Below are 72,089 nucleotides of genomic sequence, written 5' to 3'. Positions count from 1 at the left end.
GATGCACTCATGCTATCAACAATTATAGGCCCTAAGATGCCTAATGAGTCATCATCATCTTCATCAGTCTGTTGTATTACTAATGTTTTTACCGGTTCAGAAGATGTAACCTTATTAATCTTCTCTTTCTCCTGTTCTTTCTCTATCTCTTGTTCAGAAATCTGTGTATCAACTTTTTCATCAGATTCCTTCCGAGTGGCTTGTGAAACCAGCGGGAGTTGGGGTTTCACTGATTGTTCTTTTGTCGATATCTCAACCGTAGTAACCTGTGAGTCTGAAATTGTCGGTGGCTGCATATCAGGTGCAATCACATTTCCAGATAGATCTATTGCTTCCTGAATATCATCAACAAGTATGACTCGTTGGGAAGTAGTGTCCTCCTTCTTCTTGATAGGATAGACAACATCAGCTTGCACAATTTCTTCCTCATCCATTTCTGGTAGATCAACAATCTCTTGCTCATCTTTGGAAGAATGTATAAGATTTTGCATCCGTTGGATATTACGAGCAATCTGATGAGTCTCAATTTCAACAGGTTGCACCTTTCCACTGAGTAGCTTCAATCTTCTTGACTTGAAAGCAAATTGGGGTTTCTATTGATCAAGCAATTTAATTAACTCATCCTTTGAAAAATCAGAAAAATATTGCACAAATACATCATCTGTAACTTCTCTTTCCTTCTTCACAACTTCCTCCCATTTATTCAAAACAATAGTATATAAGGAATTAGGAAAGATCTTTTTCAAGATCATGAGGTAATCTATTGTAATGGCACAAATGACTGATTACCTATTGAACAATTTGTTCCTTCTAATCTTCATTGAATGAAGCAAAATCTAGTTTTTGGAGGATTCTTCAATTTTCGAGACAGTCAAATTTCAGGATCAGGATGACATTCCAAACTCCTTAAGGTGAATTCTCTCTGTCCTTGATGTAAGGGATGGGACCTAGGAGGACATTATGCATTCAACCAAGGTTTGATTTAGCAACTTGAAGTGCGACCGAATAGTACACAAAAAACACCCTAGGAATGATCTAAATAAGCCCTAATCACTCAATTGACCTGACCTCTTAAGGAGATCCACCTGGCTCAATCTCTACAATGCAAAGGCTAAGAGTGGATGAAAGAGTATGCTCTTTTTGATAGCAGCCTATTGCACTTTATAGAGTGGATGAAAGAGTATGTGCTCCAATTTCTTTCTGAAGCAGATGAACTAGCAACCTATGAAGACAAAGTAAACAATTAAAGTTATACATTAATAAAAATAAAATTACTAGCAACCTATGAAGACAAAGTAAACTATAAATAAACTAAAACTTGTAAATTTAAAATTTTAATTAATTAAACTTGTGATAAAACTTTTATAGCGAGGGGTTGCAGGTGTTGGAAGCATGTGCCATGGAAGTACCACCAGCTATGAGCATCCTTCTTGGATCTATGACGAAGTGCATCAACACTTAGACCTTCCCATTTGCGAATTCTATGAACTCATTTGTAACAACATCTTGCAAATCATCATCAGGATATAGCCTAAGAAATGCCGCCTTGTACCCATTAGATACTTCTAGATCTCTCCATGGTGGAATCGTTCCTGGTTTATCAAAAAACTGATTGCTATAGTACTTAGTTGTCAAGGCATAGGCAAGAAGGTGCAAAGGAGTGGTCATCTTATTCCACCTTTCTACAATAATTACTTCCAGTTCTTTGAAGAATTTCTCCTAAGGATCATTCTCTTTTTCATTTATAGTGACCTTTATTTTTTCAAGCATTGAGTCAATGCCATCATAAATCTCACCTATGCAAGGCCTATCCATGTTTGTATAGCGAATCATGCTCATGATGGGCTCAGTGATACTTAGGAGATATGTAACAAGATCCCACCATTTCTCACTCAATATTCTATCCCTAATTTTTTCTGCCCTCTCAGTGCTACTTTGCTTCCATACAGTCCAATTGGTGCTGATCACCATAGTGCATAGTGCCACTCTAACTTTCACAAGTCATCTTAAGACGATTGTGTTTGATGCAAAACTGGTCTCAACAACTTATAACACAAATTAATGCCAAATGATTAAAAAATAAAGCCAAACTTTAAAGAAGAATACACAATATAGCTTACACAATGATATTATGAACATTGAAAATTTAAAAAAATCAGAAAATGTAAAATTAAATTACTATTTCACTTACCTTCAATAGCTCCAAATTCGAATAGGTTCTAAAAATCCCTTGAGACATGTGGTGGTTTGTGATGAACATCTGGATGTCCTCAGCCTTTGCATACACATCTCTGATCCATTTTATTTTTTGCCCTATCCTTTGTAGCATAAGATTGAGTGAATGTACCGCACAAGGTGTCCAAAAGATGTGATCATAGCGTTGCTCAACCAACAAACCAACAGCTCTACAATTTTTTGCATTGTCCGTTATGACTTGGACAACATTGCGGGATCCCATAGACCCAATGGCAGAGATGAGAATTTCTGCAATAAATTGGCCATCTTTTATTTGGCCCTCACAATCCACAGCTCTCAAAAACATTACCCCTTTAGGGGACACTGCTATGACATTGATCAAGGGACGGTTTTTAGCATCTTTCCACCCATCTGAAACAATTGTTACACCTATCTCAACCCATGAATCCCTTATGGGTTTCAATGCATCTTCAACCCTCTTCACCTCTTTCTCCAATAATGTTCCACGTACCTTCTAATAACTGGGGCCCTTATACCCTTTTGGAGCCTCATTAACACTTTTTATCATTTGCTTCCAATATGGGGAGCGAACAACATTGAATGACAACCCATTTGCATAAATGCACCTTACTATATATTCGTTAGCATTGTCTCTACTCTCATTTTGGAATGCGGTTTCTAAAGGCCCCTTTGTTCTTTTACGTGTCAAGGGTGGTTCACTTTGAGGTTCATTTGTGGCAAAGAAGGGGTGGTCTTCTACTACAATAGTGGGATTAGAAGGGCCTTGCATTCCCTTTGTTTTCTTTGATGCGGTTTGGTTCAATCTACAGGCTTCCCTCTCTTTTGCCGCCTCATGCTCCCTAATATATTTCATCACTGTCTCATCTGGTATAGGCTTACCATTTTTTCCAGGGCATTTTTTGATGCCTCTTCCTTTTATTCCACACAAATGGCCTACCACCCGATAATATGAACTATTACGTTCAATATCACATCCATGGCATTTCCAACGGAATCCCCGACCTCTCGGAAGTTGTTTTAAAATGTCCACATATTTCCATAAGGGAGAATTTGGATCATTTCTTTGTTTTGCAATTATTTGTTCATTGCCAATGGAGGAAGATGTAGATGCCATTCTAGTTCCTATGGCAAGAAATAATATAAACATATTCAAAAACAAAAACTAAATAATGAAAAAAAATTCAAGTTTCGTGTTTGACAATTTGTGAAACAAAAATAGTTGGAGAAAAATGTTTAAAAACCTACCTCTTGCAGCCAATGGAAGCTTGAAAATGTATGGAAATGATGCTGCAACACTTGTTGAAGCTTCAAAAATCAGTCTTCAACTCCTCCTCTTTGATCTTGGAAGCCAAATTTTGTTCACCCTTTCTTCAACCTGCTCTCATAAAACTTTTGTTTGCAACACAAATGAGGTGAAATGAGTCAATAAAATGTTTTAGAAGTCAATTTTAGGTTATAATTTTCACTTTTTACAAGGCGGAATTGGAAAAAATTTAATTTTGCAATGTTTTTTGACTTTATGGGCCGCCCAGCCGCCCGGGTTCGACTGGATCCACCCGGGTTCAACTGGGTTCAACCCCGGGTTCGACTGGGTTCGACCATGGTTGAACCCACTCTAGGTTTTTCGAACCCTAGTTGAAGCCAGGTCGAACTAGACTAGTACCACGGACCCGGTCGAACCCAAACCCGTACTAGGGCGGCCCAGGGGCAAACCCGGTAACCTAGTATTATATCAATGTTGTAAAAAATTAACATTTTCTAGCAACATTAATATAATTAATAAATATTCAAATTAATTATTTTTGCATACAATAAAATTTCCTAGCAATATTCTTATAAGGAAATTTTTTTTTGCATCTTTTTAACCTTTTGAATTCAATATCTTTCATCCATAGACACATGAAAACTGTAAAATGAATATTCTAATTGGATAATTTATAAATCCAATTAGTATTTGTTATTTGTGTACTTAATGTTTGTTTCCAATATGCATATGGAGGGAAAATATTGAATCCAAAAGAGGTAAAGTTATCTCATGAGTTTGGTGTCGGATTTGAGCTTAAAATGTAGTTATCCATGAGTTTGGGCCAGTTCTCCAACAGTTAAAGCTTGATTTTGAGTGTTTCATGGGTCAACCTTCAATTGACCAAGAGTTTGCACCTGATTTCACACATTTATGCAGAATTTGAAGCCTTTTTGGGGGTATTTCTTTCTCTACTCGGATTTTGGAGATATTTTTGACTTGGAGATCACTCAAGTATGCTTTCAGTTGACTTGCATTCATCTTATCCTTGCCTTTGGAAGGCCTTTTGCATAAAGGAAGCAAGGATTTCATTGGAGAGGGGTTCTGGATTTTTTTCTTGAGCTTGGCAGAGATTTCTTTCTTGTAACCCATTTACAGTTTTGACAGTGAATTCAATAAAAATATCAGTTTATGTCTTTACATTTCTGAGCTTATTTTTCATTGTGTGATTGAGAGTAATTATCATTTTTGTGTTATTTATCAAATAACCTTTCTTGAAATTTCTATCTCATGCATGAATCATAGGTTATGCATTGTGATTTATCAATTTAATTGTTTGTGAAAGTCATTTTCCTTTCAATTTTCCTGAGTAATGATCCTTTGCATGAAACATTTTTTGTGGTATAGATTCAGAGATGTTATATGTGTAAAACAGGTGGATTTAGAAGAATTTTCCTGTCATTTTTCAGATCCTATGGTGTATCACCCTTTTTGGGTTCTTATTTTCCTTTTCATCTTCATTTATTCCCTCTCCCTTTTCCCCAAAAGTTGTTTTCCAAGGTCTTGTTAGACTAGGTGTGTTGGTTGAAAAGTTTGTACACTCGTGAAAGCAAACAAAATTGTGGCTTCAACCACAGTGTGTGAGTATGAAACTCTCCTAATTAAGGGAAGGCTCCCCCTATCTATCTTAAACTGAAATAAAAACAGGATGGGACAACAATCTTCCTTCTTTCTTTAAGGAAGCCTATATCCTTTTCTCTCCTTAGAAAAGTGATAGCAAGAAAATGTATAATAATGGTAACAACTTTAAATGAAAATGAGAGAAAGGAAATGAAGTTTCCTAAAAGCTCAAAGACTCCCGTCACTTCCTTTGGGATGGGACAACAATATCAAGCTCAAAGACTTGACTATTGGAAGTCCTATCTACCCTTTGCTATACTAAATTTTACAATGAGTAAAAGGCAACAACTCAAAGACTGGAATAATCTATTCTTTCAACACAAAGACAAGAACTAATGCAAGCTCAAATACTTGCTGCTATTTCTTATCAAACAATAAATTTTCCTCAAGAATAGATGCAAGCTCAAAGACTTGCTGCCCCTTCTAGAGATTTTCCTATTTTAATTAATCTTCTCTACTTGCAACTCAAAGACTTCAAATCAGATTAGACTAAGCTCCTTTAGAACACTTTGCATGGAAGAAATAAAAAGATTCAAACTCAAACATGTAGCTCAAAGACTCAAAACTTGAGTAATCCTTCTTTATTATTCTTCAAAACTTTCAATTCACATACATAAGTTCAAAGACTTCTTGCTATAAATTTGGCAAAGTTTTTGCTTGCTTTCCAAAAGATAAAAATTACAATGGACCCTCTCTTCTATTTATAGGAGAGGAGCCTTGTGAAAAAGGTGGGAGGATCCTAACTAACTTGAGAAATTCCCTCAACCACCAAAACCTATTCAACAACTAATTATGACTATTCAAGGTTACAAGTCCTATTCCAAATTGACTTGTAACCCGCCTACTTGTAATTACAAAAATGCAAGTGATGACAACTTGCAATTATAAAAATGTTTTTACAAGTAAACTTGTCGAAAGGGAAACTACAATTCTGAAATTACAATTTTGAATTTACAACCAAGTGTTAAAAATACTTAAGTTGCACCTCTTGAAGACATGAACAATTCGAACTTCTGAATAACTTTCTGCAATTCATCAGGATCTAGTTCATGAGTGTTCATAGCCACCACCCTAGTCTTTACAATGGCATCATGGCATTGGCATAGCATGGAGTTGCCCTTTTCCAACACGGACCGGATTTCCTGCAACTCAACTTGATACTTAATCAATATTTGAATGGAAGCAGCTGAAAACTGTTCACTTCTCCATTCATCATGAATCTTGAGTTGCAAATCTGCAAGAACTTCTTCCTCGGGTAGCAACTCATCATTCTGATTTAGAATGTCGTAGGATGCCTTTTTACAGTGGGAGGTAACATCTTGAAAGACTTCTTCACCCAACTTTAAGGTCTCATCAATTTCTTCAATGAGTGACTTGAGAACAAGGGATTTGTTCTCCAAAAGTTCCTCATATTCAATGTACATGACTCTAGAAGGAATTACATCATGCACCTGGAGAACGGTCAACTGTTGTTGAGGCATCTTTCACCAGGAAACTAAATTTCTCTCAACATTCTCCAAATTTAGTTTGAAAGCACCCAAGATTTGATTCAACTTATCTTCAATGATTTCCAATTTAACCATTGTTTCAAATACCTGTCTTATGACTTGTGAACATAAGTCATTCAATTGATCAACCTAGGTGTCTAAGGCTTGAACCTTTTGAGCGTCTCTCTCGACACCTTGGATTGGTTCACTGACACTGGAAGAAACAGGTACTTGGCCTGCTCCATTTGGAGGTTGAGTAATACTTTGGATGGCTGCCATGAGTCTTTGATTCTCTACTTCCAACTGATCTTTCTTGGCCAAAACTTCATCATACCGCTGTACCAATGTAGCCACTGTTTGCTGAGCATCATGTTTGACAACCTCATGAGTCTGCTTACCCAGTTGCACTTTTGTGATCCTATAATCAGCTGCTTGCATTTCTTCAACTGGTTTATCTGATATTGGTTCAGCAATTTCTGCCACTCTCATCCAATTTTCATCAATGGTCACCCTCGAAACTATCTTTGCCCTCTTAACAGCTTTAGGTTTTGATTGTTTCAACTGTCGATAGTCAAAAGCATCAGGTGAGATCACTTGCTTCTTCCTCTTTGTAGTGAAGGAATTGAGCCATGGAGGTAAAGCCATTAACTCTGACTCTGGGAAAGAGGGACAAGCAATTTCTGTTTGAACAACTGCAGTGACCCTGGGAGAAGTGTCTGTCTGAATAGCCACCATAGTCTGCTGAGTGATGACAGGATGTGATGAAGACATCATGAACTCATCAAAACAGGTCATAGAAGTATCAATATCAGACAAAGGTACATGTGAAGGATCATCCAAAAAGATATTCAACAACTTTTCCTGAGAACGATCCTGAGATGGTTTTGTTGCTGAAAGTGGAAGAACGTCCTGCGGAGATTTTGAAACTGAAGGGACTGATTGAGAATTCACATCTATCACAGAAGGAAACATGGGTACCTCAATAGGAAGTGAAGAAAGGGAATTATGTGGGGATTCCATAGAAGGCGACTGAGGGGCATTATCAGATTGAGTTTCTTCCTCTGAACCTTGTGGATCAACCACACGAATTTCTAGTTGTGGCTTCTCCTTGCCTTGGACTGTTATTTCTTGGGGAGGAAGCACCATTGCACGACTGACTCGCAATTTGATCCTCATACTAGAAGAGGATGCACCTTCTTTATTGTCCAGTTGATTTCAGACTTCTGCCCAAGAGGACCTGTAGAATCTTCTTCTTTCCCAACCTTAATCTTAATGAGCTTGACACCATTGTTCTTAAGCCAGGTATTGGTATTGGCAAGAATTGACCGAAATCTATCCAAGATAGAAGTGCTTTCCTTATGGGACCAATGGATAGAAGGAAGTGGAGCCTCATCAACATTCTGATTGACAAACTCAAAATCAAGAATGTTTCCATCATCAATCATCCCTTGTGGCACATCCACGAGGTTTAGGTCCACAATCTGTTCTGCAGTGAGTCGACAGTAATCCATCTTGCGAATCTCCTTTTCCGTACGGAGATCAACCCAGATATCTTCTATCCGATGCACATGAATGAAGGTCTTCTTGATCTTTTCCTTCATGCCTCGGTAATCAAAATTAGCTCTAGGTTTGAATCTTTTGAGTCTGATTTCCTGCAACTCAGTCTCCATAGCCTTGGCCTTGATTGAAGTCATTAGAGAATAGCGACCAATCTTCAATGGGTTATTGGAAGAAATACCCATACCAACCTTGTGCCTGATTGACTGATGTGTATGCATAGCCATGATTTGTCTTCCCAATTGCATAAGAATAATCTTATCGGTTGGGTATCGTGGGAGCAGATAAGGCTGCCCGCCATACCATCCAACTCTCATGTAGGTAAAAGTTGGAAACTGGAGAAACAAACAACCATATTCTTTCACCCTTTCCCATGCTTCATCTGAGACTCTTTTGTTCTTCAGGTTTTTGTCAAATTGACACAGGTAATGACCAAAGAAAGCGTCTTGAACTCTTCTGAAATGAGACCTACTTGGCCTTAGAGGCAACTAATCATAGTATTCCCAAATTGGTACAAGCATGCGGTCATCCTTGGGAAATGTCTAAGTGACGCAGCAATACACACGAGATATGAATTCATGTAGAAGGTGAAAGTAGTAGGGATGACTACAAGTTGTTCACACAAAGCATCACTGATGATCTCACCCCAACAGATGTGTTGAGACTGCCTTATTAACATAATAAATTGGTACATCCAAGGTTCAAAAACATTGGAATATTCCAATCCCATCATACGACTCAGAAGGGTAATAGTATCGCCGATCTCATTATTGAAATTAGATCAATATAACTTAGCCCATTTGGTAAGCGCAATGCGAGGTTCAAGAATCCATTTGTTGATATGACGCTTACAGTCTTTCTCCCTTCTGGCAAAGTATTCAGCTGCACTTTGCTTGGAGATCTCTATATAGATGGTTTCAGAAGGTATTTTGAAAACCCTCTCTATAGCTTCTGCATCCAGGCGAATAATCACTTCTCCATCATCATCCTTAATAACTCATGTCTCTTTATCAAAATGATGGGCACATGCTAGAACAAATTCTGGTTCTAGGGCAGCAACTGGAAAGGATGTGGCATGATGGATATGGCTGTCCAACAACCATTGCATGTCTCCCTCCTTCGGACCTTCAATCCTTTGCATGAATTTAGACATGTCAACATGCCCTATCTCAGTATTTTTTGATATGATCAAGGGAAGAGGAAACCTATGACTGCGGAACTTCATTTTGGTATTTGTCATATCTGTATTTCATCTTTTTTGGAGTGGGAAATGATGGTACATTTGTCATCTGAAAAACAACTGGAAATGCTGCAATGTAAATCCAAGAGTATCAAGGCAATATCAAAGTCAGTATCTTCAGACATTTTTACTCCTCCAAATGGGAAAGTTCAACTTTTGTACTTGGGCTTTGTGAGAGGAAATATAAGAGGTGGAAAGATAAGCTTTTGACTTATTTCGGGTTTTGAAACATGTTTTGCAAGTACACAAGAGGGAAGTACAAGCGTGCAATCAGGTTTCTAAATTCCGAATGCAACTATACTCGCAAAAAACGAAGCATGAATAAATGAAAGGAGAATGAATTTTCAGCTTGGAAGTTGGGAAGAACACATTTGCAATTGGTTTTCTAAATCCAGATGCAAATTTACTTACAAACTGAAAATTGAAGGAATGGATGAAAAATGGTATTTAGGCATGCGGGAAATGATGAAGATGATAGGTACAGATGAGGGAATTGGAAGCAGATAGGTAAAAATGAATTTCAAGAAGATCATTTGGAACTTTGCCATGCAAAAATGGGAAGAACTTTTAACTTGCAATTTGGATTTCAAAACCCGAAATTGGGAAGAACTTGATTTTTTCGTCATTGAACCTTGATTTTTGGACTAAAGAAGGTTAAGTCTTTGTCCGAAAAGGGAAGAACTCAAGAGGTAGAACTTTTTACACTTGCAAATTTCTTTGCAAATTGGGAAGATTGCAAATTGGGAAGAACACATCTTTCTTATTTTGAAACTTGATTTTTTGGACCAAAGAAGGTTAGGTCTGTGTCCAAAAAGGGAAGAACACTAATTTTCCTCTTACTTGCAATCGGGTTTTTAAAACCCAAATGCAAGTAAAGAAAGAGAAATTCCAAAGGGGAAGAACAACTTTACTTTACAAATTTCTTTGTAAAATGGGGAATTTCCTCTCATAAACCCATTATGAACATGAACAAAACTAAAACTAAACAAGAAAATGCAAGGAAAGAAATAAGAAAGAAAGACAAAAATAAAAATTACCTTGCAAGGTTGAGAAGAAATCCAAACTTAGAGAATCAACCAAACATGGAAGATGAAGCCCTTTAAATAGAATTTAAACAATGGAAAAAACTTAGCCATGCATTGTGACAATAGAAAAACCGATTTGCTATAAAAATGCCATGTAAAAATACTAATGAAATGGTTCGAAACTGATCTCATTCATCATTAATCACAAGACAAAGCAAAAATGACTTAGGATTATAAGCATACCTCAAAGGCGAAGAGTGCGTAACTTAGCAAAACACATGACTGTTTTTAGGGCCTTTTTTGCAAATCCGAAACCATAAATGCGCATAAAACGGTTTGATCAAAGCTTAGAATCCAACGCATTTATGGTAGAGCCAAAAATGCCTTGAGAATAGATGGATTCAAACCCCCAAATCATAGCAAAACGCATAAATGCATGATTAAGAAAAAATGACTTCAAGAAGACAAATGGCGAAAAACGGTTTGCACAAATGCGTGAAAAATGGGTTTTGAATCCTTCAAAGTTGCAGGAAATCCACACTTGGAAGGAATCCCTAAATTTCCTCCAAAATATTCGAACTCATATCAGCTTGCAATGGCATGGAAGAATTTCGGGCTTTAGAAACAAAACAACAAGTTTTACAAAATGTTCATATTTTTGCCTTTAAAGCAAATTTTGGGTTTTAGAAAAGAAATTACAAGTAAAATTACTTGTAATAGGGAAATAGAATTCCCTTTACAAGTGATTTCACTTAAAACGTGTAAAGGGGTTTTAAAATCCCATTTACAAGTTTTATTTTAACATTATAAAAACAACTTTAAGTTATAAAGACACGTAAAGGGGTTTTAAAATCCCATTTACAAGTTTTTAAACACTTAAAGTCGAGCTACTGGTAATGGGGGTTTTAAAACCCCAATTACTAGTTTTATAAAAACTTGCAATTGGGGAAAAATTCCCCTACAAGTCTAAAAGCTTCAAGGGGGTTTTGAAAAACAAATTACCAGTTACTGGTAATCATCGAAAAATTCCCCTACATTGAAGCAAAAACACAGCAAACGGACTCGAAACGTGACGAAATTCAAAACATAGCTTGGGGATGGATCAACGATCAATCTAGTCCAAGGATGGGGTGAATTTTTCTCTTGGGAAGCATGCCATAGAGTAAAATTTTTCATTTTTTAACAAAAATTTCTATGTGATAGTCCAATTTTTGAAATAAAAAATTGAGGACAACAAGGTGATCCATCAGTATCAGGAACCGGCCTATCCAGAGGTCCAATCATAATAATAGTTTACCCACAGACTCATGATTGTTCCCATGTTATCCCAAAGTGCTTGGTTTTAATAACTTAGTTTACGGGTGCACTTTTGGGCCTTAACAATTTGGCATGCCTGGTGGGACCTTTTCCTATTAAGGTCAAAGATTTTATTGTTCTTATTGATATGCATCAGCAAATTGTTTGTCTGTAGTAAGGTTATATTTGCATATCTGGCAACTCTGTTTGTGAAAAGAGTGGAAAAGATCAGTGTTTTTCATATTTTATGAGACAGATCCAGACTAGGAGCTCAAGTTCTTTTTAGTATTTGCAGCTAGAGCCTCCTAGGAGAAGAGGAAGAAAACTTGCATGGGCTCAACCTTTGAATCGTTTTCAGTTATCAACACCTGATTTTCAAGTGTACAGAAGGAGAAGAAGATCATCCAAGGGAAAGGAAATCAAGCATTCAGCAAGTCCAACTTGCAGATCGGGAACATCTAATCCTCAAATTTCAACATTTCCAGTATTGACAGTAAGTACTACATCTGTTACAGTGCCTGTTTCACTTGTTGTTCCTTCATTTACAGCTATTATTCCTCCTATTTTCCCTCTAATGGCACTCCCAAGAGTGCATGCATTTGTTCCTTTTGATCAAGGAAGCCCCTTGAACTTTGTTCAACATCATGATGTGCCATTGGCAGCATTGAAAAGTTTGCCTGACTTTACTAGTGAAAGTTAGACTACAGCGATTGATCATATAAGGGATGTTGCTTCCCTATGTAGTGTGCATCATGTTACTGAAGAAGATGTGGCTGGTAAGTTATTAGTAGCATCCTTCAAGGGTAAAGCCTTAGAATGGTACAGAACGTTGGCTGTAGCTTCAATTAATTCATGGGATAGGCTTGGTAAATTATTTACCAAACATTTTGAAGACAAATCTGATCACTTGTCTTTGGTAGAGCAGTTGACCACCATCAAACGTGCTCCTCAAGAGCAGATGATGGACTTCAACAGCCATTTTCAAAGAACGTGGAATAGGATTTCTGTTTCGGTAAGACCATCAGCTGATCATACTTTTTTATATTATCTGAAAAGTTTGAATAGTGATATATCAGTAATGATACGGTCTATGGGGGGTGTCTCTTTGCCCCAAGCTTTTGGTATTTCTGTGAGAGCTGAGAATAGTCGTATCCAAGTGGGTAAAATAGCACCCAAGCCTCCAATGCCTATCTTCCCAAATACCCAGTCTAACATGCCATTTAGTATACCACCCTTCAATCCTTTGCCAACTGTTCCTAGTCAAGAGATAGTGGTTGCAGGACCTTCTCCTGAGATGCAAGATATTAAGAACAACCAACAAAAGATTGAAGGATTGCTACAAACTTTCAGCAATGAGCTTGTAAACCTTAAAAAACAGTAGTATCAGACTAGGCAACCTTATCAGGCTCAGAATCAAGTTGTAAGTTAGCCTTTCCACAACAACCAAACCAAGGCCAATACCAAGGTAACAGGTAGCCATATCAGAATAATAATGTTGCTAGAAATAGGCAAAATGTCAATCAAAGACCTTATAGGCCTTATGCACCTGCACCTTTGAATGTAGTCAGAGATATTGTTCCTACGCAAAACAACCCAGCCGCAGAATTTGACTGGTGCTATCCTTGCAACTAGCCTCACAATCAAGCTACGTGTTCAAATGGAGTCATTAATCAAGCTTTAATGGTTCAAGGTACTTCAACTTCATAGTATGTGCCTGAGACTGAACCTGAGCAACAACAAGATATAATTCCAATAGATGCTACTTACATAAATTGGCAAGGAGAAGAGTTTTGTGCTATAGGAAAAGATGATCCTCCTGTTGTTGTATACAACAGAGCTAAGAAAAGAGCCTTGGATAATGATTCTGCACCAAAAAATAAAGATACAATAGCAGCAGACTCATTTGTGCCTAGAGTACAGCATATTCTACAAAAAACTCATCTCGTGGCAACTCATGAGCAGCAACAACAACAAGTATACCCTGCTGTTGCTAAGGTCCAGCCGAAGGTACATGCTACTGTTCCGTTCAATATAGTTGAAAATATGAAAAAAATGAATGTGACTATGTCTATGTGGGATTCTTTAGCCATTCCAGGGCAAACTGACCTGTTGAAGCAGGCCTTATCTGATGAGGTAGCTTCTAAACAAGTTGCAAATGAACCCCGCAAAGTTGTGTTGACCAATCAAGAAGCTATACCTCTTAATAGTGACAATAAAGGGAGTAAAATGCAAAATAAAGATGTGAAACCTCCTCCATTTTATGTCTCTTTAATCATTGGGGATAAGCTGGTTCATAATTGTATGGTTGATAGTGGAGCTACAAGCTCAATTATGCCAAAAAAGGTAGCAGATCAGCTAGGATTAAAATATGAACCTCTTGAGAAAGGAGTAGTGCAATTAGATGGCTCATTTGTTAACACAATTGGTCTCATAAAAGGAGCAAGTCTAACCCTTCATGCTTGCCCCAATTTCTCCATATCTCAAGACATTTATGTGATTGATTTACCCCCATACTTTGCTCTTTGTTTATCAAGGGAATTCACAGCTAAAATTGGGGAATACCTTTCATCAGACTGGTCTCATATGCTTTTCCGAACCAGGTATGGTACAAAGGTCACCAGAAAATCCGAGGTTCTTGCTAAGGATCACATTGAACCTTATGTGCCCAGCCCAATAAATGCAAACTGTTTAGCCTTTGAACATGATGATCATTATGTTTCAGCTCCTAATACTCAGATTGAAGATATTCCAGACATCCTGTTGGATGAAAGGGCAGCAGAAGATGCTCATAATGCACAAAACAACAAAGTGGAAGATGCTGGTTTTGGGACATATGATTTGTGAACTAGATTCCATTATGTCAAATCTTGTAAAAGATACAACTGAAGTTTCAGAACAGCACAATCAAGTTTGGCAGTTGTTCTTTGATGGATCAAAAAGCAAAAATGGGGTAGGTGGAGGTGCAATGCTTGTATCTCCACAAGGTGAGAAATATTTTTCAGCTTACCATTTTGCTTTCCCTTGTTCTAACAACAATGCTGAATATGAAGGTTTGATTCAAGGATTGGAGTGGGCTAGGAAAAGGCAAGTCAGATGTTTGCAAGTGTTCAGTGATAGTGAGATAATTGTCAACCAAGTCAGAGGTTTGTATACTGTTAAAAATGATGCATTAAAGTTATACAAGAATAGGGTCTGGGATATTATAGAAGAATTTGACACATTTAACCTTATATCCATTCCTAGAAGCAAGAATCAGCATGCTGATAGACTTGCTGCTGTAGGTGCACAATTCAATATTCTTGAAAATGCTAATAAAGAAAATATGCAGCATCATATAAAAGTTGTTGTTAGGCCTTCAATTCCCGAAAACAAGTTTAATTGGCAAGTTTTTGACAGTGATGAGCGGATTTTGAGTTTCCTCATGGAAGAGGATGTGTCTCCAATTGCTGATCAGAACAAGTTGAACCAGCAATTCAGTGATCCGATTATTCAACTAAAATCAAATAAGTTACCAAGAGGATTGGTCACTTTGGAGACAATCTTTAATCCTGATGACCAAGCAAAAAGGAATAAAACCATCATACTGATTAAGGAGGAGCACTATGAAGAGGTTGAAATATTCAAAAACAAACTCCTCAAAATTGGTAAGATTAATTCTCATAAAGAAAGAGAAGCTTGTATTGCTTTGTTTCAAGAATTTAATGATGTATTTGCTTGGGATTATTCTGATTTGAAAGGATTTGATCCTCAACTTACTCAGCATACCATTGAATTAGAGCCCAATGCCAAGCCAATTAGGCAAAAGCAGAGACCCATCAATCCCAGATTAGAGCCCCTTATGCTTAAGGAATTGAATAAACTCTTAGATAGTGGCATCATTTTTCCTATCAAACACACTTCATGGGTTTCTAATTTAGTTCCAGTTAGGAAAAAGAATGGAGAGCTCTACCTTTGTGTGGATTTTAGGGACTTGAATAGGGCTTCTCTGAATGATAGACACCCATCACCTTCTATGGAACAAATCTTGCAGTTTGTTTCTGGATCAGAAGGGTTCTCCTTATTAGATGGTTATTCAGGCTATAACCAAGTCCTAGTAAAGGATGAAGATCAATTCAAAACTGCCTTCACTACCAAGTGGGGCACTATGGCTTATAGGAGGATGCCTTTTGGGCTGTCAAATGCTGGTGCTACCTTCCAAAAGGCTATGGATATGGCTTTTTATAATCTTATGTATAAATTTGTGCTGGTTTATCTAGATGACATTACTGTTTATAGCAAGGAGGCTGATGATCACATTGATCATCTCAGGCAAGTTCTTCAAAGATGCAGAGAATTTGGTATTTCTCTAAATCGTAAAAAGTCTGTATTTGCTGTTCATGAGGGGAGACTTCTGGGATACCAAGTCTCTAAATATGGTACTATAGTTGATCCTAAGAGAATTCAAGCTATTTTGGATTTGCCTTTACCAAGTCATAAAAAAGGGTTACAAAGTTTTATTGGCAGAATTAATTTTGTAAGGTGCTTTATACCAGATATTGCTGACTTGTTGAAACCTTTGACAGCAATGTTGAAGAAGAATGCTCTTTTCAGGTGGTCTAAAGAGGGAAAGAGCACTTTTGAAGAAATCAAGAAGGCCTTATCTGCTGCCCCTACATTGGTAAATCCTAATTTTTCAAAAGATTTCATTTTATATGCTTATGGAGGACTTGACACTATTTATGCCGTGTTGGTTCAAAAGAATGATGATGGACTTGAACAGCCCATTACTTTCTTTAGCAAAGGATTAGAAGAGTATTAACAAAGGTACAGTTTTGTTGAAAAACAGGTACTAGTAGTTGTTAAAAGTCTTAAGAAATTCAGACATTTGGTTTCTAATAACAAAATTCATTTGATGGTTACCCACCCAAGTGTCAAAGATTTCTTACTAAGCAAGGATTTAAATGAAAAGAGGGCAAGTTGGATTACTAAAGTTATGGAGTATGATGTCATCTTCCATGTTACTAAGCTGGTAAGAGGAAAAGGTCTATGTATGCAGCTGACTGATGGGGAAGGTTCAAATGCAGAATCTGATAAGGAAGTTGTCTTGGTTCAAGATGTTGATCAGAATCAATCAGCAAGTTGGGTAACTAATATGACCAATTTCCTTCAGACTGGAGAGTGTCCAGCTGGCCTTGACAAAGTAAAAAGAAGGTATTTCCGTCTCCAATCTGTTCCTTATGTTTTAGTCAATGGAAACTTATTCAGGAAAGATTATAGTGGAATGCTTCTTAAATGTATTGATACTGCTGAAACTCATAAGATTCTATTTGAATTCCATGATGGATCTTCTAGAGGTCATTTTAATCCAAGAACTATAGCTTGAAAAATTAGAAGGGCTGGTTTTTATTGGCCAACTTTATTCAAAGACACTCACTCTTGGGTTAGAAAATGTGGAAAATGTGTTATGTTTGCAGGAAAGGAAAGACTGGTTGCATTCCCTTTGCAGCCTATTTTAGTTGAACAACCATTTGCAAGATGGGGTATTGATTTCATAGGCCCCATTAATCCAAGTTCTAGTGCTGGTCATAAATGGATTTTGATAGCAATAGACTATTTCACCCGTTGGATTGAAGCTATAGCACTTAGGGAGGCTAATGAGTTTGCTGTCCTAAACTTTTATGAAGATATTATAACCAGATTTGGTATACCTGAGTCAATTATATCAGATAATGCCTTGGCATTTGTTGGTTCAAAATTCATTGAATGGGCTTTAAAAAATGGCATTGTTTTGAATACTTCTTCTAACTATTACCCACAAGGTAATGGGTTAGCTGAATCAACCAATAAGAATCTGATCAGGATTATTAAAAGGACATTACAAGAGAACCAAAGAGATTGGCATGCTAAACTTAAATCTGCCCTATGGCTTGATAAAATTACTCCCAAGCAGATTATAGGTAATTCTCCTTATATGTTGGTATATGGAAAAGAAGCAAGACTGCCTATTTCAACTGAGTTTCCAACACTTGATCTTGCTAACCAACTTATTTTGTTTGAAGAAGGAGACCCTTTGCAGCTGAGATATACACAATTGCTTTAACTTGAGGAAGAAAGAGAAAATTCTTTCAAGACAATGGAATATTGTCAGCTCCAGACAAAAAGAGCCTTTGACAAGAAAGCAAATTTCAGAAGCTTTAAGGAAGGAGATGTGGTTCTTAAGTGGGATGTTCTTAAAAGAAGACCAGGACACCATACTAAATTTGACAACATTTGGACTAGTCCTTTCATGATTATGGAATGTAAGGAGCATAATGCATTCCAGCTCTCAAAGATGGATGGGGAGATCCTACCAGTCCCAGTCAATGGGATTCATCTCAAAACATGCTTTTGATCCAGGTTTTGCGAATAAGTGCCTTGCACATTTTTCCCTGTTTTCTAGTTTTTCTGTTCTGTTTCTGTTTCAGCAAAAGCCATTCGTTTGTGTTTTAAAAATCTGTTACTTTTACCCCTCAAACCATTCAGATTCAGATTTCTGCTAAATGAGTAATCCGATGAATTATTGATGTTAGGCCTCGCCTTGTCATCAGTATAATCATGCGGCAGAAACACTGGATCTAAATAGATTAAGAGCTATGAAGTATTTTGTAAACAAAATTATTTAAGGGATAGGGTTGTTATTCTGAAACCTTATAATTACCTAAAGAGCTTCATTGTTAAACAGCAGGGGGGGGAATTAGTTAATAGATTCTTTTGATTCCTAGAGTCCTAAAAATGACTCTTGAAAGGGACATGATTTATTCATGAAACCTTTATAGTCATAAATGAGAAAAAATGCAACTGTGTTTCTTGTTTTGTCAGTTTTGTTTTTCTTTCCCAAAAGTGCTCTTGCACATTTGTGGTTTTGCCTAAACCACCCTAGAGTCCTAGTTTGCTGATATGTTTTGCTGTCAAGTTGTGATTTTGACTTCTAAGAGATTTTATTGCTACTGAAAGCCTAAGAATGACTCTATTCACCCAATGGACTGTTTAGGCTACTGGTTTCCCTATGACTAGCAGACAGACATGAAGCAGAAGTCACCAAAATTGTTACTGAAATTTTCATAATATTTACAATTTAATGGAAAATTCAAGTACCAAGGTAAAGATTACAATTACATGAGAGAATTTCAGAAAATCTTTCAATTGTTTTTCAATTCATTATATTTTATATAGTTGAGAAGATTATGAGAAAGTAATCTACAGAATAAATTTTTCTCTCACACAAGACCGTGAGAGTGATCTTTATTTTCCTATGCAAAGGAGAAAAGCAAAATTAAATAAAACAAGTGCATAGGAGAGATGAGAAGGGAACCAGCCATTACCTGGGGCTATATGGTTGGCATAAGTCTGCTTCTGAAGTTGTAGGTCTGCATTCCCAACATCTTTTCTCCTCCAATCTCCTCCTTGTCCTAAAAAAGTCAAAAAAGTGATATGGGTTAGATCTAGAGATCCAAGCAATGACTAAATTCCTACTGATCTTGCCTATACGTTTGTATTATTTAATCAAGATCCCTTTTTGACAGAAAATAAACATCATGGAAATAAAGAAGAAAATGTCATTCTCATTGCTTGGAGAAATCAATGTTTTTCTGACTGTTTGTTTAATGTGCAGAAACAGGTAATTTAAATTGTAGATTTCAAGGGGTTTTTATTATGAGTGGGATTAAATGAGGCTCCCAGAAGGGTTGAGCCCAACTCATAGAAACTATATGATTGTTCAGAGTGTATTTGCAGATGTATATAGGATGTAGTATGGAAAAGATCTTTTGATTCCAAGACACAAAGGGAAGGAAGCATAAGATGGGATAAAGGCATCATTAATCCAGACAGAGCACAACTGATGAAGTTTCCAGCTTGGTCCAACGGTGTGATGGTTTTGTGATGAGGTTTTTCTCATTTTCATTTTTATTTTTCCCATGAATTTGTTGCAAATTCAAACCAACAGAAGGAATGCTACAAATATGTGAAGAAGGTGGGACCGACATAGCACAAGCTATGCGTAATGAAAAACTTATCAACAGTGTTTCATTGAAGAGAAAGTGTGGTTTTGTCTCAAATTTCAGAGTTTCATTTAAACGAAAATGCAAACAAAAATCCCCAAATTGTGTTCAATTTACAGAGATTCCTCCTTGAAATTCTACAGAAAATGAAAAAACTAAAAAAGTTGTAGAGAGAGTTTCATAAAAATGCAAAATTTCAGAAATTCCATGGTTCTGTGCATGAAAACCCATCAAGGCATACAGAAGGAGAAATTTCCAGAAATATATTAAATGAAAACCCCATTGTCGCCATTTCCTGTTTAAGCATTTGAAAAGGTAAAAAAAAGCAGAGTTTCATTCAAAGGGGAAAATGCAAAGTTTTCTTCTATTAAATGAAAACCTACAATGTTGTCTGAATTGAAGGAAATTCTCCAAAAAAAGAAAAACTATATATAGTTGCCTGTGCGTGGAAACCACTAGCATTGTTTCATTTAACAAAAAGTGCAGAGATAACAAAAAAACGACAACCCCTCAACATTTTGTGCTATGGAAATTTGCAAAAATTTTGTGCCTACAAAAATTATAGAGTTTTATTCCTCAAAAAATCAGTGTTTTCCTTCTTGTCTTAGGAAATATTCAAGTAAAACCTATAGATTCTGTCCAAATTATAGAGATAACAAGAAATGAAATGGCAAAAACCATGGCGCAGCTTCCTTTCCAGAAAATGCAGAGATCTCTTCTTTGAAATGCAAACAAAACTCATTCGAAATGCTGAGTTTTCAGTTGGTAAAAAATAAAAATGCAAAGAATCTCTGAAATATATAGTCCAAAAAAATACCTCTTATTAAAAGCAAAAATGGAGCAATGCCATGGTCTTTAAAGAAGACCCTCTTAATTTCAAAGAGTGAAGGAGACTGAATCAAGTCTCAGACAACTGCTGTACAGAAGGAGTCATCACGCAGCTCCCATTTTTTCATCTTCAGTCTGAAACCCTAGCATCTCGGTGAGTTCCTCTTCACCGAAAGTTGAATGTAAAGATAAATGATAGACTTAGGTCTTCCCTTCACGTTATATTCCTTTACTTTGCCTTTTCCCATTTTAATGGGATTGTATTTTTTATAAAATACAAGGTAATAGATACAGGGTGGTCGAGTTCCAAACTCCCACTTATGTGTTATATTAATATCTTTGCCTAGCCGTGGGGAGGCTTTAAAACCCCTAAGTCTTTCAAAGACTTATAAACTATAAAAGATGTAAATTAATTTTTTATATTTATTTATTATATCAATGTTGTAAAAAATTAAGATTTTCTAGCAACATTAATATAATTAATAAATATTCAAATTAATTATTTTTGCATACAATAAAATTTCCTTGCAATATTCTTGTAAGGAAATTGATTTTTTGCATCTTTTTAACCTTTTGAATTCAATATCTTTCATCCATAGACACATGAAAACTGTAAAATAAATATTCTAATTGGAAAATTTATAAATCGAATTAGTATTTGTTAGTTGTGTCCTTAATGTTTGTTCCCAATATGCATATGGAGGGAAAATATTGAATCCAAAAGAGGTAAAGTTATCTCATGAGTTTGGGGTCGGATTTGAGCTTAAAATACAGTTATCCATGAGTTTGGGCCAGTTCTCTAGCAGTTAAAGCTTGATTTTGAGTGTTTCAAGGGTCAACCTTCAGTTGACCAAGAGTTTGCACCTGATTTCACACATTTATGCAGAATTTGAAGCCTTTTTGGGGGGATTTCTTTCTCTACTCGGATTTTGGAGATATTTTTGACTTGGAGATCACTCAAGTATGCTTTCAGTTGACTTGCAGTCATCTTATCCTTGCCTTTGGAAGGCCTTTTGCATAAAGGAAGCAAGGATTTCATTTGAGAGGGGTTCTGGATTTTTTTCTCAAGCTTGGCAGAGATTTCTTTCTTGTAACCCATTTACAATTTTGACAATGAATTCAATAAAAATATCAGTTTATGCATTTACATTTCTGAGCTTATTTTTCATTGTGTGATTGAGAGTAATTATCATTTTTGTGTTATTTATCAAATAACCTTTCTTGAAATTTCTGTCTCATGCATGAGTCACAGGTTATGCATTGTGATTTATCAATTTAATTGTTTGTGAAAGTCTTTTTCCTTGCAATTTTCCTGAGTAATGATCCTTTGCATGAAACATTTTTTGTGGTATAGATTCAGAGATGTTATATGTGTAAAACAAGTGGATTTAGAAGAATGTAGATTTAGAAGAATTTTCTTGTCATTTTTCAGATCATATGGTGTATCACCCTTTTTAGGTTCTTATTTTCCTTTTTATCTTTATTTATTCCCTCTCCCTTTTCCCCAAAAGTTGTTTTCCAAGGTCTTGTTAGACTAGGTGATCCATCAGTATCAGGAACCGGCCTATCCGGAGGTCCAATCATAATAATAGTTTACCCACAGACTCATGATTGTTCCCATGTTATCCCAAAGTGCTTGGTTTTAATAACTTAGTTTTCGGGTGCACTTTTGGGCCTTAACAATACTTCAAGAGCAATTAGCTTTTAGGGTAGAGTAGAAAGAGAAGGCAAAGATTGTTGCCAAGAGATTGTTGCAAAAGACATATAAACTTCATTGAACGAATGGTGAATTCTATGTGTCAATTCTACAATTTGCATGGTCTCTATACTTCTCAAGTTTAATTTCATGTTATTAGACGAATGAAAGAAATTTGTATGATCAATGGTGAAATTTGTATATCCATACTACTAGCGGTTTGTTGATTGCAAAGTTGCCTTGCGTAGTCAACTGGAATCATTCAACTTAAGCTTAACTTCAATTATCGCTTCTTCATTGATATGCATCAACCTGACGGTGTCTATGCTTGTAGCGGTGATCTGAACATCATAAAGCTATCCTTAGAAGATTTCACTAACCTTGTGGAGAAGATTATAGTATGTCAAAGCAAGACTTAGTTAGAGTTTCATCAAAGGTCATCCATTGCTCCTACATTCGTAGTGTTAGAATTAGATCCTTCTCCAACCCTTATCCTTTTCCCTTTTCAAAAAATCAAAGATCAGTAAAGACCCACATTCCAGTGATATCCAAAGCAAATCAGACGCTCAGGTCATCGAATGTAAGTCCCCTTGTGATTCCAGCAAAATCGCATCATACCGCAAGAGCTTATCCACACCTACAAACCCTACATATCAGAACCTTGGAGTTGCCTCAATTGATCCTTAGGCAAAATCTTCAGCATTCGAGGAAACTTTGTTCAAGAGAGGATAAGATAACTTGGTATTTTATTCCGTGTTCGCATGTGCATGAAAAACACATCAACAAGATCTTACTTCTATTTTGTTGAAAGGGAGTATTTCAAAAAGCTATGCAAATAATTATTGGTTAAAGGTTTTCTCATTCCTTGTGTGGCCTTAGTCAATAAAGTCATAGTTTTGAATAGGAAGACAAAAGGTTAAATTCCATTTACATTACGTGATGGACAAAGAAAAAGAGGAAAAATGTTTTTGTTTTTGTTTTCACATTGAGAGCTTTGTATCCAGTTCACCAGTGAAGGGTAGGGTTTCTTGTTGCAAGGGAGCTCCTTTCATGGCACAGGAGCAGCACAGACAAATTCCAGCTCATGTTGTAGAGAAAATAAACCACATTGCAAGAGATCAAGGGTTTTAATTGGCACGTTGAAGAGATGTGGAAGAAGGTTTGACACATAGCTTCAAGCTGGAGAGTCTCAAGCACATATATTTTTCATCCACATTACTATGTTTACATGTTTTCTCAGCATTTTTGGGGGCAGGTGTTTGTTGGCAAGCATTTGAATGTTGTTGAGATATTCTTTAGGGTAGTGGGTATGGCTATCAAGCATGAGATTTTAGTGGGGAGGCCAACACAAATAATTTTCTAGCCTTATTAGACATGCCACGAGCTTCATTTTCTGAGCAAACACTTTGTTTTTTCGATGTAGAAACCCAAAATTTATTTAAGTGCAGTGAGCTCTCATATGGTTCGATGTCTATCTTGGAGCAACCAAAATTCTCTCTTGTATGTGAATTCACATTTAAAAACTATGACATAAATGACAAGGGTTGTATCACAATGGGAAGAGGCAAAGATGCATACCAATGGATTTGTTTAAAAGGCTTTAGAAAGTATGAAAGAAGATCAAAGAAATAAAATGACAGTTCACTCAAAGGCAGTACAAGGCAGCAGCAGTAGGAGCTGTTCAGAATGTTCCAGCATTCAACAAAGATCAGACGCAAACACATTGAACATTGAATATGGGGCCAAGATTGAGCAATAATCAAAATCTGAAGACTCTTATATATGATTTGTCCGCTATATTGATAAACAAAGGAGGAATAGTAAATAGTGGTCATTATGTAGCTCACATTAAAGATGAACAAAACAGATTATGGTGAGAATATCCTGTGGATTAGCATGAGCAAACAAAGGGAGGCAAACTTCTTATGGTAGTTCACAACAATAGAGCTGACAGTCATGAGGAACAAACTCACAATTTATATGATACAAAGCACAGCTGGTATCCACTCAATGTGTCAAAGTTATGCTACAGTTACAGAGTAAATTTATGTAAAGATTTTATTAGTGCCACATGCAATAAGGTTGATGAAGTGTTTATAGAAGAAAATAGAGAAAGATGTGACAATTTCCAACATAACTATCTATGTATGAAAAGATCAAGAAGGAAAAATTATGAAGTCAACATATATTTGAGACCAAAGGCCAACACACAATGAGTTAGTTTCTTTTGAGAGTCCATGGTATGGACATGAAGAAACAATGAGAAGTCATGAAAGTCAAATAAGTGTAGCAGAAAATCAAAGAAGACCAATGATGCTTTGTTTGCGTATTGGTTCATAGATATAGTCACAATGAGAACTAGAAGAGGAGCAATTACCATACAGGACAGTCCTTGGTGAACAGAGATCAAGTCATTATCACACCATAGAAACAAATAGCAGAAAAGAAAGAAGATAGATGACAGCAACAATTTAATTAAAATGACAGTCATGATGACTGTTCTGAGACAATGAAAGACTGTTGAAGCCAGTAATGTTACAGTAGGATAACACAGAGGCATTTTCAAACTGATAAGGACAACAGTCAAGGCAAATCTGTCATCACAACATGCAACGTACATAATGGTATTCAATGCTCTTATTGCCTATGATGACAAGTATTAATGGCTTGATAGTAAAAGAGGGCTGTCATCATTGTTGACTCATAATAGGCATCAAAATGAATGTTTGCATGCCTCTTTTTCAAGGTAATATTGTCTCCATATTGGGTTTTGCAGTCAAGATGATCAGTATTGTTTTGATGATAATGTTGGGGCTATTGGAACACAATTTTTTTTTATCATTCGAAAGCTTATAGGGATGTTGATTCACTGTCTCAATGCAATCCCTCAAGAAAGTCTTGATCATAATAAATTTTAAGCTGCTAATTATATATCTGATTGTGAGGTTGAAGCATTGATAATTCATACTAGATGAGGAGTACTGTGTTATAAAAAGCACAGCCAAGAGGATGGCATTCATTGCTGAGTGAAGACTTCATAAGCATACCTAAGACATTCCAACATCAAGTCATAAAGGGACAGCAGGCCATGAGCCAAGGAAATGAAAGTAATACTCCATGCAACTCATGTATTGAAGACAAATGGAAGGTGCTGAGAAACAGAGCCAAGAAACTTATTGAATCTGTGTAAACAAGAACACAGGTTCATGAATATGCTGTCCATTGGAAAGAAGTGAAAAGTACATGAACTCTAGGGATGTTTTTAAGGGTGTTCATTTTATCTAGGAGATACTATTTTAAATCATAAACATTATGGACGAGATGAGCCAGAGATGGAGCATCATGGTAGAGAGGATCTAAATGGAAATAAGGAGACACAAACAATTTAGTTGAGCAAGGTAATGCAGCTGAGAGTCGAGAGGAAGATGTAAGATATGGATATGAATCACCAACAGCCTTATAAGCTTTCATCTGAGGATGGTATTCATTGCTGAGTGAAGACTTTGTAAGCATACCAAAGAGATTCCAACATCAAGTCATTAAGGGACAGCAGGCCATGAGCCAAGGAAATTACAGTAATACTCCATGCAACTCATGTATTGAAGACAAATGGAAGGTGCTGAGAAACAGAGCCAAGAAACTCTTGAATCTGTGTAAATGAGAACAGAGGTTCATGAATATGCAGTCCATTGGAAAGAAGTGAAAAGTACATGAACTCTAGGGATGTTTTTTAAGGGTGTTCATTTTATCTAGGAGATGCTATTTTAAATCATAAACATTATGGACTAGATGAGTCAACGATGGAGCATCAAGGTAGAGAGGATCTAAATGGAAATAAGGAGACACAAACAATTTAGTTGAGCAGGTAATGCAGCTGACAGTCAAGAGGAAGATGTAAGTTATGGATATGAATCACCAACAGCCTTGTAAGCTTTCATCTTCCAACAAACCATACAAGTTGCATGTTGAGGTAAAGATGGTAGTGTTATCTCTAAAATGAGGAAAGGTTATCAGAGAAAAAAAAAGAGTGACAGTCACTTCACAAACACAATGGACATTGATAGCTTCATGATTGATTGTGCTTAAAAGGGGGTTTCATAGAGATGCTAAGACAAAGGCCCAAGAACCCTTGCATCATTACTATCTTGAACAAATGAAGACTTTCTTAGTGCAGTCAAGCAATGACAAGCTATGTTGACTAAGGACAGCAGTGCACAAAAGGGAGGGAAATCATCATAGCAAACAAAGGAAGGTGAAGAGTAAATATAGGAGATAGTTTGTCCTTGATAGTAGAATGTTAGAGTCAGAGGTATGACAGCATGGGCAATATAATTGTTGATAGTTTTATGATGGACTTGTGCATTGTAATAGTGGCAAGAATGTTATGCACGTGACATTTTAAGTGGCAAATTAAAAGAAAAGGTGAAAATGATATTCATAAAAAGGCAGGTCTCAGAAATTACCAGCTGCTTGGAAAGAAAGAGTATTAAAGAGTGGACAACAGTTGAAGTGGACAAAGAAGGTTACAAAGTATGTACAGTAAGTTTGATGACTGTATTGGACAAGAAAAAGTGGATAATTTTCAGTGTTAGAGATTTGATTCATCCACAAGACATATAGTTTTACATGAAACCAAACACAAAGATGACAATACTAGAACAAAGAAGATTCAAGATACTATGGGAGTTATCTTATAGTCCGAAGCCTACCTATTATGACAACATAATTGGGTTCTAGAGAGAAAAGACAGTCATAGTGCCAAAAGACAGTGCTAAGGACAGAGGTTCGATAGGACAGATGACTGAGACAAAGGATATGGTAGTCGGGTGTAAAAGTCACAGTCTTAGGAGTGAACAAGTGGCAAGATTCTATGATAGAGAGACTGTGGTGGAATGAAACACGTGCCAAAATTTTCTCTTGAAGGTCTCCTATGCCTCCCAAGAAGTTATAACTATCTTCATCTCCAAAAACACATGTCATCTAAAATGTACAGGAGAGTCAACATCAGTTGATTTCCACAATCCATTCGACTAATAGTGTATGCTTCTGGATTCGAATCCAGAAACATACAATATGTATAGGAGAGTTTATGATTTGAATAACTTTAATGGCCATTATGACAGTTCCAAGCATATAGGGAGTTGTTATGAATGGTTTGGAGAGGTTTGCAAGCATCCAAGAGAAGATTGGTGACTTGCTTGGTAAATGAAAACATATATAGCAGCCAACAAGCAGTGATAGAAGAGGAAAAAGTCAACACCAACCATGTTCAACGCCACCTAGGTGAACCAATATTCAATACAATGATAAAGCCTTTCTCCAGCACTTAAAGGAAGTGGACTAGGTCATGTACACCTAGACACGTCTCTTGAACATTAATTTCCGTGATGTTGATTTGTAGGAAGTGGATCCTAGGCTAAAATCAATGCTTAGATTCAGTTTTGGGGGTTCTGGCTTTCTTTCTGCCATGTATTGTAACTTTTGTGGTTCTTTCTGGAAGAAAAGAGCAATGTATTTGTTAATTCTTGTAGCGTCAGTTGTACGATTTCATAATTCTGATAAATTGATTACATGTTAACATATATAATAATAGATAAACTATTAGTATATACATTAACAATAAATGATAAATAAAATCAAAATCGAATTATGGTATTTGCCATCGATCACACTGGTTCATGTTAACGAAGGTTGTGATTAAGCGATTCATGTTAAATTGCATTCCATACGATCGGTCAAGCAAGCGATGATCTTAGTGTTTGTTAAAATGTTGTGTTATCATGAGTGGTACGTAGGGAAGAGATGTGTCTTCCCACGTGGGAAGACATATCTCTTCACTATGTACCCTCTCATTCACATATATATAACATTCATACGATGAGGAGGAAAACAATACATCAATCGATAAGTGTTGTGCATCCTTCCATTCACACTACAGTAGTTTAAATTTAATTTCAGATTATATCTTCATCTTTTCTATCCTCTTGATCACAGAATTTGAATAAACTTAACATGGTATCAGAGCTAAGTTAAGGAAGATCAAATTCAATTCTGTAACGATCATATAGACTTTCACCCAGCTCTTAGTAGATCGCATTCCTATAATCCTAATGGCAACCGGAGTTAGGTTTGAAGATCGACTAGATGGAGCATCCAATTTTGTATCTTGGAAATTTAGGATCATGCTTGTTTTGAAAGAAAATAAAATTGACTCCCATGTCAAAAGTGAAATTCCTGAACCCTCTGATGATACGGAGAAAATTCAGTGGAGCAAGGACAGTGAGAAGGCTCTTAAGACAATTGTGGATTCGGTGAGAGATCACATTGTGCCAGTTATTTCTAAATATGAGACGGCTTTTTTAGATGTTCAAAGCCCTAGCTGACATTTATGAAATCAACAACACTAGCAGGGCTCTCACCTTGAAGAATCAACTACACCATATAAAGATGAATAAAGGAGAGATAGTTACATCCTATTTCTTGAGGATCATTGAGCTTAGGGATCAACTATCCACTATTGGACATCTAGTAGACAACAAAGAACTTGCTATGATGGCCCTAAATGGACTTCCTACCTCATGGGAATCGTTCATTCAAGGAATCAGTGCTCGTTCTAAATTTCCTAAGTTTGATAGATTGAAAACCGATTGCATTCAAGAGGAGTCTCGGCTTGTCACAAGAGGAGTAAAACAAAACAATGGTAATGAGGACATTCAAGTTCTAAACTCTAATTCCCACAAGAAGGGAAAGAAGAAGAACTTTAAGAGAAAGAGGAACAACGACTCAAATGGAAAGGGATCTTCAAAGAAGAAGAGAGACATTTCTGAAGTACAATGTTTCAGATGTGACCAATATGGGCACTATGCAATGAAGTGTCCAGACATGATCAAGCAATAGGCTTCAATGGTAGAAGTTAAGAAAGGGAGTGATTTCGAGAAACTAGTCTTCTACTCAGCACTCTCTAGTCAAGTCACCTCTAGTTCCAACACATGGGTGATTGGCAGCGGAGCATCTCGACACATCACTAGATTTCATGAGCACCTAGATACACTTGTGGAAAATTCAAATGAAGAAGTGACAAATGGTGATGACTCAAATTATCCAGTTATGGGAATAGGAACCTGCAATATCAACCTAAAGTCAGGCATATCCCTACAGCTGATTGGAGTTCTATTTGTATCTGGTATAAAGAGAAACCTTGTCTTAGTTTTTGTACTTGAAGATAAGGGTTACAGATTAACCTTTATGGAAGGAAAGGTACTTGCTTGGCCAAAGAACTCCACCATCAGGAAAGCCCCACACCATTGGAGTAAGACAAGGGAGCCTCTACAGACTTTGCACTACTCCACCTCAAGCCTTGATTCATGAGACTCCAAATTCGAATGAACTTTGGCACAAAAGATTAGGGAACCTTCATTTCCATGCCCTACCTAAGATAGAGAAGATGGTGATTGGCTTACCCAAGCTAAGTCACAGTTCTGAAGGAGCCTGCAAGGGGTGTGCCTTGGGAAAGAATACTAAAGGGTCTTTCAATTCTAGCAACAGTAAATCCAAAAATGTATTAGAATTAGTTCATTCTAATTTATGTGGACCCATGTCTATACCCTCCTTAGGGGGATTTTTATATTATGTAATATTCTTAGATGATTATTCTAGGAAGACCTAGATATATTTTCTAAGGTACAAAGAGTCTAAAGAAATCCTTTCTAAAATTAAGGAATTCAAAGCTCTTGCAGAAAACATGATAGGTAAGAAAATCATAACCTTAAGAATAGGCAATGGGGGGGAATACACTTCTGATATGTTTAAAGATTATTGTATAAATGTTGGGATTAAGAGGGAGTTAACTGTACCTTATAACCCACAACAAAATGGGGTAGCTGAAAAAAAGAATAGGACTATAGTAGAAGTTGCTAGAGCTATGTTGTTTGACCAAAATATAGAAACCTCATTTTGGGCTGAAGCATCTAGGACAGCTGTGTACATTCAAAATAGATGTCCTCACTCTCTTCTTGATAATAAAACCCTTGAATAAGCCTTTACTGGTAACAAACCTGACATAAGTCATCTCCAGATCTTTGGGTGTCCAGTCTATATTCATGTTCCCAAAGAAAAGAGATCAAAGTTAGAACCTTCTGGAAAGAAAGGGGTATTTGTTGGGTGCAGTGAAACCTCTAAGGCTTACAGAGTATACATACCTGGACAAAGGCAGATTGAACTAAGCAGAGATGTCATCTTTGAAGAAGACATAGCATTCAGGAAGTCCAAAAGCTCTAATGAATTAGAACACCAAGATCCTCCTACAAGCATGGATGAGGATCCCACCCTTGAGCATGAAGTTCAAGACTTACCTTTAGAAGAACGTTATCCTGAAACTAGGAAGAGACCACTTTGGGCTAAAAAGATGCTTCAAGAAGCTGAAAATTATGCTGCTCCAAAGGGGACCTTTAGAGAAAGTAAGAGACCTAACCCATTTTCCAGTTATGCTGCCTTGATGAGTGAGACTGTTAATGCAGAACCTTCCTGTGTTGGAGATGCTCTCAAGCATCAAGTTTGGAAAGATGCTATGTCAGAAGAGTATCAGTCAATTCTGAAAAATGATGTCTGGGATATTGTGCCTAGGCCTAAAGGCAAATCTATGGTATCTTCTAAATGGCTCTTCAAAATCAAACATACAGTAGATGGTAGCATTCAGAAGCACAAAGCAAGGTTTGTTGCCAGAGGTTTCTCACAGAAAGAAGGTATTGACTATGAAGAGACATTTGCTCCTATTGCCAGATACACTTCTATCCGAGCAGTTTTGGCTATTGCAGCATCTAAAGAATGGAAAGTCCATCAAATGGATGTTAAGACTGCTTTTCTGAATGGTAAGATTGAAGAAGAAGTTTATTTGGAGGAACCTAAAGGTTTTGTGATTCATAAGGCTGAATCACATGTCTGCAGATTAAAGAAAGGCCTATATGGACTGAAACAAGCCCCCAGAGCATGGTATGAAAGAATTGATCACTATCTCTTGGAATTAGGGTTTTCCAAGAATGAAGCAGATCCAAATCTCTACTACAAGGTAATCAATGGTGAATTATTAATTCTTATTCTTTATGTTGATGATCTACTAATCTCAGGAGAGGATAATCGTATTTCTCGATGTAAGAAAGAATTAGCCTCTGAGTTTGATACGAAGGATTTAGAAATTCTTCACTACTTCCTTGGATTGGAAGTTTGACAGCAGGCAGATTTTATAATCCTTAATCAAGGAAAATACACCATTGATATACTCAAGAGATTTGGAATGATGGATTATAGATCCATGACCACACCTATGGAGACAAATCTGCACAAGCTAAAGGAAGTAGCTACAGAATCAGAGTTTGCAGATCCTACCCTCTACAGACAGATTATTGGATCTCTGATGTATTTGGTAAACACAAGACCTGATATATGTTATGTTGTTAATACACTAAGTCAGTTCATGTGTGAACCTAGGGAAATACATCTTGTTGTTGCAAAGCATATTCTGAGATACCTCTAAGGAACTATTGGTTTTGGTTTGAAATATAAACATGTAGACCTTGACCTACATGGATTCACTGATTCTGATTGGGCTAGAAGCGTAGTTGACAGGAAAAGCAAATCAGGATGTTGCTCTAGTTTAGGATCAGGAATGATCTCATAGGTATGTAGAAAATAGTCTTCAGTTGTTCAAAGTTCTACAGAAGTTGAATACATTGCAGCCTCCATGGGAGCAAGAGAAGTAGTATGGCTCCGGAAATTGCTTGTAGGACTCTTTGGTCAGCCCTTAAATCCTACTATCATCTATTGTGACAATCAGAGTTGCATCAAGCTTTCAATGAATCCAGTATTTCATGACAAATCTAAACACATTGAGATTCCTTATCACTATGTTCAAGATATGGTGGAAAGCAATATGATCCGACTGAATTATATTAGTACAGGTGATCAGATTGCAGACATTCTTACCAAGCCTCTCTCTAGGATCAAGATTGAACACTTTAGAGATAAACTTGGTATGGTTGAAAATGTTATTTAATTTTGAGATAGAGTCTCATTTATTCTGATATACTAATATATTTAAGATGTTTAACGTGTAAACTCTTTTATTTGTCATGTGTGTGACTCCATGACTTCATGGGCCCCCTGTGAACATTATTGAAGGGTGACGACTTTTCAATAATGAACACTTGTTTCAAATTGATATTGTAAGGTGACGATTTTACAATTATCAATTTATCTATCTTGATGGATATCACGTGACTTTATATCTGTGGACCTATCATGATAGTATATATCTCTGAGACATTATGGTAGATATCAGTTGGTTGATATCATTAAATAAACCATAATTATGATAGAGATCTTCATGGTGAATGTTATGGACATAATATTCGTGGACATGCCATGAATCGTTATCAGTATGGTAGGCATCATGTGACTTGATGCCAGTGCACATACCTTATTTGATAACTATGAGTTATGGTGAGTATCATGAGACTTGATATTCATTATTGAACCATATCTCTGAATATCACTATGGTGTGATATCTCTTCCCTTCACAATCAATGGATGAATTGTGATGTTTTCTCTAACTTGAAATATGTCCTCCCTAGCTAAGAGGGAGTATTAATTCTTGTAGCGTGGGTCATACAATTTTGTAATTCCGATAAATTGATTACATGTTAACATATATAATAATAGATAAACTATTAGTATATACGTTAACAATAAATGATAAATAAAATCAAAATCGAATTATGGTATTTGTCACCGATCACACCGGTTCATGTTAACGAAGGCTGTGATTAAGCGATTCATGGTAAATCGCATTCCTTACGATCAGTCAAGCAAGCGATGATCTTAGTGTTTGTTAAAGTATTGTGTTATCATGAGTGGTACGTAGGGAAGAGATGTGTCTCCCCACGTGAGAAGACATATCTCTTCACTACGTACCCTCTCATTCACATATATATAACATTCATACAATGAGGAAAAAAACAATACAGCAATCGATAAGTGTTGTGCATCCTTCCATTCACACTACAGCAGTTTAAATTTAATTTCAGATTATATCTTCATCTTTTCTATCCTCTCGATCACAGAATTTGAATAAACTTAACAGTATTTACAAATTTTCAAATATTTCAGACTTGTATTTGCTGCTACAGCACCTTAAATAAATAAAATTCACTGATTTTGCCTTCTAATCTCTCTGTCTCGTTGTGTGTATCTTGATGATAGATGAATATTCTTGTGATTTTCATAACTTCTTGAGGTTTCATCTCATCCCAGCACCTTGGAACACAGAAACATATACATTTTGCACGTTGTAAATTGTGCAATGAACATAAAAAGTTGTGTTGTGAAAAGTTATGTTTTCCTTCTCGAAACAATGAAAATTCTAGCCTTCTTATAAAGCATTGATGCAAAAAATATGCAAGCTGATTGAGTTGTGTAGAAAAATTAGTTGAGCATTTGATTATTTTGTGTGTTAGGAACAATAGTACAAGTCTAAAGATTTTGGTAAATGACCATCATAGATAGAGGTTTCATTTTCAAGCATTTCTTCCTCTTTTCTCAGCAAGTCAATTAGTTTAGGTGAGCTCCAAGGGAACCAGCCCTCTCTGGAGGTTGATTTCAGTTTACCAAAGCCCACACTTTGAGAAGTCATCCCATGTTTCACCAATAAGCCGAGTTTGCTCAGCTTGGAAAGGGTGCATTATTTGGTGATAAAACCTCTATGGGAGCAAACTTAAAAATTTTAAACCTTTCAATAATGATATATCAAGAACATGATACTATGACTGCTTGACTTTAATGAATAGTGCTTTCTGTATAAAGATAGAATCTTTTCATTCCTTGAAAGAAGGTTTTGGCTTCCTACCAAGTTGTGAAATCAACTCGACGAGATCCTCTATACTTATACTAGTTCCTTATGATGAGTATCATACTGATGTAATATATGGCCTAGCTTTATCTCTGTTCCAAGATTGTAATGGTATGAACTTGGTTGATAATGTTTTAATGTTGTATTATAATAGCCAATGCACTTAAAAACAATTTCTGATATTTTATTAAAAATACTGATAAACAAAATCACAGGAATGAACTCACCAAATTGATGTAACTAAGGAAGTTACTGTGTTGGCCAAACAAATGTTGATCAATATATACCAACGGATGTAAGGTGAATTGTAACCATGGAATGAAAAATAAAATGAATTTGGGGTGACGGATTGGTGCTCATGTAATGAAAACCTGCTAGATTCTGTTCTTTGAATCAGACGACCACATTTGATGTTGCTAAACCAGTGTTGATTGCATTAAACTTTAAAGCCATCTAATAACTATAGTGTAATTATTGGGAGCAAGGTTAAACCCTGATGGTCTAACTACCACGGTCTAGCATTATGGAGAAAAGACGTGAAGTCTTTTTTTCAAAATCTCTAAAATTCCCTTTAGGATGGGACTAATTATGGTTATAGGGTGAGACTAATTATGGTTATAGGGTGAGACTAATTATGGTTAACCATCTAAGGAATTGATAATGGTATAAAACAGAGTATTAACCGTTTAGCACTATATGCAGATAGCAGGAATAAAGAATGAATGAAGTCATCAGTTTTCATGTACTGTTTAGCATCTCTGCTTAGTAGTACCATGAATATTTATGCAGAGCAAAGGAATATATTACGAAGTGATAGGACAATAAACTTGTATTAATATCCTTCTTGCATTTTTATTCCATTCACTATGACAATAAGCTTGTATGAATATCCTTCTTCAATTTTGGTTCCATTCACTGTGACAATATATGGTTATTAAGCATTTACTGTAGGCCGTAACAAGTAGAGGATTATCCATCTAAGAAAATTATAAAATTATGCCTACAACTTGAATGAACTCTGCTCTGCCTTATCTTCAGTGAGAGTTAAAGGGTTGCCAAAACAATATAATAGATATAAGCATAGACAAGTTGCTCAGATTAACGATAAACCTATGCTGAGCCTCATGAACTGTTGAGTAAATGAGGTCTATATAAGTTGGCAATGAGTTCTCAAATAAATGAGATAATGATAAGATGGCAATAATAGTTAGTTTTATGGCCTATAAATTTGTAATAATAAGAGGACTCAGTCAGAACCCTAACCCTGCCAGGAGGTCTGTATGATTGTAATCTGGAGCATTCTAAGTCAGCATAGGCATCATTAATCCCAGTATTAATGATTCCAACATCAAGTCATAAAGGGACAGCAGGCCATGAGCCAAGGAAATGACAGTAATACTCCATGCAACTCATGTATTGAAGACAAATGGAAGGTGCTGAGAAACAGAGCCAAGAAACTCTTGAATCTGTGTAAACGAGAACAGAGGTTCATGAAATATGCAGTCCACTGGAAAGAAGGGAAAAGTACATGAACTCTAGGGATGTTTTTTAAGTGTGCTCATTTTATCTAGGAGATGGTATTTTAAATCTTAAACATTGTGGACTAGATGAGTCAACGATGGAGCATCAAGGTAGAGAGGATCTAAATGGAAATAAGGAGACACAAACAATTTAGTTGAGCAGGTAATGCAGCTGACAGTCAAGAGGAAGATGTAAGCTATGGATATGAATCACCAACAGCCTTGTAAGCTTTCATCTGCCAACAAACCATACAAGTTGCATCTTGAGGTAAAGATGGTAGTGTTATCTCTAAAATGAGGAAAGGTTATCAGAGAAAAACAAAGCACAACAGTCACTTCACAAACACAAGGGACAGTGATAGCTTCATGATTGATTGTGCTTAAAAGGGGGGTTCATAGTGATGCTAAGACAAAGGCCCAAGAACCCTTGCATCATGACTGTCTTGAACAAATGAAGACTTTCTTAGTGCAGTCAAGCAATGACAAGTTATGTTGACTAAGGACAGCAGTGCACAAAAGGCAGGGAAATCATCATAGCAAACAAAGGAAGGTGAAGAGTAAATATTGGAGATAGTTTGTCCGTGATAGTAGAATGTTAGAGTCAGAGGTATGACAGCATGGGCAATATAATTGTTGATAGTTTTATGATGGACTTGTGCATTGTAATAGTGGCAAGAATGTTATGCACGTGACATTTTAAGTGGCAAGTTAAAAGAAAAGGTGAAAATGATGGTCATAAAAGGCAGATCTCAGAAATTACCAGCTGCTTGGAAAGAAAGAGTATTAAAGAGTGGACAACAGTTGAAGTGGACAAAGAAGGTTACAAAGTATGTACAGTAAGTTTGATGACTGTATTGGACAAGAAAAAGTGGATAATTTTCAATGTTAGAGATTTGATTCATCCACAAGACATATGGTTTTACATGAGACCAAACACAAAGATGAGAACACTAGAACAAAGAAGATTCAAGATACTATGGGAGTTATCTTATAGTCCGAAGCCTACCTATTATGACAACATAAATGGGTTCTAGAGAGAAAAGACAGTCATAGTGCCAAAAGACAGTGCTAAGGACAGAGGTTTGATAGGGCAGATGACTGAGACAAAGGATATGGTAGTCGGGTGTAAAAGTCACAGTCCTAGGAGTGAACAAGTGGCAAGATTCTATGATAGAGAGACTGTGGTGGAATGAAACACGTGTCAAAATTTTCTCTTGAAGGTCTCCTATGCCTCCCAAGAAGTTATAACTATCTTCATCTCCAACAGCACATGTCATCTAAAATGTACAGGAGAGTCAACATCAGTTGATTTCCACAATCCATTCAACTAATAGTGTATGCTTCTGGATTCGAATCCAGAAACATACAATATGTACAGGAGAGTTTATGACTTGAATAACTTTAATGGCCATTGTGACAGTTCCAAGCATATAGGAATAGTTATGAATGGTTTGCAGAGGTTTGCAAGCATCGAAGAGAAAATTGGTGACTTGCTTGGTAAATGAAAACATATATAGCAGCCAACAAGCAGTGATAGAAGAGGAAAAAGTCAACACCAACCATGTTCAACGCCACCTAAGTGAACCAATATTCAAGACAATGATAAAGCCTTTTCCAGCGCTTAAAGGAAGTGGACTAGGTCATGTACACCTAGACACGTCTCTTGAACATTAATTTCCATGATGTTGATTTGTAGGAAGCGGATCCTAGGTTAAAATCAATGCTTAGATTCAGTTTTGGGGGTTCTGGCTTTCTTTCTGCCATGTATTGTAACTTTTGTGGTTCTTTCTGGAAGAAAAGAGCAATGTATTTACAAATTTTCAATTATTTCAGACTTGTATTTGCTGCTACAGCACCTTAAATAAATAAAATTCAGTGATTTTTCCTTCTAATCTCTCTGTCTTGTTGTGTGTATCTTGATGATAGATGAATATTCTTGTGATTTTCATAACTTCTTGAGGTTTCATCTCATCCCAGCACCTTGGAACAGAGAAACATATACATTTTGCAGGTTGTAAGTTGTGCAATGAACATAAAAAGTTATGTGTTGTGAAAAGTTATGTTTTCCTTCTCGAAACAATGAAAATTCTAGCCTTCTTATAAAGCATTGATGCAAAAAATATGCAAGCTGACTGAGTTGTGTAGAAACAATAGTTGAGTATTTGATCATTTTGTGTGTTAGGAACAATAGTACAAGTCTAAAGATTTTGGTAAATCACCATCATAGATAGAGGTTTCATTTTCAAGCGTTTCTTCCTCTTTTCTCAGCAAGTCAATTAGTTTAGGTGAGCTCCAAAGGAACCAGCCCTCTCAGGAGGTTGACTTCAGTTTACCAAAGCCCACACTTTGAGAAGTCATCCCATGTTTCACCAATAAGCCGAGTTTGCTCAACTTGGAAAGGGTGCATTATTTGGTGATAAAACCTCTATGGGAGCAAACTTAAAAATTTAAAACCTTCCAATAATGATATATCAAGAAGATGATACTATGACTGCTTGACTTTAATGAATGGTGCTTTCTGCATAAAGATAGAATTTTTTATTCCTTGAAAGAAGGTTTTGGCTTCCTACCAAGTTGTGAAATCAACTCAAGGAGATCCTCTATACTTTTACTGGTTCCTTATGATGAGTATCATAACTGATGTAATATATGGCCTAGCTTTATCTCTATTCCAAGATTGTAATGGTATGAACTTGGTTGATAATGTTTAATATTGTATTATAATAGCCAATACACTTAGAAACATTTTCTGATATTTTATTAAAAATACTGATAAACAAAATCACAGGTATGAACTCACCAAATTGATGTAACCAAGGAAGTTACTGTGTTGGCCAAACAAATGTTGATCAATATATACCAACGGATGTAAGGTGAATTGTAACCATGGAATGAAAAATAAAATGAATTTGGGGTGACTGATTGGTGCTCATGTAATGAAAACCTGCTAGATTCTGTTCTTCGAATCAGACAACCACATTTGATGTTGCCAAACAAGTGTTGATTGCATTAAACTTTAAAGCCATCTAATAACTATAGTGTAATTATTGGGAAGTATGATTAAAGGTCATATCAATTGTTTTACCTCCCCTAAACCCTGATTTTAATCTACTTGAACTAAGAGCAAGGTTAAACCCTGATGGTCTAACTACCACGGTCTAGCATTATGGAGAAAAGACGTGAAGTCTTTTTTTCAAAATCTCTAAAATTCCCTTTAGGATGGGACTAATTATGGCTATAGGATGGGACTAATTATGGTTAACCATCTAAGGAATTGATAATGGTATAAAACAGAGTATTAACCGTTTAGCACTATATGCAGATAGCAGGAATAAAGAATGAATGAAGTCATCAGTTTTCATGTACTGTTTAGCATCTCTGCTTAGTAGTACCATGAATATTTATGCACAGCAAAGGAATATATTACAAAGTGATAGGACAATAAACTTGTATTAATATCCTTCTTCCATTTTTATTCCATTCACTATGACAATAAGCTTGTATGAATATCCTTCTTTAATTTTGGTTTCATTCACTGTGACAATATATGGTTATTAAGCATTTACTGTAGGCCGTAACAAGTAGAGGATTATCCATCTAAGAAAATTATAAAATTATGTCTACAGCTTGAATGAACTCTGCTCTGCCTTATCTTCAGTGAGAACTAAAGGGTTGCCAAAACAATGTAATAGATATAAGCATAGACTAGTTGCTTAGATTAACGATAAACCTATGGTGAGCCTCATAAATCGTTGAGTAAATGAGATCTAGAAGAGTTGGCAACGAGTTCTCAAATAAATGAGATAATGATAAGATGGCAATAATAGTTAGTTTTATGGCCTATAAATTTGTAATAATAAGAGGGCTCAGTCAGAACCCTAACCCTGCCAGGAGGTCTGTATGATTCTAATCTGGAGCATTCTATGTCAGCATAGGTATCATTAATCACAGTACCGAGCTAGGAATGAATATGATAGAAGCATTTTTGTTAACAAGTGTAACAGAAGCAACATTTGATAACAAATAGACCTCTCCATTAATATAACTGTTCTGAATATGAGGAAGTTGTAATGTAATTACGAGAGTAAATGAGTTTGTCTTAGTTCTTATTGAGACTTCAGTGTATCTTGTACCGTGAACAAATTTATACCCTGTTTTCCCTGTTATGTGTATGCCAATTGATGTAAGACAAGATATCACATCAATCACTGAGTTTTAAGAAAGATTTGACTTCAGTCATGAATTTAAATGATGGTAAAACTGCATCAATTTTTCTGAGGTCTTATAATGATAACCATTGTACAATTGGTTGACAAAACCTATAGGTTTTCAATATGTAAGGACCAAGAGTATCTAGGTTCATGGGGCAATGCATGCCTAACTCTGTACATGAGAGACATCTGGAGTAACAAGGCTGCACCTCCCCTCTCACAGCTTCAATTCCCATGTTGTTCGCTCCTCTCTAGCAAAGGGTAACAAGGTCTCGGTAAATAAGAGTAAGGCTGTCAAATTTTTAGGTCAGGAGGAGAAAAAAGAGCTTAAAATTCTTAGCCAAATGAATTAATTCCAGACAGAAAAAGCACAAAGTAGCATTGAATGCCTAAGCCGGCAAAGGCTGTACATGAGAGACTCTGGAGTAATAAGGCTACACCTCTCCTCTCACCGCCTCAATTCTTAGGTCAGGAGGGGAAAACAGAGCTTAAAGATCTTAACCAAATGAATTAATTCCAGACAGAGAAAGCACAAAGTAGCATTTCATGACAAATTTCCATTTCTTATTAAATCCAGAATAATGACAGAAATTTAAAATTTCATCAGAAACTCCCATTTCTTAGTTAGAAATATTAAATCGGAGAAGGAATGATGTTTAAGTGCCTACATCCCAAACTCAGTATTGGATCTAGAAATTGTAGTATATGTATGCATACCATATAAAATAGAACAGGAAAATTACAGCGATAAGGACCGAAATTCAAAATTACACAAACAAATTAAAACCTATCATCAAAGATTTTAAATTCAAAAAATCACATCTATTTTAAACAGAGCAACAAATAAAAAAGACTTATCTCCTAGAATGCGTACTCTGCAGAGTAATTTGCAAGTTCTTGACAAATTCTTACCTTCTGTCACGTCCTTTCCAAACCCATTTGCAGTCTGCTGTGATTCATATGGTCCAGCGACTTCAAATTCGAATTCTTCTAATTTTAAGAACCTTCTTCAATTCATTCTAAATATAACTGGAAAATTATGGCCGTTGGTAAAAATTCAAATTATCGGGATTGGTATATTTGCTTTTTTGCACATGATATTTAAATTTCATTCGAACTCTCTTAATTCTAACAACCCTCTTCAATTCATTCTAAATATAACTGGAAAATTATGGCCGTTGGTAAATTTCATTCGAATTCTATTAATCCTTAGAACCCTCTTCAATTCATTCTAAATATATCTGGAAAATCATGGCCGTTGGCATATTTGCTTTTTTGACGTGGTATTTAAATTTAGGAAATATGTTGATTCGCAACACACAGAATAAGAAGCATCCAACCTTTATATATATTTTATAGTTATTAAAATGTTAATTTTTTTTTAAGATTTGATTTTTTTTTAATTATTATAATTTAAAATTGTTTAATTGAAAATATGAGTCAGGTAAGTATTTGAACCTTTATTTTTGTTTCCATTCTTAATTAGCATGCTTAATCAATGAATCTTCAATTTTTTAATGTTACAATATCAATCTCTTCTAGTACTTGACCAGTTAAACTATAAACCTTTGGTACTACATAATTTTAAAACTAATCTATTGTGTAACACATATTTATATTTATATTTTATAATATTAAAAGAAAACTTAAAATTCGTAATCTTAAATGTCATGTCAATAATCCATTTATTTTGATTTAGTACTAGTACTGAAGATATTTATTTTACTTTTAAGACTGTATAAATAACTCATATGTTTTTTAGTATTAAAGATTGTAGTCATTCTTGTTTTGGGATTTCGTCTTGATTTTATATCCAATTTAACATGGGTTGTCCATTATGATAAAACTATTTAGAATTAGATTTTGACATCTATGTTTATAGTTAAGTTTCTAAACTTGACAAATAATTCATTTTTGTTGGTTTTTTTTGTAAGTCAATCGATTTTATTAAGAAGGTCAATGCCACATCACTATATAATTAGTTTGATTAGAAACTCTTTTTTTCTTTTTACATGTTTATCTTCTTTAAAAAGTGTAGGTATCAAACTAGTACCAAAGATAATTAATGATTTATTAGGTTTTGTATCCTCTATTTGAAGTTAATCTTCATTTACCCATAGACTAGTCACATGTAGTGATTGCAAGAACCTATTTCTCACGATCATGAATAATCTACTTAGCACTCATTACATCTCAATGACGGTCATGGGGATGATGATGTTGCAACCAAGGATAGGAAGCAAATGAATTGTTGGTTTATCCTTGTAGCCAAACCAAGCTTTAACATATCACCAATGCAACTTACAAAGACACAAAATTAGTTTAGATAAAAAAAGAAAAACACAAAGGAATCATGAGTAACAACACAAATTTCAAAATTAACAAGATTTAAGAAACTTTTTGATATTTTCCTTTTTATTTGAGGATCTTTCTTTAACAAAAAATAAACCATTCATTGTTTTTCCTCTCCAAGGGACCCCTTTCTTGAATACTAGAAAACCAAATTAAAGACTAGTTTCCCAACACTTCATCTTTTATCTCTTTACATGTGAGCCAACTCTTCACATTGGGGCTAACACATTGCTTCCATGGGGTGAACCTTTATTCACATACAATAATTATTTTTTTCTATTTGATGACTCTTCACTCGCATATGATACCCTTTGCCTTCAATTATACTCAATATGACCTTTACCAAAGAATGATTACTTTACTTTGCTTACTTGTGCTTATAAAGCATTTTAACCTCTTTTTTTTGTGCGATGTGAGATTGCACTACCCCTAGGATGTTTGTGCATTATACACCTCAAGCAAGATTTTGTAAACATATTAGTCACAAATTTAAGTTGGCTGGTAAGATGATTGTTTTGATAACTAAGTAGTTCATAGCATGTCCTTCTAATCATGTGAGTAACCTTAAAAGCTTGTCTCTTTATTTCTTTCTTTTTGCAACCACCTATTGGGCGATAAATTCTCCCACGTGCCTATCTTTGCTTCTCCTTTTATCTCTTTTTTATCATGGAGATTTATACCCACCTCCATGAATTTGTATTCTCCCTCATATTTTTCCTTTCCTTTCTAGTTGTCCCTCTCTTCCCTCCTTTCTTTTGCCTTAGACCAATGACTCTAGTTTCTTTTCATCACTTTTTAGGGAACATGTACATCATCAATGCCTTTTTTATCCAGTTTCTTCTTTTGATGTATCACTTCCTCTACTACAACCCCACTCTCTTTTTAACTTGGCACTTTCTTTGCACTTCATTCATCTCCACTTACATACCCTCTAAAAAAATATAATTTCATGTTTTATTGTACCTTCATATTGTCATCCATGAGAATATATTCTTCAAAATGTTCACATATTTGTACCTTCTTCTCAATTAAACTAAACAAAACTTCAATCATTCTCATCTCTATTTCTATTACGTTTAGGTATTTAAGTTATTCCTTCTTATTTCTAACATATATTTTTCCTTACTTCTTGATGACTTATGAAAAAACTTTTGAAAAAATGGTTCCTATGGTCATTATTGTGCTCTCTTGCATATAATTTATTCTTATGAACTAGTTGTAGATCTTTTAATCCTACTTGTAGATCTTCTTGATGACTTACGAAAAAACGGTTCCTCTAAGTCTTATTTCTATGCTCCATATACAGTGTCAGTCGGTGCTCTCTGCGGCTTCTGACTGTTCCCATGCATGCGGAAAAAAGTACGACAGGTCAAATAATTGTTTTAAAGGGCTTTGCCCTCCCCACAGCCCCATGGTGGAAATCGATAAGTTGTATTACGCAACATTGAAGTTTACAGTGGTCCAAGGCGGGATTAATATTTCAACACTTCCTTGTTTCTCACACACATGATGGGGACAATTTTCATTTTTTCATTTTTAAATTTTTTTATCTTCCTGCAGTGTGGATGTCTCTATTCCCGTGATGCTGGTTTCACCCACGTTCTTACAGAATAATTTTTCCTTCTCTTTTTTTATAGTGCACCCAGAATCTTCAAGAATTGTGTATTTATTTGGATATCTTAGGATTTTAGCGAGGCATTTGTGAAATAAACTTGATAAATTTTTTTATTTATGATCATGCAGCTCATCTACCAAGCATCTACCTAGAAATTTCTATTAGTAGCTATGGGAAAAGATCGTGACATAAAAGGAAAATCTAGAGATGATCCAGAAAATCGCAGCATAGAGGTGGATGACGTTATCAACAACTTCGACAAAATCAACATCAGAAACTAGGCAGAAGAGTGATATTTACAGTGGTCCAAGGCGGGGTTATTATTTCAAAAAAACCTTGTGCACCTTGTGCTCACACACATGATGGGGACATTTTTCGTTTTATAATTTTTAAAATTTTGTACCTTTCTACAGCGTGGATGTCTCTATTCCCGTGATGCTGGTTTCACTCGCGTTCTTATAGAATAATTTTTCGTCCTCTTTTCTTAAAGTGCACCCAGAATCTTGGAGAATTGTGTATTTATTTAGATATCTTAGGATTTTAGCGAGGCATTTGTGAAATAAACTTGAGAATTTTTTTTATATATGATCACACAACCCATCTGCTAAGCATATAGCCGAAAAATTATGTTAGAACCTATTGGTAAAGATCGTGACAGAAAAGAAAATCTAGAGATGATCTAGAAAATCGTAGCATAGAGGTGGATGACGTTATCAGTAGCGTCTACAAAATCGACATCAAAAATCATGTAGAAGATTTCATCAAAGATTTTAAAGAAATCTTGAAAAGAAATGGAGCTCCTCTCCCTTACATAACTGTTAGACTGTTAGATATTGTTGCTGCTAGGATATGTTATTGTTATTGATGTCAACATATTCTTTCTTTTGCAGATTGGTTTATTAGGATTATGGTTTGGTGTATAGAGTATTTATAGTATCATTATATTCTTTTGTATTGGTTTTGGTGATCTGGGAAGCCTAATTGATCATATCATATGATCCGGTTTTGCAGTTTGTTTTTCTGATCAGTGCTTTGCAGAGTTCAATATTTCCTTCGATATATTTTGGTGTGATCAGATCTTGAGCTGAGATTTTGGGATAGTGTTTAGGATGGTCTTGTGTATCTTCATTTCAGATGGTTCATGATTTGGTGCTCTGTAAGTTATATTTCTTCGTAATAGTTGCTATTGTTTGGTATTCTTGAGGTTCAGATGTTGATCGATGAAGATTTGAGAAGTGGAGTTGGTGTAGCTTTTACTGATGATTCTAACATACTTGCTAGTGTTTTCTAATTGTGTCTTATTTTTTTTATGATCCACATTGATCGTTGTGTGAGTTTTTGATGATTTTGTTGAATCGGTGATGTTCTTCGTATTATGTGGTATTTCTGGTAGTGTAGCATGTTGCGATTTATTTTGGCATGATTTTCGATGGTGTTAAGCATTTGGAAATTTGAATTGGGTCCATGTTATGTCATGTAAATCATTATATTGGTTTGGTGGTCAATCTTTGTATCGTGTGATGTGATTTTGTAATTGTGAGTTGAGGGTTTAGCCGACCTTGTTGTCAAAGTTGATGAATTGTATAAATAGGTGATATTGTTATGTAATTACGTATCAAGGTTGTATCTACATTATCAGAGAGTGGTATATGTGAAAATAAGGATTCATCTTTTGGTGTGGTGCATTGAAGAGAGATTGGTGTTGCAAAGAAGACAATTGTGCTTAACCAAAACTGTAATCAAACATTTGGAGATGCTATTCTTTCAGTTCATTCATTTTGGATTGTGGTCTGAATCTTGTTGTAAGTCAGTGAGACTTCCTTGAGAGTTGTAGCCTTTCGGGTCATTATCTTTTGAGCAATGAGCTCTAGGTAGTGTGTCTGAATGCATGTGCATTCCCCATTGTAATATTTTCACATACTACTACAAAGTCATCTCATTGTGTGTAGGCTCCCACCATGGTTTTTCTCTCAACCGAATTTTCCACGTTAAAATATTAGTGCTGTGTGTTGTTCTATCAATTTGCTTATCTTTGTTGTTGTTGCAGTTTATCATATCTATTTTTGTGGTTAAGTTTGTAGATCCAGTGAAAACTGATTCACCCCCTCCCCTCTCAGTTTTCCTCCATTGTTGTTGCTAACATAGATAATCATCCATTTTTTTTGTCAATATTTATCAAAGTCCATTACTTGTTCGACAAGCTACATAATTATATTACCCTATCCTATGCCCCTCTATGTCTTATTTCTATGCTCCATATATGGTGTCAATTAGTGCTCTCTGTGGCTTGTGACTATTCCCATGTGTGCAAAAAAAAGTACAACAAGTCAAATAATTTTCTTAAAGTGCCTTGCCTCCTTGCAACCCCATGATGGAAATATTTTTGTATAAAAAACTTGCAGCCATCTTTATGAGAATTTCCACATAACCCATTAAAGATTTCAATCAAATCAACACATAGAATCCACATGCAAAGAATAGACAACATACCCATGAAAATGTGACACAAGATATATCCTAGGAAAACCCTCATGGGGGAAAAATCTAGCCTCCAAAAGAATCATCTACCATATATTATCAGTAATGCGTCAATTACAATACAACTATGGAAAGTTTTTGAAACCCAACCATAACAAGCCATCAACAAGCACTCCATGTGAACAAGCATGAATCCACACATGCCATGCCATGCTTTCAACCTTCACAAATGCTAACCTTATTAACTAACCAACCCAAACAACTACCCCTGTGATTGCTTTTATAAACACGAGCTCCCACAAAACCACCAAGTGGTATTACATCAAAACCATGTGCCCAAAACCATGTGATAATAAAATATAATATTTTTCTTATCTACCCTTAACCCACATTTAATATTGGGTACTTCATCATATTTACATTCTCCAATATTAAATAAATACAATATAACAATACCAATGTGTTAGTACAACTCATCAAGTGATTACAAGAATATTCCAAGGGAATCTCTACATGTTGCACATCCATCTAGGTGTTCCTAGGTGCAACAATACAATATGATATTACAATATAATTCCATGTCAACCTCACACAATAATAAAATAATATAACAATGAAACATTATTATGCAAGGTGTACAACACCATTTTCCCAACATTCTCCCATTTGTTGTATATATTGCAAAAGGGCCAAGAAGTAATATGTCACACGAACAAGAGACTGATCTCTCCACTCACATATACCATCATAGAATCCAAGTGCTCCATCAAGATACTTACAACAAGAAACAAAGTGACCACCATATCATATATGAATGCTCCCACCCTCCATCATGCCACTACCATTGGACATGAAAATGCCATCCAAAGAGAAATCCACACAATCTGTCACAACAAATGATAAGTCCTGCACCAACTGATATATGAACACAAACACTAATCCAAAGATATCCAATGCAAAGGTATCTATTTACCTAGTTGAAATAACACCCATAGCAAGTGCTAACACATCAAATATACATGCCTCCAAGGCATACAAACCAAGTGAATAGCACCTCATCAACATATGCAACCTTTAACATGAAACCATAAGCCCAAGTGCAATACCTGCTATGTATGTACACCAAGGAAATCCCACTGCATAGATAATGTCAATATCATAAATGAATCCACTAACAACATATCATAGAAGTGCAACCATGTAGTATCAATAACATCCACATCAATATGAACATCATGTAAACTGATAACCTGCAAGTACCACTCTCACACCATGTCTCCAATATTCTCCCATGTTCTCCACACCAACAAAAGAAAGAGATAAAATAACCTCTATGCCATCTTCCACATGACAACACATGAACACAGTGCCAGTGAACACATAGCTCCAAACAACCTCTAGCCAATGTAATGTGAATATAAACATCCAGGAAGATAACAAAAACAAAGAGATGAACATTGCAAATCAAATCTTGTAGTATGTCCTTCTCCACACACCTCTAAACGCTAATTGTGTCAAGTACGATCTCCTCCATAAAACTCCCAAATGAGAATAGCATAACAACACCCAAAAAACCCTTTCAGCCCCTTGGACTAAACCAACATATATAACATGTAATCAACATGGATGTAAGACTCTCATAACTAAGAAGATCAAACTAAATATCCATTCTCAATCCCAAGGGAATATGCCCAATAAACCATCTCCCAAACTAATATCAATATTTGCCACCATCATAATAATAACTCAAATGCACAAGGAGATAACCAATGCCATACATCTCTCAAACTGAATCATCCAGAACTAACCATCTATCCATAGCTCAAAATCCATATTTATGAAAGATAAGCATAAATGTAATGCACCTAAAAGGAACAATGGGCAATAACTTTCAAGTAGTAAATTGTCGAGTAGACCAAGAGTGGGGAATAAGAATTCTCATCAAGCTATCCAAGTCATCACGAGTAACACTAAGAAAAACCTCCTCTCAAGTCCATAAACTAGGTGAATGCTCCTTGAACTTCCAGCTGAAATAACAACCTGCCTCAACATACGCCTCTAATTACAAGATACTACTAGCATCACCAACATATCCATGTATCTATGAGTACCTATAATCAATCAATCCATGCCAAACTCCAAATGCAACCCAACAATATCATGAAGTATCAAGCAAAAAATCATGTACCCAATACAAAGAGAATAATCCAAGATCAATGTCAAAGCTCCAATGGCCAAATGAGGAACATAAACATGACAAAATAATCTAATCCATCTCAAAGAGATAACATGCCTCATATGGACATATCAAGTAGCCATATCATGCCAAAACTCTAAGCATGCAATCAAAAGTGTACAATGGGTAAGTGCACAAAGATGGTGGTCAAAAAGGGGGTATAAGTGGACACTTTTTTTTCTGAAATCAGGTGAACTTGAACTTAGAGGAAAAATTTGAAAGTCATCCACTCAAGATATGAAGATAATAAAACAACAAATATTGTAGTACTCTGAATCTAGTTTCCAAACTACTAAACTTTTTCAAAATTGGATAAGATTAAGGGGGTCAAATCCTTCACGCACGAAAAACTGACCCTATTTTTTTTTTAAAAACATAACATAGTGTCTGACGTGTGCATCAAAAAAGTCATAGTTAGATTTAGTATTTTGACAAATCCTTTGGCAGAAAGATAGTTAAGAGTGAGCACTAGAAGATGTGTATTTTTTTGTAAATTTTTATTGAGTATTTTTTTTTTATAATTTTTCCAATCGAGCACATCCTAAAAATTCGGTACTTGCTCATGCGCGAAGCATAAGTTGCACTAAACAAATCAAAAATATAATTTTTTTTTTTTTAATTGTAAAGAATCAAGTGTACTACAATAATATATAAAGTTTTTAAAATCTGGATACGTATATCAAAAGTTATTCAAAAAATGGTGCACTTATGTTTGTGAGAACTATGGAGACACTAGTAAAAGAAATTCAATAATAATATGTTATTGTTGTTCAAATTGAAAAAAAATTATATGGTTAGAAAGCTTAGAAGATGGGTGAAAATATGGTGGCAATTTTAGAAATACCCACTTTATGAAGTGTAAACCAGATGATGATAAAGTCGATAAACCAAGTTGATAAAATAAAACACGTCAAAAATGAGAGAAATGGAGGGAAATCAAACTTCCAATCCGTAGCTTTGTCATCCAAGCCTATTTCCAAGCCTAAAAATTCAAAAGCGCGTACATGGTACGTATGGTTTAAAAAGCGCATACGGGGTATTTATAGTGTAAGAAGCATGTACGCACGTGTTTCCTATTAAACAATGCGTACGCGCTATTGTATAATATTATATTCTATGTATAATATGTGTATATTCATATAATATATGTAATATATAATATGTGTATATTCATATAATATGTGTATAATATGACATTGCATATATAATATGTTTATATACATACAATATATTAAACATATATATACACATGTAAGTGTATCGTCTCTCTCTCTCTCCTCTCCCCTCTCTCTCCCTCTCCCTCTCCCACCCCCCTCTTCTTCTCTCTCTCTCTCCTCTCCCCTCTCTCTCCCACCCCCCTCTCCCACCCCCCTCTCTTCTCTCTCTCTCTCTCCCCCCCTCTTCTCTCTCTCTCTCTCTCGCCCTCTCTCTCCCCTCTCCCTCTCCACCCCCCTCTTCTCTCTCTCTCTCTCTCTCTCCCTCTTCTCTCCCGCTCCCCTCTCCCTCTCCCACCCCCCTCTTCTCTCTCTCTCTCTCTCTCTCTCCTCTCTCTCCTCCCTCCCTCCCCTCACCTCTCTCGCTCTCTCTCTCTCTCTCTCTCTCTCTCTCTCTCTCCTCTCACCTCTCCTCTCCCTCTCTTCTCCCTCTCCCCTTTCCTCTCCCTCTCTCTTCCTCGCCCCTCTCCTCTCCCTCTCTCTCCCTCCCCCACCCCCCTCTTCTCTCTCTCTCTCTCTCTCTCTCTCCTCTCTCCCTCTTCTCTCCCCTCTTCCTCTCCCTTCACCCCATGTTCTCTCCCTCTCTCCCTCTCCCCTCTCCTTTCCCTCTCTCTCTCCCGCTCCCCTCCCATCTCCTCTCCCTCTCTCCCTCTCTCTCTCTCCCCTCTCCCATCTCCCTCTCCCTCTCTCTCTCTCCCTCTCTCTTCCTCCCTCCCCCTACCCTCTCTCACTCTCTCTCTCTCTCTCTCTCTCTCTCTCTCTCTCTCTCTCTCTCTCTTCTCTCCCTCCCTCTCCCTCTCCTCTCCCTCTCTCTCCCTCTCCCCTTTCCTCTCTCCCTCTCTCTTCCTCTCCCCTCTCCTCTCCCTCTCTCTTCCCTCTCTCCACCCCCCTCTTCTCTCTCTCTCTCTCTCTCTCTCTCTCCCTCTTCTCTCCCTTCCCCCATTTCTCTCCCTCTCAACCCTCTCCCCCTCTCCTTCCCTCTCCTCCCTCTCCCTCCCCAACTCCCTCCCTCTCTCCCTCTCTCTCTCTCCCTCTCCCCTCTTCCCTCTCCCTCTCTCTCTCTCTCCCCTTTCCCTCCCCCCCTCTTCTCTCCCTCTCAAAGGCTACAAAGTCTCTCTCTCGTCTCTCCTCTCTCTCCTCCCTATCTCTCCCTCTCCCACCCACCCTCTTTTCTCTCTCTCCTCTCTCGCTCCATCTCTCTCTCTCTCTCTTTTCTTCTCTCTTCTCTCACTCTATCCCTCCCTTTTCCTCTCCTCCCGCTCCTCGCCCTCTCTCCCTCTCTAGCCCTCTCCCACCACCCCCCGCTCTCTCTCTCGGCTCTCTCTTCTCTCCCTCTCTCCCTCCCTCTACCTCTCCCTTCCCCTCCATGTTCTCATCCCTCTCCCCTCTGAACTCCCTCTCCCCTCTTCCTCTCCCTCTCCCTTCCCCTCCAAGTTCTCTCTCTCTCTCTCCTCTCTCTCCTCCTCCCTCTCCCCTCTCCTCTCCCTCTCTCTCCCTCTCCCACCCCCTCCTCTCTCTCATCTCTCTCTCTCTCACTCCCTCTTCTCCTCTCCCTTCTCCCCTCCTCTCTCCCTCTCTCCCTCTCCACCCCCCCTCTCTCTCTCTCTCCCTCCCTCTCCCTCTTCTCTCCCTCTCTCCCCCTTTAGCTCTCCCTTCCCCCTATCTCTCCCTCTCCCCTCGCCTCTCCCTCTCTCTCCCTCTCCCCTCTCCCCTCCCCTCTCTCTCTCTCTCTCTCTTCTCTCCCTCTCTCTCCTCCCTCTATCTCTCCCTTCCCCCCATGTTCTCTCCGTCTCCCCTCCTCCTCTCCCTCTCTCCGTCTCCCCTCTCCTCTCTCTCTCTCTCTCTCTCTCTCTCCCTCCCTCTCTCCCTTCCCTCCCCACTCTTCTCTCCCTCTCTCCCTCCCTCTACCTCTACCTCTCCCTTCCCCCCATGTTCTCTCCCTCTCTCCCTCTCTCTCCCTCTCCCCTCTCCTCTCCCTCTCCCTCCCTCTACCTCTCCCTCCCCCCCATGTTCTCTCCCTCTCTCCCTCTCTCTCCCTCTCCCTCTCCTCTCCTCTCCCTCTCTCTCCCTCTCTCTCTCTCTCCCCCTCTCCCCCCCCCCCCTCTCTCTCTCTCTCTCTCTCTCTCTCTCTCTCTCCCCCTCCCTCCCTCTCTCTCCCTTCCCTCCTCCCTCTTCTCTCCCTCTCTCCCTCTCTCTACCTCTCTGTTCCCCCCATGTTCTCTCCCTCTCTCCCTCTCTCTCCCTCTCCCTTCCTCCATACCCCTTCCATAACTTTTTTAAGGCTTATTAGCGCATATGTGGTACTTTTTACTTATAAGCGCATATGCGGTACTTATTACTCATAAGCCAAGAATACCATTGGGCTTGCCAACATTTTATGGCCTAGCAGCGCATACGCGGTTATCAATGTAGCACGTACGTGGTTTATAGACATAGTTTTAGTTGCCTAAAAGCCTCAATGGCCTCAAAAGAAGTTTTTGAGGTTGTTGAAGGCCCCATTGGAACTGTGTCTACACTTCTATCACTGTTGTATACATAAAAGTAAGTGAATTTTTTGTTTTTTTCATGATTTCAAATGATTGAATTGTTGTTTTTATTAGTTTTTTGTTTTTGCATGGTTTCAAATGATTAAATTGTGATTATTTAATAGTTTGATTCCAAAAAATAGTGATAAGATGCATACTTATAGTTATTTCTGTATTTTTGAACTTTTCTTTACATATATATGTAATATGATTCTATTTAGGTCAACCAATCTCAACCATGGGAAAGATCAAGCGAGGAACGATGGAACAACGAGAGGCTCAAAAGGAAAGACAAAGGTAGCATATGAAGAAATTGCGTGACATAAGAACAATGGGAGAAGAAGGTATGTCAACCTCAACATCTTAATTCAATTTACCAAACGAATATAATGCACCTAATGCAATTGAGGGAGAAACATTTGATAATTTACCGTTTGAACCTAATGCGATTGAAGAAGAAACATTTGATAATTTACCGTTTGAACCTAATGTAATTGAAGAAGATACCGCATTGAATAATCAATTAAATGATGAACATATTACACCTTCTCTACTTGATGAATTGAATGTACATAATGCACTGATGTTAACACCTCCTAGAATCATTCGTAGGAAACCAAAGTATCTAATTGACATTGATGAGAATATATTGAAGTCAATGCCCAATAAAATGAATGAACAAACTTGTAGGAGAATGGTTAAAAGAATATGGCAAAACTATTTTAAAAACTTAAATCAAACCACAAGATGTCAATTAATTGTTCAAATGATTAAAAATTTGAATTTTAAAGAGACAATGAAAATTCTAGGCCTAAGATCATCTGAAAGTAACAGTGAAAGAACTATTGTCAGAAATCTATTTGATGCATATCAATCTATTGGTTCAAAATCATGTAGTAAAGATTCTAATGCTACTCGATGTGTCATTACATCAACCATAATGAGCAAGAAAATAAAAAAAGATCATTTGATAAGAAAAACAAGTAAGTCATTGAACATTAGTAGAACAACATTAAGTAAAGCATTAAAGAGGCGAGAAAAAATAGAGGAACCTAACAATAATTCTCTTTGGGCATTCTCGGGTAGACTACCACGCAAAGACAAGGTTGTTGTAGATGCACTAAAAACATTAATTGGAAATTTTTGGCATGACAACACAAGAGTATCACCCAACCAAAGAGATGTTGTTAGAAGGCGAATTGGGTCTAAAAAGCATGAGCCACATGCGAAACACTATTTAGATATGACTCAAACTAAATTTTATGAAAGATTCCTTCAAAAGTTTCCTCAAATAAAAATTTCTCAAAGATTTTTTGAAATGGAAAAACCTTTTTATATTAAGATTAATCATGTACCCACCACCTATTGTTGTAGGATGCATATTGAATTTTCCATGCATTATGATATTTTTCATCATATTTGTTCTAGTTTGCACACTAACGATGTTTTGCAGGAATGTAATATACAAGCACCTCCTAAGTCGACAAGAGAATTTATTTCAAGTGTGTTATGTAATAGACATGATGGTTGTATTTATTATAAGATGCTTTGTTTGGAAGGTTCTTGTGCTATATGTGGTGGTTTGCAACGTTTACCAAGATGCATACATTTGGAGAGCACACATGAAATTGGTACGAAACTAGTTTCTTTTGGAAAATACAAGACAGTCACATATGGAGTTAAAGATAGAAAAGATTTGAAGAGATGTGAGCTAGTGAAAAATGATATATGTGTAGCTCAATTTATGAAAATGTTTCAAGAGAAACTAGTTTATGAGTACATAATGCATACACACAGAGCTCGATGGTTAGATGAGCAATTCAAGTTGTGTAAGGACACATTTCCTCTTGGCACCATTGTCTCTATCGTTGATTTTGCTGAAAATTATACTCTACAACCTCAAAATGAAGTGCAATCCATGTATTATCACTCTACACAAGTTTCTATTTTTGTACACATAGCATTCATGCATGCAGATGATAGCACAAAGGGGGATAGAAAGGTTGTAAGAGAGTATCACTTCTACATAAGTGATGATCATACTCATTCATTAGAGTTTGTACAAGGATGCTTTAAAGTTTTCTATGATAGTTTAAGGGAAAGGAACATACGATACAACTGACACTTAATATGGTCAGATAATTGCACCACACAATTCAAGAATGCAAGGATGTTTTATTGGTTGACAAGGATGCATGTGACAAGCGGTGTACAACATTTTTGGAATTTCACTAAGGCTGGACATCGTAAGGGAGAGCACGATGGTGTAGGAGCATGTGTGAAAAGAGCCCTAGCCAGGGAAGAATTGAAGTACGAAGGTGGTGCTAAGTTGGTAGATGCAGAAACAATTATGCGATGGTGTAAGTCTATGATGGGTCCAGGTAATCCCGGTACGTCATTGGTTCGTAGATATTTTTGGTTGATTATTGAATCTAACATTGAAAACTATCAAGATTGTTGTATAGTTGTAGGATTGAATGACATGCACTCATTTATGAGTTCAAATTGAAGTTCACTAGTAATTTATACAAGACAGATGGTATGTTTTTTCTCTTCATGCATGTATTGTTTGTGGGAAGAATGTGAATCAAAAGAGTGGGTTGACAAATGGTCTTGTAGACCATTGGTTCCCATTGATTCATATCAAATTCCCAAAGCACTACAATTGAGCCAGATGGAGACATCCGTGGATTTTGACCATGTATCCGATCTAGTGGATTCAGGTGATTTTTTGAGTTAATTTTTTTGCAAGTATTCTTTTTGGTTCATTTTGTTGTACATCATACTTTATTTTTGGTATTAATTAACACTTTATAAAATGCAGGTTATGTGTATGCAGTTGTTGTAGAAGAGAACAATGAAGAAGGAACATATTACTATTTGTGTCGTTGTGTTGAGCCTAAAAGAAAATTGACAACCACAATCATTGACGGAGAGGGTATTGAGTACCCAATAGGGTCTGTTGTCGTGACAGGAACATGGCTTCAAAGATACCCTATCAAGAATTTTGATGTTTGGTTGTTCGAGGACTTTGAAACACACAAACATATTCTTCATTTCTCTAACCTTGTTGTTGCAACAAATATTCATTTGATGAAGTATCGTGGTAGACTTCATAACAAGATTTTATGGAAAGTTCGTGAATCTGACCACGAGGCAATACTTGACACAATACAGGTTAGAGCTGATCCTGAAGGCTCACTTGATTGATTCTATGGTTCAGAGTAGAATGATTTTGAGAATTTTGTATAAATCGTCGATGAATTGTTCTATATTCATTTTTTGTATATATAAATGCCCATGAGCTGATTTTTACATGTTTAGGGGCATAATTTTGTATATTTAAGTGGCAATGAGCTGATTTGTACATATGTACATGCCAAATTTTGTTTATTAAAATGGCCATGAGCTAAATCACACATATTGTAATGCCAAATTTTGTATAAAAGCCCATGAGATGATTTGTATATTAAAATGGCGATGAGCTGAATCACATATATTGTAATGCCAAATTTTGTATAAAATCCCATGAGATTATTTGTAAGACAATTTTTTGTATAATCAAATAGCCAAGAGCTGATTTGAATAATATGTGACAATGCTTTGTGACTATTTGGTGTGTCAATGTTTTGTGACTGTGTTTTGAGTATATGTGATGTGTCCCTAGTCAATCATGAGCATTCTTGATTCTTGTATAATCATGGATAATTATTTGAGTCATTATCGAGTCATAGGGGTGATAGGTTGAGACTAGATACAATTTGAGCAAAAATTGTCAAAAAAGTTGTCAAGCAACTTCTACATTGCTTCGTAGGGTATGACTCTCAACGTTTTGGTGCTTTGGGATGCACAACAGGGGCATGCCTAGCGTAAACATGCCCACCCGGATGTGCTTGCGATGTCAGTTTGTGCACATGAAGAACAAAATCAATTCTAGCCAATCTTGCAACTTTTCCTTGCAAGCAATTGATGGTTTTTTGAGCAGGCAAAAAAATGCTACTAATTGAAAATGGCTTCGATTCATCAAAAAATGTGATAGGCCATTGTAGAGGAGCCTCATGCAACCCCACAGGATCAAGCAGATCGATCGTATGTGTCATGGATTGGAAGAAACAGTCCGTCAAATTTTGACAATTTTTTGGACTTAGGGCACTTGAGAGATCTCACTAGTAGGGTATGACTCTCGACGTTCTGGTGCTTTGGGATGCATGACAAGGGCATACCTAGCATAAAAATTCCCACTTGAACGTGCTCGCAATGTCGGTTTGTGCACACAAGGAACAAAATCAATTCTAGCCAATCTTGCAACTTTTCCTTGCAAGCAATTGACGGTTTTTTGAGCAGGCGAAAAAATGCTACTAATTGAAAATGGCTTCGAGTCATCAAAAACTGAGAAAGGCCATTTTAGAGGAGCCTCATGCGACTCCATGAGATCAAACAGATTGACCGTATGTTTCGTGGATTGGAAGAAATAGTCCATCAAATTTTGACAATTTTTTGGACTTAGGGCACTTGAGAGATCTCACTGATAGGGTATGACTCTCGACATTCTGGTGCTTTGGGATGCACAATAAGGGCATGCCTAGTGTAAAAATTCCCACCCAAATGTGCTTACGATGTCGGTTTGTGCACACGAGGAATAGAATCAATTCTAGCCAATCTTGCAACTTTTCCTTGCAAGCAACTGACGATTTTTTGAGCAGGCGAAAAAATGCTACTAATTGAAAATGGCTTTGAGTCATCAAAAACTAAGATAGGCCATTGTAGAGGAGCCTCATGTGACCTCATGGGATCAAACAGATCGACCATATGTGTCGTGGATTGGAAGAAATAGTCCATCAAATTTTGACAACTTTTTGGACTCAAGGCACTTGAGAGATCTCACCGGTAGGGTATGACTCTCGATGTTCTGGTGCTTCGGGATGCATGATAGGGGCATTCCTAGTGTAAACATACCCACCCAGATGCGCTCATGATGTCAGTTTGTGCACATGAGGAACATAATCAATTCTAGCCAATCTTGCAACTTTTCCTTGCAAGCAACTGACAGTTTTTTGAGCAGGCAAAAAAATGCTACTAATTGAAAATGGCTTCGAGTTGTCGAAAACTGAGATAGGCCATTGTAGAGGAGCCTCATGCGACCCCATGGGATCAAACAGATTGATCATATGTGTCGTGGATTGGAAGAAATAGTCTGTCAAATTTTGATAATTTTTTGGACTCAAGGCACTTGAGAGATCTCACTGATAGGGTATATTTCTCGACATTTTGGTGCTTTGGGATGCATGACAGGGGTATGCCTAGTGTAAACATGCCCACTCGGACATGCTCGCGATATTAGTTTGTGCACAAGAGGAATAAAATTTGACCATTGCGAGTGTGAGGGTGCTCTCGCACCAAACACATTGTTGTTTAAATTCATATTGTCATTTTTTGTTGTTTATATATTCATATTGTTAATTACATATGCAAATATTCATTTAAATTTATAAAAGGGTAGCCACCAAATACAACGAATACATAATAATGAATTGAATACAAGGAGTTTTGTATGGTTAATTCAACATTTTTGAAATTTTATCAAATCATATTCCACAATTGCAATGCTTTATATCATATATTTTTGTTGTTTATATTCATATTGTTGATTACATATACAAATATTCATTTAAATTTATAAAAGGACAACCACAAAATACAATGAATACAAAATAATGAACTCATTACACATTTATTGGATCGAATATCAATATTTATATGTATAAAAAAAGGCATGTATGCCAAGTCAATACAAGTATTACAAAAATGTGGCATATGCCATGTCCAAATCGATATACAATAAAAATGTAGAATATATCTACATGTATTGGTCATTCTATGACTAAAACTAACACTATATGATCCTAAACTTCTGGTGGATCATCAAAATCAAGCCTCTTCGGCGCAGTACACGGCTCTGTAGATGGCTACAAAACCACAATTCAAAAGCCAAGTTAGAATTCTTTTGTAGAAAATAGTTCACAATTGACATCATAACTATGCATTTAACTTTAATTCCTTTGCAATTGAAATGTAGATTACCTCATCGGCTAATCCAGGAGCTAATGTCTTCGCTCTCCTCTCCTTGTCACTCTTAGGAGTTTTCTTGAAGACATACTTAAATGGATCCACGTTATGGACATACCGTGAACAAGTCTATTATAGATTAAATGTAGAATTAATACAATGTACTAACATAAATATATCAGAAACACTTAAAAGCTATAATATAGAGAACAATGACGTACCTGTGCCTCAAATGCTTCTCCAATGGACCAAGGATGGCTCACCATCGATGTAGAAACGGTCTCTATTACCTATACAAAAATGTACAAAGATTAAATACAATTAATATAATGATAAGTATTGAAGGTTGAAAACAATTAATTTTACATATCAAACAAAAGTGTACCGGATCCTAATATGCTTCTCCAGTGCAAAGAGGAGGGTTCGCCATTGATGAAATAGGTATGGATATTTGCTATATGAAAAAAATATAAGATTACAATATATCACAAGTTCACATGTACGTGTGCATATAATCATGAAATCAAGAAAATAAAGTAGAGATACAAACCTCCACCCTCTCTTGATTCGCGGGTGAATCAGGTGCATTCAACATATCCACAAAGCTCAATGGCCGTTGTACATGTAAAATAGACACAAAACACTAATCAATCTACAAACCCCAACTAATACTTGATTTCAAAATTTTCAAACAATTGTACAACTAAAAATGTGTTCAATTACCTTCTTCACACATTTTGGCATCTTCGAGATATTCTTTTTCTTCGGACAAGCCCTAGATGCAGAGGGGGTGCCCTAAAAATAGAAAATTAACCTGAGATATTAGTACATATAATAAATTAAACATAATTTTAAAAATCTAAAATGAAATGACTTTCATATTCCATCAAAACAATACATAAAAAGAGTTGTACAAAATATGATACCGTATAGCCTTGTAGGCCAAAATCGATCACCGATAGCGTGATGTCATCAATCTGTGACATTTCGTCCCCTGTCAACACCTACAAACCAGAAATTGGACTAAGCATTAAAGATAGTTAGTATATCTTGTATTTTTTTTAATTCAAAGTGTACTATTCTATTTTAACATGTTACAAAATTTATACCTCAGGCATCGAAGTTGCAGTTGTGGTAACTGGGGGAGGTGTATGGGATACCACTGCTGCATCCTAAAATGCATATTATTTGCCTCAATTTAAATCGATGTATAAATGAAAATTCATTTATGTAATTACAAAATTAAAGTGACTGATAAATAAAATGTTATGAATTCAAATCAGCACACCTGTGTCTGTGGCTCATGGGCAAACACCATGTCCATCAACTCATCTGTCAGCGTGACATCCTCAACCGTGTGAACCTGACATCTACAACTGCAAATCGTGCATAGATGATATGAGTATCCATCTGCACTGGCTGCATCATCTATCCCCGAGAAACTAACACACATATGCTTGATGGGCTCTCTATCACCCTCTAACGGCTCATCATCCAATACAATAAGGTGTGCTAATGATGTCCCATGCTAGATGATGGAACCAATCAATGTTGTGGCCACCTGAAGAGTCTATAGCTCCATCGACTCTTTTAGCTCTAATGGGACAACTTGATGCACCTTGGGTTTGGGTGCTAGGGGGCAGCGACTCTCCGCGGCTAATCGCCTACAGGCTCCAGGTCTATCTTGGGCAGAGCCACCACCTCTACCATGAAACTCTCTCATGTCAAAATAATTCAGGTGGCGCATTTTAAGCACAAACTCACAATATATTTTTCTTAAAAAATATAATGGCACCTCATAATTATTACAAGGTGGATCATCAAAGACCATCCACCACCTCTGCCAAAAAAGATTCTTCATCTACACATTGGTACAACAATGTATGGGAAACCTCTTTGCATTAGGAGGTAATGACTGACTAGTTTTGGGGTCAACAAAAAGGGCACATATTTGTTGTTTAGAAATATTTTTGTTTTTAACTCCATCATATGATAGCCCATTGGCATAGAATTGACGACACCTATCCCTAAAGCTTCCCCATTTGGTAATTTCTGTGGAAACAACTATGGCACCACTAGCTAATGTTTCTAGGCTAGTGGCGAGGGCTTAATGATGGTCAAGTTCAAAAGTTTTCAATTTTACAATCAGTCTATTGACTTTGGATGTATTTTTCCCTAACTGATTAATTAATTCTTCCTATGTTTCGGCTGTGAGGTCAAAAGGAGGAATTAGGGGTTGTTCTTATGTGTTTTCAGGAGGTGCATTTGGTTGTTCTTGTGGGTTTTCAGGAGGTGCATTTGGTTGTTCTGTTTCTGGATTAGAAGAATCTGGTTTTTGAAACAAAAAATTAAAAAACCTAATCAAAATTAATGAAATTAAATTCAAAATGTAAAACAAATTGCATAAACCAGAAAGAAAGACAAAAAAAAACAAAAACTAACTTTGATCCATAGTCTGAGGACAAATTTCACACCCCGTTCATGGTTTAGGTTAGAAAATGGGAAAAAAAGAAAGTAAAAACTATGCTTTTCGAGTAAATGAGGACCCAATTTTTTTTAAAAACTTTTTTCATCAGGCATCGCATACATGGTTTTACTAGGATTATTAGCACGTACACACTCATTTTCCTATAAGCAACATGTACATGCTACACATACGCACTAATTTTCCTAGGCGTAGCATGTACGTGCTAAGTTTCCTAAGCTTAGCGTGTATGCGCTACCTTTTCTAGGCTTGAGAAGAACAAACCTAAGCACGTATGCAGGAATTAAAAATTTTAAAACCACATACGCATTGCCTATTTTTCCAAGTTTTTTTTGGGTGGTGTCCACTTTTCTGACCACCATCTTTGTGCACACGCCCCCATGACATAATATAATTCATCCAAACTATTGGCAATTGAAACTCATCCAATGACTTTCGATGCTTGATTTATGGTCTAGTGTTGTCATTGATGGAAACTCTTCCTAGAGATTCAATCCAGTGGTTGTGATTCATCTTATTCAGAAGCTAGAGTTAACTGGTAAAATAGGGCTACCTTGGTAACGTTTTGGTTCAGAATAATTTTTGATGATTGTGGTAATTTTGGTGGTTGATTTCATGTTGTTGGTGAATGGGAAGATCCTTAGGAAGTGTGTGAATATACTCTTTTGGTTTGATGCTATGTTTGTGTTCGAGATTGAAGCCGACTTGAAGCTACACGTTACACTTCTTGAAACTGACTTGAAGGAGATTGTTTTTGTGTTAAGACTAGATAAATACGATTGAATAAGCGATTGGTTTTTGGTGTAATACTATTATGGTGATCAATTTTGGTACAATTGAGTGTAGTTTCACGTGCACATTGGATTCATAGACAATTCGGTAGCTAATTGAGATAGGAACAAAGTATTTAGCAGAGTGAAGATAGTCAGAGATTGAATGCTTTACCGAAACTCATTCTTGCATTGTCATATGCTACTTGAGAGTTCATTTAATTGTATTTTATCACTGTAATCAAATTGTAAGTCAGTGAGACTTCCCTAAAGGTTGTAGCCTTTTGGGTAATTGTAATTGAGTAGTGAGCTCTAGGAAGTGAGCCTGAATGCAATTGCATTCCCCATCTATGTAATATTTATGTACTCCTAACCATAGTATATGAATATCGTGGGTTCTAGCCCCACCATGGTTTTTCCCTTTCTGGGTTTCCACGTAAAAATTTCGGTGTTATGGATTTGTGGTCTATTTGTTGCATGTTTATGTTCTTTTCTATTATGCATTGCTAACTGGTGGATAAATAATAAGTTTGTGGATTTGATTTTTGGTAGATCACTGATTCACCCCCCTCTCAGTGATCCTTGATTCTAACAATTGGTATCAAGGCCTAGTTCCTCTGAGGAAGATTATTTGCTTGAGGAAGATCTGGGAGATTGATTCTATGGATTCTGATTTTTAGATACAACTCAATGTGGCACTTGAGGATCTTGATGCAACTAGAAATGAGATCTGTACCTTGAAGAAGAATCTAAAAGCTACCGATGAATTCATTAGTGAGCTGAAGGATTGAGCCAGTGTCTGTAGAGAAAAGAGGAAGGAGGGTAAGTGCACCAAGATGCTGAACAGAAAAGTGGCCACATGCCAAAAAAAAAAAAAAAATTTCATAACCCGTACGGGTTCTAAAATTTCAAAAATGTGCTAGGCTTGGTAACACCAAGACTAGAGAAAAAACAATTAAAAAAACCAAAAGTTCCTGAAAACCCGTACGGGTTTTGAGGAACATTTATTTTAAATAAAAAAATTTAAAGTTTCTCAAAACCTGTACGGGTTTTGAGAAACATATTTCTTTTGTTTAGGCCATGGGTTTTGGCCATTTTCAATGCCAAAACCCATGGAACAACAGCAAGGAGAAGCAAAAAAAAACATCGAACCCACATGGGTTTGCAACAATTTTTTATTTTCCCATCATCAAAAGCAATTTTCAACAATGGCACCCCGTCGAATAGGTAAGATTTGATTTGTTTGATTATTTTTCTTTGCATTTTAATTAAATTAGGGTTTTTTAATTGATTTAAGTTTTTTTTTTATTAATTTGATGTCATATTCTTCAAGCAATCCCCAAAAATGAAATAGACAACAAAGACCTCCTCTTGCACAAGCAACACAAGAAAACCCTATTAACATTGCACAAGAGAAATAAGAAAACCCTCAAAATCCTAAAAATGCTACTCCTCAACAACCACCACCACCCCAAAACCCTCCACGTCCTCCATTAGATCATGTAGATGCCACACAAGAGGATCTCATTAATCGCCTTACACAAAATAGCGCCCAAATTTCTATATTGGTGAATAGGTTGAGGACCTCTAAGCTTGAGCACCACTCAACTCTTGCCAAAACAGTAGAAACAATGGCTAATAGTGCAAATGAGGGATCTAGGGAGGTTACAAAATGGGGTTCATGGAGGGATAGATGTTGAACATTTTATGCGGATGGGTTGTCATATGATCAAGTGAAGAAAAGGGCCATAGTTAAAGCTGACATATGTGCTCTTTTCACCGATCCTGCTACTAGTAACAATGTAGAACTAAATACAACTCGGTTTCCTATACATTGGTGTGTTCATGCTAGGTTGAAAGATGCTTTTTGGGATAGGTGGTATATGGTCTTTGACCAACCACCTTGTAATAATTGGGAGGTGCCTCTATATTTTTTGAGAAAGTTGTATTGTGAGTTTATCCTTGGTGAGAAGCCGAATTACTTTGACATCCGACAATTTTAGGGTAGAGGGAGAGGCTCTGCACAGGATAGACCTAGGGCCCATAGGGTGGTAGATCCACAACATAGGAGGTGTACAACTCCTAAACCCATGGTTCATGTCACTGTCCTTATATCCTTGAAGGAGTCTATGGAATTATAGACTCTTTAGGCAGTTGCATCATTGACTGATGCCATTGTTCAGCATGGGACACAACTGGTTGGAGTAGAGGATGTACTAGCACCTACAACACCTCCTTCACTAGTGACACCTCCTTCATCAGTAGCACCTCCTTCCTCAGCGGCACCTCCTTCATCAATAGCACCTCGTGCATCATTTGGCATGAGCCATCCCATTGAGCATATGTGCCCCACCTGCCAGGGTGTATGTTCTAGTGTAGACATTGATGCAAACGAGGATGGTGGGACATCTCATTCATGTACATGTTGCAGGAGTAGATGCAATGCTTCCACTATAGAGGATGTGGCCCTCACCGACGAACTGCTCAATATGTTGTACCCTCTCTATCAGACATAGGTGCGTTTAATTCTGTTTATGACATGTTATCAATTAAGTGACTAAATCTTATAAAAAGAAATGAATTTTTATTTTTAGAACAATTTAAAGTGACATATAAATAAAATGCATTGCAGGGTGCAACAGGTGGTGGGAGTACACCACATACTATTCAGTCAACTCCATGGTCACGAGTAGTTTTGCCACCAGAGGTAAAGATTTGTAAATTTGTTAAAAATATAATAATACATTGAATTCAAAATATATTTTGTTAATTATATGTATCATTACTTGATATTTTGTAGGGCTTATCAGTGGCTGAGATTTCCCAACTTGATGATATCATGCTTTCAGCCATTGACTTTGGCCAAGATAGCTATGCGGTACCATTTAGATTTATATATTTTTTACTTAAGTGATATATTAAATACATGCTCTTTTCCCTTATGTTAATTTTTTTCCATTAGTTTACCCCACCTACCTCAAGGACATCTTGTGTGAGAAAGCCAATCTCTAGCACTCCGAGGCAGAAAAAGATATCCTCTCGGACACCCAAACGATAGAAGGTAATTCACTACAATTTAAATTCAATTGTTGAAATGTATTATGATTAAACATGTATATGTAGATATTGATAAATGCACTTAATTTATTTGTTCTATATACAGAAACATATGGGGTTTACGAAATTAATGAATGCACCTGATGTCGATGAGGTTCAACAGAGGGAAGAGGTGATATTTTCATATTCACGTTGGATTGCATTCTTGCTTGTTCAAAATAACTAAATCCTTTTATGTATATATCATATGTTATCATTTGTCATACAGGAAATGGTAATAGCTGCATCAGATTTGACAAGGCCTCCTAAGGTTATAGGAGAACTATACGAGGTTTCGGTGTGCATTTTTTCTACATATGTTAAAAATATTTGTTTTATCTAGTTTGTCAACAACTTTGGGTTATTAACTTATATGATTGTCTTTAAACTATTACAGGCCCCTTGCAAACTTCCTACTGTTATTCTACCATTCCATTTCAATAGAAGTCCTACATGTATATAATGGGATCCAACACGACCAAGGAAAAAGGTATGTCTATCTTAGATCAACTCCTTTTTACTAAGCACACAATGGAGTTGAAACTATCTAGTTAACTCCTTTTGGATCACTTACCATGGATATAGGAAATGGTCATAACTGATTCATCTGTGACTTTGCCTTCTACGACCACAACACATCCATCTAAGGCTCCGATATGCTTTAGTTTTTTAGTCTATTCATTTTTAGTTATTATGTGTTATTTGACATATATGTCATTAACATGTATTAATGTTGTTTTACCAGTTACAGCCTCCTATAGGACATCCCACAGATCCTCAGCCTCACCGAATTGTAGAAGACAAAGATGAGGTAATCAACATTTTAACTTCAAATAATTTAGAGTTTAGTATTTAGTTATTTTGATGTTATATTGAGAAAATATATCTGATTAGACATTTGAATTGTCCTTTTGCAGCCATGTACTACTTCGAAGAGGCTCGATTTTGATGATCCGCCATAGTCATAGATATGGATAGAGACATATAGTTATAGTCGTGGTCATTGAAGGGCCAATTTTTTATATATTCGACATTTGTATATGTATATATTGACTTTGACAGACATGGCCCATGCCACATTTTTGTAACTATTATTGATTTGGCATCTATGCCATTTTTTGATATATGTACATGATTATTGTTCATTTTGATATATATGAAACTTGATATTCAATCCAATTTGTTCATTGATATATATGAAACATGATATTCCTGAAACTTAGTTATTTGCTATTGAAATGTGATCAAATTTGTTAGTTGTGTATATGTCTTGAAATGTGATCTGATTTGTTCATTACTTGTAACTCATATGGCGTATACTTTTAAACTATCTATTGCTCATATTGTGTATACCCAAGTACTGATACCGGTAATGTTGATATTCTGTATTTTGATTGAGTGAATTTGCTTAGAGTCCTTTGTGCATGAAGAGATTGAAGTGAAGTTATTATTTCATAAACTCATTCTTATGGAGTGAAGTTATTATTTCATAAACTTGATTCTGTTTTCTTATGGTGATATTTTTTCTGTTGCATCAAAAACCGTCAAAAGCTATCAGTGAGAGGTGGCAAAATAGTGCATCTTTCATTCTGCTTGTCATGGGAACAAATAATCAGTGCAAATGCATCCGGGTGGTTGGGTTTACACTAGTTGTGCCCTTGTCTCACTCCCTAAGGTGTCCAATCGTTACAAGCCACCTCGTAGCAACGTTTTCCCTTGAGCGCTCAAAGTGGAAAAAATGGTCAAACTTTGACATAGCCTAACTCGAAGACCATGGCACTTATGGATGATTCGTTTGAACCTATGTGGTCATGTTATCACTACCTACAAAATCCTATCTCGGTTTCGAGCAACTCCATTTCATTTTCTTGTGGTGAGATTTTTTCTGTCGCATCAAAAACCATCAATGAGAGGTGGCAAAATAGTGCATCTTTCATTTTGCTTGTCATGGGAATGAACCATCAGTGCGATTGCATCCGGGTGGCTGTTTTTATGCTAGGTATGCCCTTGTCTCACTCCCCAAGGCATCTGATTGTTATGAGCCACCTCGTAGCGACGTTTTCCCTTGAGCACTCAAAGCAGAAAAAATGGTCAAACTTTGACGTAGCGTAACTCAGAGACCGTGACACTTATGGACAATTTGTTTGAACCTATGGGGTCATGTTATCACTACCTACAAAATCCTATCTCAGTTTTGGGCAACTCTATTTATTTTTCTTGTGTTGAGATTTTTTCTGTCGCATCAAAAACTGTCAGTGAGAGGTGGCAAAATAGTGCATCTTTCATTCTTCTTGTCGTGGGAATGAACCGTCAGCGCGAGTGCATCTGGGTGGTTGGTTTTACCCTAGGTGTGCCCTTCTCTCACTCCCTAAGGCATCTGATCATTACGAGCCACCTCGTAGCAACGTTTTCCCTTGAGCGCTCAAAGCAGAAAAAATAGTCAAACTTTGACGTAGCCTAACTCGAAGACCATGACACTTATGGATGATTCATTTGAACCTATGGGATCATGTTATTGCTGCCTACAAAATCCCATCTTGGTTTCAGGAAACTCGATTCCATTTTCTTATGGTGAGATTTTTTCTATTGCATCAAAAACCGTCAAAAGCTGTCAGTGAGAGGTGGCAAAATAGTGCATCTTTTGTTCTGCTTGTTGTGGGAACGAACCATCAGTGTGAGTGCATTTGGGTGCCTGGGTTTATGCTAGATATTCCATTTTCTCACTCCCCAAGATGTTCGATCATTACAAGCCACCTCGTAGTGACGTTTTCCCTTGAGCGCTCAAAGCGGAAAAAATGGTCAAACTTTGACGTAGCGTAACTCAAAGACCGTGGCACTTATGGACAATCCATTTGAACCTATGGGGTTGTGTTGTCACTACCTACCAAAATCCTATCTCAAATTCGTACTATTCATACTAGCCCTTCAAATCGGGTAATTCAATAATAACTCAAAACTTTCCCAAAACACTTGGAAAAAAAAATTGCATATTCATATTGAAAATTTTCAATTCAGCCCCATGGACACTTTCATATATAAAATTTGCCATCTTATATAAACTATCAAGCTCATTACTGTTTATATTTACAAAATTTTGCATCTAAATATGCAAATTACATCTCATTGTTGTTTTTTTATACAAAACTTAGCATCTAGATATGCACATTACAACTCATTGTTATTTTGTTATACAAAATTTAGCATCTAGATATGCACATTACAACTCATTGATATTTTTATATACAAAATTTGGCATCTACATATGCACATTATAGCTCATATGCATATTACAACACATATGCATGTAGAGCACATCAAAAAAAGCAAAGTTACAATGTTTCGCAAAAGATATATACAAAATTATCAAAATTATTCTACCATATTGTAGAATTATTCTTCTAGATGGCCCAAAATCAATCAAGTGAACCTTCTGGATCAGCTCTAACCCTTAGTGTCTCAAGTATTGCCTCATGGTCTGATTCATGAACTTTCCACAAATCCTTGTTAAGAGGTCTACCATGATATTTAATCAAATGAATATTTGTTGCAACAAGAAGGTTTGAGTAATGAAGAATCTGTCTATGTGTTTCAAAGTCCTCAAACAACCAGACATTAGAATTTTTGATAGGGTACCTGCATTTTATAGAAGAATAATACCAAAATCAATACAATGACTGCTAAATAAATGAGTTTAAGAGGTCTCAATACAACTCGACACAACAACGTGGTACCTTCTAAGCCATGTCCCTGTCACAAAAATGGATCCTATTGGGTACTCAATACCCTCTCCATCAACTACTGTAGAAGTCAATTTCTTTTTGGCCTCAATACAATGACACAAAAAGTAAGCTATTCCTTCTTCATTGTTCTCATTCGCAATAACTGCATATACATGACCTGCATTTAATAGAAGGATATAAATTAATACCAAAATCAGCATAAGTTAATACTAATAAATTAAGCTTAAAATTGTAGCACATTGCAACCTAAGTTACCTGGTTCAACTATGTCTGATACATGGTCAAAATCCACTGATGCTTCAATCTGGTTCATTTGTAGTGCTCTAGGAAGTTGATATGTATCTAGGGTTTGCAAAGGTCTACAAGACCATTGGTCAACCCACTCTTTTGATTCACATTCATCCCACAAAAAATGCATACACAAAGAGAAAGAGCATTCAATATGTCTAGTATAAATAACTAGTGATGTTGCATTTGAACTTCTAAATGAATGCATGTCACTTGATCCAGTAAGTGTACAACAATCTAGATAGTTTTCAATATTAGATTCACTTATTAACCAAAAATATCTAGAAACCATAGACTTATTTGTATTACCTGGTCCCATCATAGAGCTACACCATTGCACAATTGTTTTTGCATCTATTAACATTGCACCACCTTCATACTTCAATTCCTCTCTGGTAAGAGCTCTTTTCACACATGTTTCCGCACCATCATGCTCTCCCTTTCCATGCCCTGCCTCAATGAAATTCCAAAAATGTTGCACACCACTTGTCACATGCATTCTAGTCAACCAGTAGAACATCCTTGCATTCTTGAATTGTGTGGTGCAATTGTCTGACCATATTAAGTGTTGGTTGTATCTTATATCTCTTTCCCTTAAACTATCATAGAAGATTGTAAAGCATCCTTGCACAAACTCTGAGGAATGTGTACAATCATCACTGATATAGAAATGATATTCTCTTATAACCTTTCTATCCTCCTCGATGCTATCATGTGCATGCATGAATGCTATGTGTACAAAAATTGTAACTTGTGTAGAGTGGTAATACATAGATTGTACTTCATTTTGTGGCTTTAGTGTATAATTCTCAGCAAAATCAATGATAGAGACAATAGTGCCGAGGGGGAAAGTATCCTTACACAACTTGAATTGCTCATCTAACCATCTTGCTCTATGTGTGTGACCTATGTACTCATATATTAGTTTCTCTTGAAACATCTTCATAAAATCAGCTACGCATATATCCCTTTTCACTAACTCACACCTCTTTAATTCTTTTCCATCTTTAACACCATATGTTACTGACTTATATTTTCCAATAGAAACTAGTTCCTTACCAATTTCATGTGTGCTATCTAGATGTAGGCATCTATGCAACTATTGCAAACCACCACATGTAGGACAAAAACCTCTCAAACACATCATCTTATAATAAATGCACCTGTCATCTTGTCTACATAGTACACTTGAAATAAATTCTCTTGATGACTTAGGAGGTGCTTGTAGATCACATTCTTGCAAAACATTGTTAGTGTGCAAAGTACAACAGATATAGTGATAAATATCATAATGCATGGAAAATTCAACATGGACCCTACAACAACATGTAGTACGTGCATGATTAATCTTAACATAAAATGGTTTTGTCATCTCAAAAAATCTTTGACTAATTTTAATCTGAGGAAAGCTTTGAAGAAACCTTTCATAAAATTGTGTTTGAGTTGTATCTAAATAGTGTTTTGGATGTGGCTCACGATTACTAATTCCAATTCGCCTTCTAACAACATCTCTATGGCTGGGTGAAACCCTTGTGTTGTCATGCCAAAATCTCTCAATTAACGTTCTTAGAGCATCAACAACAACCTTGTCCTTGCGTGGGAGTCTAACGGAGAATGCCCAAAGAGAATTATTGTTAGGATCCTCAATTTTCCCTCGCCTCTCTAAGGCGTAGTGTAATGTGGTTCTACTTATCCTTAGTGACTTGCTTGTTTTGCTTATTAAACACATTTTTTCATTTCCTTTCCCATTATGGTTGATGTGAGGACATGATGAGTAACATTAGCATCTTTAGTGCATGATTTTGAACCAATGGCTTGGTATGCATCAAAAAGATTTCTCACAATGGTTCTTTCACTATTATTTTAGGATGTTCTTAACCCCAAAATTTTCATTGTCTCTCTAAATTTCAGATTTTTGATCATTTCAACAACTAATTGGCATCTTCCACTTTGATTTAAGTTTTCAAAATAGTTATTCCAAATTCTTCTAACCATTCTTCTACAAGTTCTTTCAAAATTTTTATCATGCATTGGCTTCACAATATTTTCATCAATATCTATTAGGAACTTTGGTTTTCTATGAATTATTCTAAGAGGTGTTAAGATTGGTGCATGCTCTTCATTTTCATTAGGTGCATTATGTGCATTCATCACATCAAATTCAAATGGTATATCTTCTTCAATTTCATTAACATGTCCATTCACCGAATCAGTTTCAAGTGGTGTATGTTCATTGCATTCATTAGGTGCATTCATCATATGTATTTGAATTGGTGTATGTTGATCATTTTGATTTGGTGCATTAATAATATCAATTTCAATTGTTGAATGTTCATCACTTTCATTAGGTGCATTAGATGACGTACCTTCACGTAATCTCTTCATACGCTCCCTTTGTCTTTCCTTTGCTGCCTCTCTTTGTTCATTTGTTCCTCTCTTATTCTTTCCCATTGTCCTACACATAACATCATGATGACAATCCACAATCAAATAGCAAAAAAACAAGAAATGATCATCATTTTGTTATAATCTAAAGTAAAAATAATAAAATAACTTTAAAAAAAACCAAAATACAAGACAAATAAATCATAGTCAAAGCAAAAAAACAACAAATGATCATGATTTTGTTATTATCTAAAGTAACAATTATAGGATAACTTAAAAATCAATCATTCCAAAGCAAAAGTGACAAGAGAATATGAAAACCTAACTGTTACTATCCCAAAAAATCATGTGCAAAAGCAGTGGGGCCTTCAAACAACTTGCAATGCTATTTTTTAGGCCGTTGGGACTAAAATATATAAAGATTTTCCCATAACCTGTACGGGTTATGGAAACCTATATGTCAATGTACACAATTTCTCATAACCCATATAGGTAATGTAGAACTAGAAGTTTTGGCTTTATTTCTACCCGTACGGGCTATGTAGAACTAGGAAAAGGAGAGGGTAAGAGGGAGAGATGGAGGGAGAGGGAGATAGGGAGAGGGAGAGAAGGAGAGGGGGAGGGAGAGAGGGATATTGGGGAAAGGAGAGGGAGATTGGAAAAAGGGAGATTGGGGAAAGGAGAGGGGGAGAGGGAGATAGAGAGGGAGATTGGGAAAAGGAGAGGGGGAGAGGGAGAGAGGGAGAGAAGGAGAGGGGGAGGGAGAGAGGGAGAGGGAGAGAGAGAGAGAGAGAGAGGGAAACAGAGAGGGGGAGAGGGAGAGGGAGAGAGAGAGAGATTAGGGAAATGAGAGGGGGAGAGGGAGAGAAAGAGAGATTGGGAAAAGGAGAGAGGGAGATGAAGAGAGGGAGGGAGAGGGAG

Source organism: Cryptomeria japonica, chromosome 5 (assembly GCF_030272615.1).
Source record: "Cryptomeria japonica chromosome 5, Sugi_1.0, whole genome shotgun sequence".
In the NCBI taxonomy this organism is placed as follows: Eukaryota; Viridiplantae; Streptophyta; class Pinopsida; order Cupressales; family Cupressaceae; genus Cryptomeria; species Cryptomeria japonica.
The sequence above is the reverse complement of the archived record's forward strand: the minus strand, read 5'-3'. Positions refer to the sequence as shown.